The 58,406-nt window shown below is 37.9% G+C and overlaps 3 protein-coding genes across 3 annotated transcripts; all 3 read right to left on the bottom strand.

Moving 5' to 3' along the window:
* Positions 1 to 11,705: 11,705 nt before the first annotated feature.
* Positions 11,706 to 12,635, bottom strand: LOC106821977 (olfactory receptor 1A1). Its single transcript, XM_014826885.2, has one exon. It carries the CDS (start codon positions 12,633 to 12,635, stop codon positions 11,706 to 11,708), a length of 930 nt encoding a protein of 309 aa, XP_014682371.2.
* A 12,898-nt stretch (positions 12,636 to 25,533) lies between these two features.
* Positions 25,534 to 26,463, bottom strand: LOC106821968 (olfactory receptor 1A1-like). Its single transcript, XM_070482148.1, has one exon. It carries the CDS (start codon positions 26,461 to 26,463, stop codon positions 25,534 to 25,536), a length of 930 nt encoding a protein of 309 aa, XP_070338249.1.
* A 21,497-nt stretch (positions 26,464 to 47,960) lies between these two features.
* LOC139039970 (olfactory receptor-like protein DTMT) lies at positions 47,961 to 48,839 on the bottom strand. The gene has a single exon (XM_070482147.1). It carries the CDS (start codon positions 48,837 to 48,839, stop codon positions 47,961 to 47,963), a length of 879 nt encoding a protein of 292 aa, XP_070338248.1.
* Between the last annotated feature and the right edge of the window lie 9,567 nt (positions 48,840 to 58,406).

Genomic DNA, 58,406 nt, shown 5'->3' with positions numbered 1-58,406 from the left:
ACCAAAAATGACAAACCCTTAGCCAGACACACTGAGAAAAACAGAAGTCTCAAATAAATAAAATAAGAAACAAAAAAGGAGGAATTAGAATGAATACCCCAGAAACACCAAAGATTATAGGAGAATACTATGAAAAAATATATGCCACCAAATTGGATAACATAGAAGAAATGGATAAATTCTTGGAATCATACAACCTCCTAAAACTGAATCAAGAAGAAATAGAGAATATGAATAGGCTATTTACAAATAAAGAGATTGAAACAGTAATCAAAAACCTCCCCCAGAACAACAGTGCAAGACCAGATAAATGGTTTCTCTGGTGAATTCTCCCAAACACTCAAAGAAGGTTTAATACCTATCCTTATCAAACTATTCCGAAATATTGAAGAAGACAGGATGCTGTTTAACTCATTCTATAAGACCACACTTCCCTGACACCAAAACCAGACAAGGATGACATAAAGAAGGAAATGACAGGCCAATATCCTTGATGAGCATAGATGTAAAAATGCTCAACAAAATGTTAGCAAATTGAATACACCAATACACTAAAACGATATACACCACGATCAAGTAGAATTTATTCCAGGGATGCAGGAATGGTTCAAAATCCACAAATCAACCAGTGTGATACACCACATTAACAAAATGAAGAACAAAATTCACATGATCATCTCAAGAGACATAGAGAAAGCATTTGACAAGATCTAACATCGATTTTTGATAAAAACTCTAAACAAAATGGGCATAGAAGGAAAGTACCTCAACATAATAAAGGCTATATTTGACAAACCCAGAGCCAACATCATACTCAACAGAGAAAAACTGAAAGCCCTTCTCCTGAGAAGAGGAATAAGACAAGGATGCCCACACTCACCAGTCTTATTCAACAGAGTACTGGAAGTTTTACCAGAGCAATTAGGCAAGAAAAAGAAAAAAAAAGGTATCCCAATTGGTAAGGAAGTAGTGAAACTCTTGCTGTTTGCAGATGACATGATTCTATATATAGAAGGCCCTAAAGAATCCACCAAAAACTACTGCAAATAATTAGCAAATACAGTAAAGTTGCAGAGTACAAAATCAATACAAAAATCAGTTGCCTTTCTATACACCAACAATGAACTAGTAGAAAGAGAAATCAAGAATGCAGTCCTGTCTACTATCACAACAAAAAGAATAAACTACCTAGGAATATACTTAACCAAGAAGGTGAAAGGCCTACACTCTGAAAACTCTAAGACATCATTGAAAGAAATAAAAGAAGATGTGAAGAAATGGAAAGATATTCTATGCTTATGGATTGGAAGAACAACAAACATAGTTATAATGTCATTACCTAAAGTAATCTACAGATTCAGGGAATCTCAATCAGAATCCCAATGACATTTCCATGGAAACACAACAAAGAATCCTAAAGTTTATATGGAATGACCAGACACCCTGAATAGCCAAAGCAGTCCTGAGAAAAAAGAAAAAAGTTGAAGGCATCACAGTCCAGGACTACTACAAAGCTATAGTAATGGAAACAGCATGGTACTGACAAAAATGGCACACAGATCAATGGAACAGAATTGGGAACCCAGAAATCAAACTATATATCTGTGGACAGCTAATCTTCAACAAAAGAGCCAAGCACATAGGATGAAGAAAAGAAAGTCTTTTCAATAAATGGTATTGGGAAAACTGGACAGCCCCGTGGGCTTTACCTCCCCAACAACCCCCCCCCCACCCCCACGCACACAGTTGTATATCTTAGTTGCATGTCCTTCTAGTTGTGGGATGTGAGACACAGCCTCAGCGTGGCCTGATGAGTGGTGCCATGTCCTCGCCCAGGATCCGAGCCCTGGGCCGCCGCAGCGGAGCGCGTGAACTTAACCACTCAGCCACAGAGCCGCCCCCGAGAACAATTATCTTACACAATGCACAAAGGTGAACTCAAAATGGATTAAAGAGTTGAATGTAAGACCTGAAACCATGAAATTCCTAGAAGAAAACATAGGCAGTATGCTCTTTGATATTGGTCTTAACAGTATCTTTTTGAATATCATGTGTCCTCACGCAAGAGAAACACAGGAAAAAATAAACAAATGGGATTACGTCAAACTAAAAGGCTTCTGGATAGCAAAGGAAACCATGAACAAAACAAAAAGACAACCCACCAACTGGGATAAAATATTTGGAAATCATGCATCCTATAAGTGGTTAATTTCCAAAATATTTAAAGAACGCATGCAACTTAACAAAAAACCGAAAAACCCAATTCAAATATGGGCAGAGGATATGAACAGACATTTTTCCGAAGAAGATATACAGGTGGACAACAGGCACATGGAAACATGTTCAACATCACTAATTACTAGGGAAACGCAAATCAAAACTACCATGAGATGGCACCTCACACCCATCGGAACGGCAATTATTAAAAAGACAAGAAATAACAAGTGTTGGAGAGGATGTGGAGAAAAGAGAATCTTTATACACTATTGGTGGGAATGCAATTTCCTGCATCCACTATGGAAAAGAGTATGGAAACTTCTCAAAAAAACAGAAATAGAACTACCATATGATCCAGCTATTCCACTTCTGGGTACTTATCCAAAGAATGTGAAAACACTAATTTGAAAAGGTATATGCACCCATATGTTCATTGCAGCATTATTCACAAAAGCCATGACTTGGAAGCAACCTAAGTACCCATCAGCAGATGAATGGATAAAGAAGATGTGGTATATATATACAATAGAATACTACTCAGCCATAAAAATGATGACATTGTGCCATTTGTGACTATGCGGATGAACCTTGAAGGTATTATACTAAGTGAAATAAGTCAGACAGAGAAAGACAAAAACCATATGATTTCACTCATATGTGGAAGATAAACAAACAAACAAACATATGGATAAAGAGAGGCGGGAGGAGGGGGAAGGGATAAATGGGTTTGTATGTATGGTGATGGATGGAAACCAGACTATTGGTGGTGAACAAGACGCGGTCTATATAGAAGCCGAAATACAATGGTATACACCTGAATTTTACACAGTGTTATTAACCAATGCAACCTCAATAAAATGATAAAAAAAAAAGAAAAGAAAAAAAGAAATTGAGTTATTTAGATATGTTCTCTGACAACAATGGAGTAAATTAGGAATCAAGAATCAGATATTGAGTAAACTCAAAAGATTTGGAAATTAACCCTCTTCTGAATACTGCAGGGATCAAAGAAGAAATAAAAAACAGCTGGATTCTCATATCTGCTTCTGCATTCAGTCTGCTTGCATTATCTTGGATTGGTTGAAAAATGTGAAGACAATCTGGCCTTACATATAATTGGAAGAGCAAGGTGTATTTTAATAGTCTTTTCAAGTAATTGTGGATATTCTTTGTCAGCATTACACCAAAGCTCAATGAATCATAATTTCTTAAAGGTTAAGTGCAGTGTGGAATCCGACTTCATATCAATAAACTTTTCATCCAATGTTACATTAAACTCTATTGCTATATCTTGAACTTTACATGCTTTTGTCACATCATGCATTTGTCACATAGAAAATGTAGTTTCACTGTGTTAACGCAGATCTTCCAAATGTTTAAACATTTTATTATATAATATAAAAAAAATCACATTTGTTAAAATCATCACCAATCTCATCACAAAAGTCTTTAATTATTCACAAGCTATCAAGGTTACAGTGTCAGATACAAGTTTTCAAAAATCTTATTTTCTTGAAAGCTTGAATTTTATTGTTGGCCACAAATACTGTTGTTTTCTGTGAAGGTTAGGCTCACTGCATTCATTTTTAATAAATATCTGTCAAATACGCAAGTCTAAATAACCATAGTCTGTCAGTTGTTTCTTTAACTAAAATAGTATTTCAGGAAAAACGTGGCTCATCTAGCTCCTAACTCAGTCTCAAAAGTGCTTTTCCTCGAGACAAGCTTTGTATTCAGCAGGCGGCAGAAGGGCTTTACGTGAACTTCACATTAAGTATATATATTTCAAATGATGTGTACGTAGAGTTAACGAAAGTAATAATTCTTACTGCTTCATCAAGGACCTTTTAAAGTGAAACTGGCCTTTAAAAATTTTAAAAAAAAGATTTTTACTGAAAATGTGCGATGGTGAAGAATACAATGATGACCAGTATGGTTTGGTCCCACTGCCTTGCTTCATGGAAAGACACCAGCAGTTTTACCCACTCTTGCTTTTGCATCAGTGGTGCAAATATAACACAGTGAAAAAAGCAAATAATGTCTTGATATTATTTGGAAAACAGTTTTGATGTCACGGGACCCTGATGGATCCGGGAACTGTGCTTGGAAAACTGCAGCTGGAGAGCATGATTAATGGTATGAAAATAAAGCCCCCGACAATGTGTCGTCATCGGTGGCTTTCTTCAGAAGATGATGCCCAAACTGAATTATGGAGGACAAATTATTTGGATGGAGATGGGAGAAGAAAAGAGATAAAAAGGGAGTGCTAAACAGTGGTGGGCAAGATGAACAAAGGCCCAAGGTCAGTCTGAGCATTGCCTGATCAGGGAACTGCAATTGGTTCAATTTGGCTGGAGCAGAAAGGGCAGAGTTCTGAAAGCTGTGGAGGAGACCTTGATGGAATTTAAGCAGGAGAGAGACAGGATTAGGTACGCGTTTTGGAAAAGTTGCCCTGGGACCACGTGGCTGATAAACTGATGTATGTGTTGAGGGCCTGAATTATGGCTGCATTTACTAGGATGGAGAATAGAGAAAGACACAAGAATGACAAAGAGGTTTATCCACAGAAATTAGTGACTTATTGGATGGAGATGAGTGAGGGAGAGCAAAGAGCATCAAGGATGATGCCTAAAGTCCAGGAGTAATTTTACTGGTTACTTTGGAAGACCACCACTTTCTCCCCTGAATTTAAAACATTTATTTGAATTTCTTCTTATACAATATTTTACACATGTATAAAAGTAGAATGCTACATGAAATTCTTTTATTTATATTTTATACTGAATATGCATATATTATATTTTAATACACATATTTTTATTGTATAATTTATACATTAAAGTTATATATTGGTTATATAAGGTTATATTTATTCAAGCATGTACTAGAAAATACTCCTAAAAATAGCACCATAATTTCGTGGGTATCCTTATTTAGCTAAGTACAAAAGAATGAGCCAACAGTCACTGACTCTGGACCAAACTTGCCTGTTTTATCTACAACCTCTACTGCATCCCACCCAACCATCCTTTTGCATTACTTTGAAGCAAATCCCAGACATTGTATGATTTCATTGGTAAATATTTCTGTGTGTACCTGTGAAAATAGGGACTTAAAAGAAATCCCACCAGACCTTTATATCACCTAAAAAACCCCTTGATTTGTTTATATAATTAAATATCCAGTTACGGTTCACATTTCTCCATTTGCCTTATACACTTAAAAATAATTTATAGTAGGGGTCCCGTGGTATAGTGCTTAAGTCTTGTGTGCTCTGCTTTGGCAGCCCAGGTTTGGATCAAAGGCATGGACCTACACCAGTGTCAAGCCATGCTTTGGTGGCTACCCACATATGGAGTAGAGGAAGATTGGCACAGATGTTAGTTCAGGGCTAATCTTCCTCAATCAGAAAAAAAAAAGAGGAAGATTGGCAACAGATGTTAGCTCAGAGCGAATCTTCCTCTCCAAAAAAACATTTACTGTTTGAATCAGCATTAAATGAGAGTCATACATTGCAATTGGTTAAAGGAAGAACTGGGAGCTGAACACAGGGATTTGGCCTTCTTGGTGCAGAGCTATTTTCTACCCCTTTTTGTAGGGCTACAGAAGGAAAATCCTAGAATTGAGGCAGACGCATATGTCACCTGGAATAGTGCTTCTCTAACTGTAATGTGCACACAACCCCCAGGGACCTTGTGGAAGTGCAGCTTCTGGTTCAGCAGGTCTGGGGTGGGGCCTGAGATTCTGCATTTCCAGCAAGCTCCTAGGTGATGGGGTGCTGATGAACGGTGAAGCACACTTTAAATAGCAGGGCTCTAGAATACTTTCCTGCCTGGAGAAGATATTCTCTTGTGACATCCCTGCCTGGTGAACTTGTTACTCAGTGAACTAGCCTATTCTTTTACAACACATTTATAGTTAGAATCCTCTCCTCTTTCATGTACAGAACCAATGTCTCTGCTACTTTAACTTCCTTTGCTTGGTCCTATCCTGGATGAAAACTCCACAGCAGAGCATAGTACCTAATATTAGGTAAACAAATATTAGGTAAAGAGATATTGGTTGAGGTGGAATTAGTCATAAATCTGCACACTGAAGCTACAGAGAATAAATATAATCCCTTTGATAGTGGACAGATTCTAAATACTCAAAAATCACAACCATCCCATATTTCTGTGGCTGTTGCTTTTAAACAACAACCGTAGGAGGAGAGATGGATATGTACATCTCAAAGTACCTATTGCCCCACATACCACTTGGATCTTACTCATTCTTTGTGTCTATTTTAGATGCTTATCACAAAGATCTGTCTCTGATGCCTCCATTTGTACCTACAGATGATGGGAAATGAACAACCAGAAGGTGATAAGGGAGCCCACAACTGTTCCCTTTCACTTGGAGCTAGGGAAGCAGCAAACCATAGTGGTTGAGAGCATAGATTCTGGAGTCGGACCACCAGGGTTTGAATCACAGCGTCACCACTTACTACCTGAGTGACCATGGGTAGGCTATGTAACTTCTCCATGTCTGAGGTTCCCTGTGTAAAATCAGGATAACAGTAATAATTAACTCTCAAAGGAAGCTAACATTTGTAAAGTGCTTGTCACACAGCTCAATGTTATATGTATTTTTGTTAAATATGTGAGTTCCTGGTGTGGAAAAGGTTGGGATCACTGAGGAACAGGAGCCTATTCCATAGCCCCTGGGACAGGGGAGGGCTAGGGGTTGAGGCAACATGAGATCTTTCAAGGCTTTCTGGACCATCTGAGAGTACATCCCCACTGCTCCTCATTAACTCCAGACAATGAGCAACTGTCCTCAGAGGACACCTGAGTCTTGCTATCTCTTCAGGAATAGGGAAGGCATAATTTTAGAGAAGGAATGCATTCTCTACTTTGAGTTTTGCCTAAACTCATGGCCTGATGCCACATATTTTAAATTTTCCCATGACTTCTTGGAAAACCAGAAGCACAAATGGAGTAAGACAGCTGTGATTTATGTTACAATCATGTGTTACTTGTGGAATTCTTCGGCATCTCCTTCAGACTGCACTGGACAAATTTGGATTGACTGATTTAGGGTGGTCGGGATGGAAACAGTGAAGGATAATCTCTCTCTTCTACTTCAGAGTTTGATAACTTCTATATGAGTCGATGTTTCCCATTTCTGCCCTATAGCTCGTGTTCTACTAAGGGCGGAGTGTGCTTTCTGCTGTCAAAGTTCTAGCCATGTCTCTTGCTAGTGCACACATCTGACTGACTTAGTTATCCCCTGGTATTTTGTATCTCCCCTATGGGTCAGCTGTGGAGTTGAGGAAGAGCATTAGTCATGAGAAAACTGAGCTCAAACCCTAGACCTGCATCTTACTAATTGAAAGACATTGACTAAGTCACTTCACCTTTCAGAGATATGGCTTTCTTATCTGTAAAGGAGGGCTATTTCCATCTATGCTCCTGGGCTATCTTGAAAATTAAAAGAGATAATAATGTATGTAATATGGTAAATACACATGACTACACATATATGTATATTTGATATTTAATGAAACATCTACTTTTTCTAAACCTGCATGGCATGTCTTGAATTTCCCTTGTAGCATTCATTTGTTAGATATTGCTTCAATATTTTTCAATTGAGTGCCCACTCAAAATTACTGTGATGATACACTATGCTATGTGCTTTGACTGATACAAAAATGAGACAAACATGTAGCTTTACATCAGCTCTAGATTGTAAAAGTGTCTTACTTCCCACACAGGAGTCCTCATTCTGCATCATGGCCCCCTTTCTTGAAATGTAGTTAACCTTGTACACAAGAGTCTCAGGCTTGGGTCTCAGTCTCATACTCTTAAATGATTTCATCTATTTCTGTAACTTTACTTATCAATCTCACAGTGAGCCATGCTCTGTTAATTTTACTCCAAAGTTTAATGTCTTCATTCTTTATTTAGTTGAATACCTCCATGAAAATGTCCCACAGGAACCCTTGAAATTATGCCTCCAAAAGAACTAATTTTTTAAAATTACTCTCTTGTTCACTATTTTCATTAAAAACATCATTTTCCGTTTAGTAGCTCAACCTCAAAACCTTGAAGAGTGGCCAGCCTGGTGGCACAGTGGTTAAGTTAGCACATTCTGCTTCAGTGGCCCAGGGTTTGCTGGTTTGAATCCCAGGTGTGGACCTATGCACCACTTGTCAAGCCTTGCCGTGGCAGATATCTCACATATGAAATAGAGGAAAATGGGCACGGATGTCAGCAAAAAAGAGGAGGATTGGTGGAGATGTTAGCTCAGAGCTAACCTTCTTAAAAAAAAAAAAGCAAACCTTGAAGACAACTCCTTGCTTACTACTTTCATAAAAATTACCACATTCTATTGTTTCTATTTCCACATTACTTTTGCCTCAAGCTCCTTTATCTATATCTTCACTGTTTCTTTCGCTTTCTCTAAGAGCTGCCTAATTAGACTCGTGGTCTTACCACTCCTCCCTGCCCCCTTACTTCTCCTTGTCTGTCTAATCTTAATGCAAGACAAACTCTCATCATTGCTTCATGCAGAGCTTTTATCTATCTATCTATCTATCTATCTACCTATCATCTGTCTATGTGGATAATATTGTAAACACCCCTAGACCCACCATGCAACCTGAAAGTTAGGTCTTCAGTATTAACTTGCATCTGACTACATGGCACCTTCAGTTGCACTCTCTTGACTCTTCATCTCTTGAATTTCCTCTCATCCTGAATCCTGTGTTCATCTTTGCCTTGCTTTTGTTTTTAATGCATATATATCTATTCCCTAAAAGTTTATTTTTTTTGGTTGCCTTAGCTGTTTACAACCTTATAAAAGGGTATCAATAATAGTCTTTTTGGACTTACGTTTTTCAGATATTACTATTATGTTGTTAAGATTCAGCCAAATTGTAGCAGGTCTCTATGGTCCATTCAGAAAAAGAGGGATTTCTCTACTGGTTGGAGTGACTGATCAAATTACCAAGGACACTGTGTTGCTACTACACAATGAGGGGCATGGAGGACGATGTCTATAACTATGCCTAGGATGCTTTTTGTGTTTCCATGCCCAATGGCAGAGATTAATAATGACTACAGCAACCAAAAAAAAGAAAACAGACAGTACTATTGAGGACTCAGAACCCTCAAGAATGAAAGTTTGGGTCACCTCAACAGGTGAAGACTGAGTGGCAGCTGTTTGGCACCTGCCTTCAGGATATGGGTATCAGATATGGGTACTTCCTCTGAGCTCCTAGGTTCTGATCTCACCATTATTCCCTTATTTAACTATGGGAAGTAACTTCTTCCTGAGGTTAATAATCTCCAGTTACTTTGGCATCGACCTTTTTTCTCCTTTAGTCTCTTTCAGGACACACTAAGTGTCTACTTTCTTGTACTAATTCTTGGTTTAAAAATACTAGATGTGATTTCTGTCTCCTGAATGGACCCTTACTGACCCAAACTGGCATTCCAGCTATAGAGTCTTTTCCAGGGTTAGTCAATTCCTGGACATTGGTACATGAAGTAATTTAAGTTATGGTGTTAAAATGACTCCAGGACAGCATGTTTGACAGAATCAAAGGGAGATGGCTGAGACAAAGACTTGACATATAGGAGAAATGATTTTTATTTGCATTTAAAGTTACAGACACATATAGATTCTTATGATTATTTTGGAAATATAGTAGAGGAGGTCAATATCACTCATCTAAATTAAAACAGAGGAATAACGTGAGACTGACAGAGCAGTCACATTGTATGGAGTTCTCCTAACAGTCTACCTCCTCTGCTCTTCTTTTATACTATCCTCTTTGGCACTTAATATTTCACTATGGGAAATGTTTTACATATCTCATATGATTTGGCCTTCTTGAATTTACCCATAACAGCAAAATTAACCTTGTGGCATTCATTATTTAAACATAATATTGCAGGATTCATTTATTCATTTAATACAAATTTATTAAGTAGTTACTAACGTCAGCATTGTCTAAGTGCTGAAGATATAACAGTGAACAAATCGGATGCCAAATCTTCACATTCTTGTGGGGAGAGACAGACAACATATCTATGTAACATTTTCATTGACCAAACTTGAAAATTCCCTAAATGAAATACCTTCATTCCCTCCATGATTTGGACATTCGTTCACACAGGTTCACATGCATTTGTAATAAAATACTTTCTGGTTAAAAAGAAGATATTTTTGATAGTTCTCATCCTTGGTGTTCTAGAGACCCAGAAAGCACTAAAAGGTGAATAATGTCATCTTCCAACATCCATGGATAAATTCTTGGTAATGTGAATTTTCTATAGAAGACAGAAATTTCATGTTTTTACTGGCAGTTAAAAGTAGTAGATGATAGAAAAACTTGCACACTGTTCTAAGATACATTCAACCCATCTTTTCAAAAAATGATCCTGTTTGGAAATATGATATTTAAGTACAATCACATACATTACTAATGTTTTGAAAATGTTTTATGATTTTCTCATGAACAGAATCCAATATTAGGTAGTGGAGTTCCTTAATGGGTATTTAGTGACCTGCTGGATTAACTATCTTTGTTTGGGGAAACCACATACATAATCAGGGTTGGTCATCCTGAATCAAAGCTTCGTGTTCCCTGGGCTATGTTGGAGAAAAATGACCACATCATTTTCAATACTGCTCCTTTTTCTTCATTTATTTGGCATCCCAATTTTTTGTCACTTCATTTCATGTTACAATTAATTAAATCAGCACTTATTGTTTTAATTGAACCAGAATGTTTATTACTTTAAAATGCAATAACTCTACTGATGACTATCCTCTTATATTTCAGGGAGAATCTTGTGCTCTTTAGGAACAGTCTAGCTTAATCATGAACACAGGAAGAATAAAAATATCTCCCCAGGCCAGTTCCTTTAAAGATTTTAATGGATGGGCAAATAATGTCTGGTCTGCTAATGTCTGATCATTATCAGATTACAATTCAAAGACTGATCTTTGCATTTGTTCATGCCACTTTCCACCAAGAATTGTTGTGTACATGTGCCCTAGGAGGCTTGTAATCATAGTAGGGGTGATTCAGCATAATAGTCTAATAAATATTGACATTTGAATAGTCATTTATAGCTTTCAAATCATGGACTAGTGTGAGCCTCACACCCTGTGACAGTGGTGGAGCAGATGTTAGTATTCCTAAAGTAGACGTAGAAATTGAGCTTCAGACCTTCTCAACTTTACTCTGCTACTCAGTAGCTTAGCTGAGAAGTGAACTCAATGTTCCTGTGCTGCCACTCTGCCAAAAGGACAATAAAGTTTACAAAGTGAGAATTTCAGTAAGATATATCATGTATTGTTAGAAACTTCTGAGAAGAATTTCTAACTGGAAAGATCAAAGTTGCCTTCTTGGAGCGGGAGGACACTGGGACTGGATTTTCAAGTGCATCCTAAAGGGTAACTGCAGTCTTCAATGTATGACCTCACATTGGTTATGAGGAGATTCTCTTGTTGAACAGTTTCCCCAGGGCAGCCTTCATGTCTCGATTTCTCAGACTATAGATGAAAGGATTTAGCATTGGGGTCAGTGCCATGTACATTACAGTTATCACCGCATCCTTTAGGCTATAACTAGTCAGAGGGCGGAAATACATTCCCATGACTGTCCCATAATACAAAGAAACAATTGTGAGGTGGGACCCACAGGTGGAGAAGGCTTTATGTACACCTTTGGTGGATGGAACCCGTAAGACTGTGGAAAAGACCCGAACATAGGAAATGATGATGCATAGTAATGGCACAGAGAAAACCCCAACTCCTAGGTACATCATCTTCACATTGAAGTGGATGTCAGAACAAGACAGCTTGAGCAAAGGAGTAATGTCGCAGTAGAAGTTAGCCACTTTCTGGTTGCCACAGAAGGACAGACTAGCTGTGAGCAGAGTGTGTGGGAAGGCATTGGCATTTCCAACCACCCAAGACCCAACAATTAGCAGGACACAAGACCGTGGGCTCATAATTGTTGTGTAATGAAGTGGGCGGCAGATGGCCACAGCACGATCATATGCCATTGTTGCCAAGATATAGCTATCTGTGTTACCCAAGGCAATCATGAAATACATTTGCGTTAGGCATCCCCCAAAGGAGATGGCTTTGGTGCCCAAGAGATGATTGGCCAGCATCTTAGGGATTGTTACAGAGGAGAAGAAGATGTCAACAAAGGAGAGGTTGGCGAGGAAAAAGTACATGGGTTTGTGAAGGAAAATGTCAGAGCAAATGGCCAAGATTATGACTAGGTTACCAATCAATGTGATGGGGTAAACGAACAGGAAGAGGATGAAGAAGAAGTATTCCTGTTCCTGCTGACCGGTAACTCCAAGGAGGATGAAATCCAGGGTAGAGGATTGGTTTTCTTCTCTCATGGCTGCTTTGTTAAGAAAGGGGAGAGGAATCCAGAATTATTAGTGAAGCTACTGTGTGTAAAAAACTTCCTTATCTGCCAGTTTCCACTCAAATGATCAGCCATCTCTACAACTGAATTTATTAAATCAAGAGATAGCCAATATTTTGGGAAAATTTCCTTGTTGGTCAGTGTGACTAATCAACAATTAGCCCTGGACACTCATGTCTAAGAAGTGAGAAATCTATGAATCAGAGGTGTCCATCCTCCTCCATCCCTTCACCACCACCCAAACACCCAGGATTTAATCAATTTACAAATACTTAATACTCATCCTACATGTGCCACATACTTTGTTAGGCTTCTGGAAAAATCACAAATATGTGGAAAATACAATTTATTAATCCACTTATTCAACGTGTAAGACATAGTCTCTCCTCTCATGGACTTTGCAACTTAGTGGAAAAGCCAGAATCACACGCTGATGTTATTATACATGATAAGGAAACAACAGCATTTTGGAGTGTTTGACAAAATACTCCAATGCAAAGAGTGTGTGAAAACAAGAATCAACCTGAAAACTAGGAATTATTCCAATGATCCAACACATAGTAATTCCAGAGCCAGGTAACTAACAGCTGTCCACCCTGACATTAGAAGGTTGTAAATCACAAAGACCACTGACTTTAGGTCTTAGCAAAAACAAACCTATTGAACTTCCTCCTCAAGTGTCCCATTGTCAAAGACGACTTTCACCACCTCATTTGATAGGCTTTGTCTCTTCACTTGATACTAGCCAAAAGGCTGAGATATGATAGTGTTTGTCTCTGGAAAACTCTGTAATACAGATAATCAGAAAGCTTTTCTCTTCAGTCTTCTCTTTCCTTTCTTTCTTATTTCTTTTGGTGGCTCATCCAACTCCATAGTCACTTTAAGTACTGCTCAGTAAACTCTCAGGTCTGTATCTGTAGGCTTTATTTCTCTTTCCCATATTTCTACATTCAGCCATCTTGCCAACATGTCTGTCCAAACCCCAGACTCTGTATATCCAACCTAGGTAGTTTGCAAGCTTTTTTGAGGATGAACCATACTTCACTTATTGTATCCCCCCAGGGAAATCATTGTGGAATATTGACCATTGTAAGAACCAGTAAGTTTGCACTTAATATTTCTTGGGTTAAATAAAGGTTTATTTCTTGGATTCCCCACATGTGGGATCCTTACAGCACACTGATCCAATTTATCCCTTACTTCTACATCTCATTTTGTTGATTCTTCATTTAAAATAATTCTTACACAACTCCACTTTTCTACTTGCTGTTTCAGAATTTTAGCTTTGTCATCTTCATCTTCTCCCTGAAGTATTGTAATGCTCTGTTGAGTGCTCGACTACAGATTCCCTCCACTTTGATCCACTTGCACTCTGAGGCACACTACTTATGGCTAGGACTGCTAGCTGCTCATCCAAATCCATGTCATTCTCTCCTTTCTGGACATACAATTAGACTACATTTCCCAAACTCCCCCTGCACTGAGGTGTGGTCATGTGACTGAGTTCTAAGCAATCCACTTATGTGTTCTAGTTCTGGGCTTTCTCCACACTCTTTTCCCTCTTGTGCCAGCTGGATGGAAATGGCCAGGAGGCTGAATTGGATGGTGGAGTCACATGGTGGAATGACTTTGTCTCCATAGTTCTCCACACCCAAGAGAGACACCATCCACCAAGAAGACACTCACTGGGACTGTTGAAATAAACTTTTATTCTTTTTAAACCATTACACATTTTGTTATGTCTTTGTTGCTAGTATAGGATATCCTGAGTAATTCACTAAATTTCTAAAGAGAATTGTACTCAATAATTAATTAAATCACCAATTCTTAGTGTCTCCTCTAGTACATGTGTGAAACATATGCTAGGCACATCAATTCAGTTTTAATTATATTTTCCCCAAATATGATGTGCTTCTTCATCTCTGCACCTAAAGAAATTTGGTTTTCTTTCTTGAAATGTCTTACCCTATCTTCACACAGAATCACAATATCTCATGGTTGGGAGGGTTCAATAAAGCTAAAGGACTCAGAGACTATGGTTAGTTCATATGTTGTGGAAGTGTAGCATTTTAGAGTTGGGGTTCTCAGCAACATGGTAGACTAAGCTAATGTCACTAGGTCTCATTCCAATAAAAATACATAGAAATTTTAGATAAATTTAAAAATTAATACAAAATACACATAGCTAGACCTAAAAGAAATGGGAATACATTGAAATTAGAAACAAAAGGAAAACTCAGAGCAAGAGCTGTAAGCCATAGTTGGTGCTGTTGTGCCCCCTTGGGATTTCCACCCAAAAATATGGCCCTAAAGGCTACAATCTGGTTTGTTAATTCCCCTTTGGTACAGGAGATGTGGCACAGATCTGCATGAAGTAGAGAGCTAATTGAATTCTCTGCAAAAAACACTTGAAGTGTTGCCCTATTTGTGAAATAACACTAGAAACTTTTCTTTTGCCATATTAGAATTTGAAAGGGAAGAACAAAAGGATAAAATTCACAGAAAATATGATTCTCTACAGAGAAAATCCAAGGGAATCTCTAGATCAATCAAGGATTCCCAAGGAAACCTCTAGAGAGAACAGTAAGGTTGTTTGACACAACCCAATATTAAAAGCAACCAATACTGTTCTTATACTTAAAAAATAATAAAGTAGAAAATATAATTTAAAAAATACTCTTAGTTCAAAATAGCAATGGAAAATATTAAGGAATCTAGAAATAATTCTAACAGAAGAGGTCCAACTGGTTTCAAAAATTTCCAAATTTTACTGAAGGACAAAAAAGGAATGTCTGAAAAAATGCAGAGATAAGCAATGTTAATGGCAAGAATGTGGTAAAAATGTCAATTCTCCTCCAATTAATGTACGGATCCAATGCAATCCCAATCAAAATACAGATTTCTTTAAACATGGAAGTTTGCATGCAGAATAATAAGGAGCCAAGAAGAGCTAAACTGAAGGATAGAGAATAAGGAAGAAGGAATTCCTCCATCAGCTATCAAAATAATTTACTATGGTAATTCAAACCATGGAGTAGTACTGGTGTAGGGAGTGAAAAATAGATCCACGTAACAGACTAGACAGTCAGACACAGATCAAATATTTATTAGAAGTTGGTATATAACATGAGTTGGTTTAGAAATGCACAAGGAAAGGGTGACCATTTTGACTGACCAATTTTGTAAAGACTGTTCATCAACGAGATATCCATATAGTAAAAGTAATATAGAAAAATATGGGTGAGCGGTTAAGTTCACGCTCCGCTGTGGCGGCCCAGGGTTCGGATCCTGGGCGTGGACATGGCACTGCTCGTCAGGCCACGTTGAGGCGGCGTCCCACATGCCACAACTAGAAGGACCCACAACTAAGACATACAACTATGTACGGGGGGCGCAGTTTGGGGAGATAAAGCAGAAAAAAAAAAGATTGGCAACAGTTGTTAGCTCAGGTGCCAATCTTTAAAAAAAAAAAGAAAAATAATTCTTAAAGAATTAATGGTGGAAAACAAAACTTCAAAAAACTGAGAGGAAGATATAAGCATATCAAATCAACACATTGTATTCCTTAAATTTATACAATGTTATATGATGCTTACATCTCGATAAAGCTGGAAAAAATTTAGAGAAAAATGTTTCTGATATCAGAGAAAGAATTAATTTCTTAAACCAGGGAAAAAACACACAAACGTAAGAAAAGTCTGTTAAACTTAGATCGCTTTAAATTTAAAACATTTGTATGAAAAAGACACTAAAAAGAAAGGGGAAAGACAAGTCATGAACTGGAAAGAAGTATTTGCTAAACACACAATCAATAAAGGATTAGTATTCAGAATATAAGAGTCCTACATACTAGTAAGAAAGAGACCAAAAACCCTATAGAAAACAATAGGCAGCAGGTTTGAATAAGTAAGACATAGAAGGGGAAGCTGGTATGGCCAATAAACAAAAGAAAAGACATTCAACTAAATTAACACAAAATTTAATTTAACATTCCTCATCTCGGAACATGTAAAAGTATAAAAGTCTGACAATTGCAAATGTTGGGAAGAAATGTAAAAATTAGTATCGCCATTAGAAGCACAATTAGCTCATCTCTAGGAAAGCTGAAATTCATCCACCTGTGACCCAGCAATTCCACTTCTAGGTTAGACCCTGGAGAAACTCTGGCTTATGTGTACATGAAGATATTCACAGGGATGTGTACTGTCATAGAAGAAACTTGGAAATGGCCTACCCATGGAAGAATGGATAGGTAAATTGTGCCAATTTCTTATTAAGGAATGCTGTACAACAGTAAAAGTGAATGAATTCATGTGGACAAATTAAAAAAAATAGGATGGAAAACGGCAAGTTACAGGAAGCTGTATTCTGTATCACACAATATATATAAAATAATACATATTTATGTAGTAAAAGTATAAATCTTGCCTGGGAGTATATTACCAACTCCAGAAAATTGGTTGCTTCTGGAGTGAGGAGGGGAAAATAAGATTTTGAATGGGAATAGAGAGTTTCAAGTATATTTGTAAAATTTATTTGGAGCAAATATGATCAAATGTTATGTTTGTTAAATCTAGATGATGAATTTTTGCTATGTCTTTGCCATTTTGATGCTTTAACAAATTCATAATAAACAAATTTTATTTAAAATAAAAATTTCAAAGGTTTGGTGATCGCTGGGTCCAGAGTGAGGCCATGGAACTGTGTGGCTCAAGTCCATTTTCACTGAATGTAGGAGAGAGAGAGAGTGTTGCTTGTGAACAGGATGAGAATAAATGGGAGTTTACACTGGAAAGAGGGATCCAGGGGCCACGTGTCATGCTAAGAGTGACGGTTACAGTGAAAAAATGTTCAGGTTATAGGAAGAAAAGTAGTAAGTGGATGCAAGTAGGGATGGATTTTGACACCATTTTGCTATGTTATTTGACTGTCTGACGCTACCCCTCCCTGCTCATTCATTTTGTGTACACCTGCTCTTTGAACCAATGGTGATCTCCAGCCTCTTACCCTCTGTATAGTAGCCAGCCCAGTTCTGGCACTTTCATCTCTCACCAGCATACACCCCATGGCCGTGCACCCTTTCAGAAGACTTCAACCCAAGACAACATGTCTATACTTTTACTTCCCTCTTCCTGGGTAGCCAAGGGATAGTGGAGAAATCACACAAATGTGGGGAATCAGCCTGAAAAAGAAGTTTGGGGTTATATTGTGGAGAATTTTGAAGCAACGTAAGATCTTTATACTTTATTCATTACATAGCAAAAAGTAATATAGTGCATGTGGATCGCACTGCCCTTTCTGGTAATAAGGATATGAAACCTTTTATTTAATACAAACATAGGTATTTGGGCATGTAAAATGACTGATGAAAAAGACAACATATTGAATGACTATTGCAAGGACAACCACAAAATTGGCACACACACACAAAAAGAGTTAAGTATGTATAAGAAGAAGCTGCACCTGAAAAGCAGGAATGATTGGTATAATCATTGTGAGAAATAAAGGCACAGGGAACCAGAGGAGAGAAGCGTCTGAGCACACAGGCTTTAGGATCCGCAGTGTTAGATGTTAAGGTGTCATCATGGAGAGAGTTGATTTCCACTGAAACCTTGAAGAGAAAGCTGAAAGAACCAGATGTCCTCAGGGAGAGGAGCCAGGAGATGCATCAGCATAGATGCTAGAGGCTGATTAAGCCAGAGTTCCAGGCAATGCTGGACTGCTGAAATCCATTCTCCTGTAAAGAGCTTGTGCTCTGAGATATCTGTCACATAAGTGTGACAGTCTTGAGGACAGTTTTTCAGGGGCACAAAAGGCTAAATACTTCCTCTTGGCACCAGGGGTAGCAGACAAGGCCAAAGAAATATCCTTCAAGTGCTTTGAACCATCAGTGCTTTGACAATGAAATAACCTAATTTTTTGAAGGGGCCTGTTTGTAGGCACCATTGAACATGGGAGTACAACATGGGTTTGTAGCATCTAAGTCTATAGGCTTATGTGAGTGCACGTGCACACACACATACACACATGTGCACAATATTACTTAGGGAGGTATAGAACTCAGGACTGAGATAACCAAGACTATCTTTTCCTCATCCTGTTTCCACAGTTAAGGGCCTAAAGATAACCATTGTCAGAAGGGGAGGTTACTCTCTTTTGTCTATCCAATCTTGAGACCTTGTGTGCTGGATTCAGGCCAAGGTATGAGTCCAAGTTTTGCCACTGCCTCTCTGTGTGACTTTAGGGAATTCAATTCACCAATTTTTTCATCTGATCAAATGACAAACTAATTCTACTTACCTCTTGGGGGTGTTGTGAGGGTCAAAGAAGATAATGCAGTTAGTGCAGTTGCTGGCTATCTGTCCTTTGGTGTCACCGTAGCCTCTGCCTGAGGAGTCAGCTCAGATGCTGTCAAAAGGGTCCTGGTCCTGTGGCCTTCACTCCTCTTCCACAAATGGGACGTTTACAGCCTGCTGGTCTAGCACTTGTTGGCTTCCGTTTTTGGAGGCAGGCATGCTACAGAAAGTGGCAGGAGTAGTCCTGGAGAGTGGGTCTCTGGTCCTCTGTTCCTGAGGCAGAGGAGATAGGACTGGATGGTTTGGAAAGAGTCCTAATTTTTCTAGCTGAGGAGCAGAAGAAGCTATCCTTGATGGAACCTGAAGATGAAGATTCTAGTTTTCTCCTTAAGGAAGCGTGATGGGTCATAGGATAGAGAAAACTGTGCATTATTCACCAGGTTATAAAGTCACTTGAAACAGGCCCCTCAACCTTCTCTTCATTCTGACCATAGAGTAATTGTTGAGACTCATTACACACTCCTACAGCTGTGCCCTGAGGGGGCACAGTGGTTCTCAAGAGTAATCTTTCTCAGAGTTCTAGAAGGAAGGATGGGCGAAAGGCTTACCAAGAGAATATGTCTCCAGGGTTCAAGTCCTGGGCTGACTTATTCTAGCCTCTTTGTTGGAATGTGGGCCCCTGTCCTCTGCTGTTCAGCACAAACTAGAATCACTCCATGAGATACAAGGCCTGTGCTACAATTGAGCTCCTCGTCTTTATTCTAGGCTATGATGAAGCCTTTTTGGTGTTAAATGTGCAAGGAAGAGTTATATTTCACTTTTTGCCTATGATTTGTCTTGAGGTGGATTATGATGGAAGTTAAACTTTCTTTTTTCTAGCATTTTGGCAGTAAGTCTCTGAACTTTTTAGATTCTTAGAGGAGGAAAGAGCCTAGATGTGATCTAGTCAACTTCATGTACGTGTCACCTTTGTAACAGCCCTGATTAATGTTCATTATGCCATGGCTTAGCCCCACCGGTAGCAGAGAGGTCATTACCTTTCTGCAGAAGACCATGGTGGAGACTGTGAGCTCTGGCTGGGTTTCGTTCCAGGCTTTGCCTCTTACTGGCTGTCACTGACCTTGGACAGTTATTTAATGTACCTACTCATCTCTATAATTGGAATAACAACAGCAACAATCACAACGTCCTCATAAAGTTACTATGAGGATCAAGTGAACTAATATCTGGAAAGTTCTTAAACCAAGCCTGGCACATAATTTGCACTTGGCCATTTTTAACTGTCATTTTGCCACCTCTATACTACTGCCTTTATCACCTTTAACACTTCCTCCTAACTACTTATTTTACTGCTAGTCGTGTGTTTGTTGGACAACTCTCTAAAATCTTCTTCAGATTCTGCACATGGTAGATGCTGAAACATTTGTTGAATTGCATTTTCCTTTAGACATGTTTCATGTTGCACCATGCTGTTTGCTCTGTTGTTACCTGCCCTGTCATCAGATCACACTCCAGTGTTCAGGACGTGGACTCTCCAGACACTGATAAGATGACATCTCATGATAAATATTTTCTTCCTAGTAATAACATTTTCCTCTTCATGTCCTTTTCAGAATCTCTTCCTACTTCCACGTTTTATTTTCTGGTTATCGATTAAGGGAAAGGAATTGTGCAATGTCACCGAAGAGAACTACAAATAAAATAAGGTTTTAACCTCAAACACTGCAAATATTTCTCTTTATAGTGGCAACAGCTTGCATTGGTTTATGAAAGGAATTTCTGACCTTCCACGTCCTAGAGAGAAAATCCTGTGGATGGTGAGAGAGGCTAAATTTAACTGTCTTTAGAAAATTCCAGTCTTTGTTAAATCCCTTTTAGTTTAAAGATACTTAAAAAAGAGTGATCTATGAAATATATTTGCAGAGTAAGAGAAGAGGAAGGACACCTGGAAGAAAAACTTATATTTGAAAGCAATTTAAGGAAGGGAACAGAAAATTTTTTAAAAATTATTTTTTCATATTCTTTAATTTTCCTATTATTATTTCATATTATAAAGACATTAAAATAAGTCTTAAGACATTAAAATAAGAGAATATAAAACAGAAACAAGTTTAGATGACAATGAAATTGACATAGAAACAGCAGACAGAATGGAATAATGAGCAGGAAAATGATTTTAATTGGCATTTTAGGCAAAATTGACATTTCTGAAAATAAATTAGCAAATTAGTTCAGAAGTTGTCTTAGTCTGTTCCAGCTGCTATAACAAAATGCCACAGACTGGGTAGTTTATAAACAACAGAAAATTATTTTTCACAGTTCTGGATGCTTGAGAAGTCTAGGATTGTGGTGCTGGCAAATTTGGTGTTTGGTGAGGTCTTCCTGCTTCACAGAAGGTGCCTTTTCCTTGTGTCCTCATGGCATAAGGGGCAAGGGAGCTCTGTGAGGTCTCTTTTATAAGAACACTAATCCCATTCCTGAGAGCTCCACCCTCATGAACTAAACACCTCCCAAAGACGCCACCTCCTAATACCATCACTTTGGGCATTAGGATTTCAGTATAGGAATTTTGGGGGGACACAAACATTCAGACCATAGCAGAAGTCCTTCCTTAAGGAAGATTAATAGGATAAAAAATTTAAAACAATAAAGTAGAAGAGAAATGTTGAGTATTGAGGAGAACATGGTGCTCTAACTTTAAGAATATTAGTAGTTCCATGAAAAACATGAATAGAACAAAGCAACAATTAAAGTTGCAAAACAAGATCAAGAACCAGAGCACAGTCAAAAGCCTCCCCATATTCTGGATGATATTAATGAAAATAACCTCAGCTGTATCTTAGCAATTTTTGGTATTTTATTATAGGAATAACATTTTTATGAATAAAAATTTCAGTAACAGAATAACAGATTCCATAAAAAGAGACAGATGTTCAAATTAGCTTCAAGCTTTTCTCAATAAACACCAATGCCAGAAGACGTTGAAGAAGTATCAAAATTTTAAGGGGACAATTTCACAAGTCAATCTGTACTCAGCTAGGTTATCTCTGTTGTAAATGCTATTGCAAAATTGTCAAAATATTTCTTTAAAAATAACATTTTGTTGTGACAAATTTAAGTATTGTGAATAATCCATATTTTAAATTTCTGAGAAATGTAATGGAGACCATGAATTGAAGAATGGAAAGGAATGCAGGGAGCAAAACACATCCTAACTCTTATGACACATAAAGGGGACTTAAGATTATTGGTTTTTTCTTGACTTTATAAATATAGAAATAAAGGTTTAAGTATATCAATTCTACTATTTAACTAGATATTCGCTACTAGAATTTTTTAAAAAAGAAGTCACTGTATTGTATCAAATCAAATCAAGTGTGGTCTGCATCATGTTATAAAAAGAGATACAGACCCTCATGTTTTTATTTTAAAAGAAGTCTACTGGAGTCAGATATCTATTTTACCTTTAAATAGAAAGGCAAAAGATCTAAATTCCAAGGCTCTTACACTGATCAAAGAAAGTGGACACTACTGATAACTCTACAAATCAGAGGTGCAAATTTGAAATCATTATTCAAGCAAATCATTAATTAATAAATGAGACCATTTAGTTTAACGTGAAAGAAAGACCCACACAAGATTAAATATTACATTTCTTAGGCTCTAAAAATAATCTCTGAAATTCAAGTATCTTGATGAAACTTCTTTTCAGGGACTTTTTTTTGTTTAACTGACAACACAGTAGGATGGTTATATTTGAATCTTTTAACAGGATTTTCTATATTTTTTAAATGGCTTAATAACAATTTGCTGTATGTATACACCAGTTTCTTTTTCCACTCATCTGTTGATGGGCAATTATGTTGTTGTCATCTCTTGGCTTTTGTGAATAATGCTGCAATGAACATGGGACTGTAAATGTCTCCTTGAGATTCTGATTTCAATTCTTTTGGATAAATACCTAGAAGTGGGTTTGCTGGATCATATGGTAGTTATATTTTTAATTTTTTGAGAATCCTCCATACTATTTTTCATAGAGGCTGCCCCATTTTACATTCCCAACAACAGTGCGCAGGGGTTCAATATCTCTGCATCCTTACTGACGTGAGGTGATATCTCATCGTGGTTTTGATTTGCATTTCTCTGATTAGTGATGTTGAGCATCTTTGAGCATCTTTTCATATACATGTTGACAATTTGTATATCTTCTTTGGAGAAATGTCTATTCAATTCCTCAGCCCATTTTTTCTTTTTAAAGATTGTCACTTGAGCTAACAACTGTTGCGAATCTTTTTCTTTTTCTCTGCTTCTTCTCCCCAAATTCCCCCAGTATGTAGTTGTATATTTCAGTTATGGGTCCTTCTGGTTGTGGCACGTGGGATGCCGCCCCAGAGTAGCCTGACAAGCGGTGCCCAGGATCCGAACCAGTGAAACCCTGGGCCACTGAAGCAGAGTGTGTGAACTTAACCACTTGGCCACGGGGCCTGCCCCTCCTCAGCCCATTTTTAAATTGAGTTATTAGGTTCTTTTTTTTTTGCTACTGAGTTGTGGGATTTCCTAACATATTTTGAAATTAACCCTTTATCAGATATATGCTTTGAAAATATTTTCTCCCATTCTATAAGTTGACTTTTCAGTCTGTTGATTGTTTCCTTTGCTGTGCAGAAGCTTTGTAGTTTGATGTAGTCCCATTTGTCTATTTTTGCTTTTGTGGTCTATGCTTTTGGTATCATATCCAAGAAATCACTGCGAAGTTAATGTCATAAAGCTTTCCCCTGTTTTTCCTTCTAGGCGTCTTACTTTCATATCTTTCGTTTAAGTCTTTAATGCATATTGAGTTGATTTTTCTGTATAGTGTAAGATACATGTGTAATTTCATTCTCTTGCATGTGGATTTCCAGTTTTCCCAATATTATTTGTTGAAGAGAGTATCCTTTCCACTTTGTATATTCTTGGCAAATTTATCAAAGATCAGTTGACTGTATATGCATGGATTTATTTTTAGGCCCTCTATTCTCTTCCACCGGTCTATAGATCTGTCTTCATGCCAGTACCATACTGTTTTTTTAATATTATAGCTTTGTAATATAGTTTGAAATGAGTACATGTGATGCTTCCAGCTTTGTTCTTTCTCAAGATTGTTTTGGGTATTTGTGGTCTTTTTTGGTTCCATATACATTGCAGAACTGTTTTTTTCTATTCATATAGAAAATGTCATTGGGATTTTGATAGGGATTGTATTGAATCTGTGGTAGTATGGATATTTTCACAAATTAAGTTTTTCAAGCCATGAATACAGAATGTCTTTCCCTTTATTTGTGTCTTCTTTAATTTCTTTCATTAATGTTTTATAGTTTTCAGTGTATATGTCTTTCACCGTCATAGCTAAGTTTATTCCTAAATATTTTATTCTTTTTGGTGCTGTTGTAAATGCATTTTTTAAAAAATTCTCTTTCTGATAGTTTATTGTAAGTTACAGAAACATGATTTATTTGTGTGTGTTAATTTTGTATCCTGCAACTTTACTGAATTTGTTTATTAGTTCTAACAGTTTTTTAAAAAAATATAGTCCTTAGGGTGTTTTATATATAAGACCATATCATCTGCAAACAGAGATTCTTTTGTTTCTTCTTTTCCAATTTTGATGCCTTTTATTTATTTTTCTTGACCAATGTCTCTGGCTAGGACTTCTAGTACTATTTTGAACAGAAGTGGAAAGAGTGGGTATCCTTTATTTCTAGGAATATAGCCATTTCTTCCAGGTCTGGAGGATGTAGCTTCTTTCTGCAGTTTATAGTCTCTGGGTTACCTCAGCATTTGTCTGTTTTTTTGATTTTACCTTTATTCTTTTTCAAGATACACCTATGTATGTAATTTCTTGTATTAAATCTTCTTGCTTTAAACATACGTGCTGTGGTTTATATTTCCAGAATGGATCCTAATTGACATACCAGGTATATAATGGATGGGTAGTGTCCGGTATGATTATGTATAATCATTATCAGATTACATTTCAGAGGCTGATATTTTCATTCATTCATTCTACTTTCCACAAATATTCTTTGGGTGCACTTTATATGACCAAGACTGTTTGGTACAGTCTTGAAAATCACTGAAAGGTACAGTGATGTGTTAAGACAGCTCCTGTGTTAAGAGGCTTGTAAGCATAGTAAGGGTGATTAAATATAGTAATCCAATAAAAATGACATGTGAATAGTGATTTATAGCCTTTGAAGTATGAATTATTGCAATCCTCACACCTTATGACAGTGGCTGGGCAGATATTATTATTCCTACATGTAGATATAGAAGCTGAGCCTCATTCTTTCCCTACTTTACTCTGATAGTCAACGTAAAGCCCGGACATAAACCCAATATTTTGTGCTGCCACTCTGCCAAAAGGAGTAGAAATGTATATCAATAACGTGTCTCATAAATTGTTACAACGTTTTGAGAAGAAGAATTTCTAGTGTAAAGATCAAAGGTGGCTTCTTGGAGGGGGAGGACATTGGGGATGGATTTACAAGTACATCGTCATTGGAGACTGCAGGCTCCATTATGATCTCACACAGGTTATGAGGAGATTCTCTTGCTGAAGAGTTTCCCCAGGGCAGCTTTCATGTCCCGATTTCTCAGACTATAGATGAAGGGATTTAACATTGGGGTCACTGTCATGTACATCACAGTTATCACTGCATCCTTTAGAGTGTAACTAATTAGAGGGCGGAAATACATACCCATGACTGTCCCATAATACAAAGAAACAACTGTGAGGTGGGAACCGCAGGTGGAGAACGCTTTACGCACACCTTTGGTGGATGGAACCTGTAAGACTGTGGAAAAGACCCAAAGATAGGAGATGATAATGCATAGTAATGGCACAGAAAAAACACCAACCCCTAAGTACATCATTTTCACATTAAATTGGATGTCAGAACAGGATAGCTTGAGCAAAGGGACAAAGTCACAGTAGAAATTGGCCACTTTCTGGTTTCCACAGAAGGACAACTTAGCTGTGAGCAGAGTGTGGGGGAGGGCATTGGCATTTCCAACCACCCAAGATCCAACAACTAGCAGGACACAAGATCGTGGGCTCATAATTGTTGTGTAATGAAGCGGGCGGCTGATGGCCACAGCACGATCATATGCCATCGCAGCCAACATATAGCTATCTGTGTTAGCCAAGGCAATCATGAAATACATCTGTGTTAGGCATCCCCCAAAGGAGATGGCTTTGGTGTTCAGGAGGTAGTTCATCAGCGTCTTAGGGAGTGTTACATAGGAGAAGAAGATGTCGACAAAGGAGAGGTTGGCAAGGAGAAAATACATGGGGTTGTGAAGGTGAATGTCAGAGTGAATGGCCAAGATGATGAGCAGGTTACCAATCAACGTGGTTGGGTAAATGAATAAGAAGAGGATGAAGAAGAAATCTTCCTGTTTCTGCTGACTCGTAACTCCCAGGAGGATGAATTCCAGGGTGGAGGATTGGTTTCTTTCCCTCATGGCTGTTAGGTTCTAAAAGGGGAGAAGGAAGAAGAAAGAAAGAAGAAAGAAGAGAAGAATTATTAGTGAAGTTACTGTGTAACTTTATCTAGCACATTTGATTACTTGTGTTTATACCTAGGTGTAATAAACCCAAAGATAGCCAATATTTGGGGGGAAATAATCCCTGTTCATCAGTTGGACTAATTGTCAGATAGCCATTGACACTTTTGTCTGAGAAGTGAGCGATGTGAGTCAGAGGTGCCCATCCTTCTGATCCCAGCACCATTACCCAACCACCAAGGATTTAATAACTTATCAAATAATTGCCTTTCAATTGACATGTGCTAGATACTCTGCCAGATCTCGTGGAACAATCATGAACCTGTGAAAAATATAGTTTATTTATCCATTTATTCAACATATATGACAGCCTCTGCTCTCAGGGACCTTACAACTTAATGGAGAAACCAGGTTGGCACACTATTTTTATTACATATGATAAGGAAAGGACAGCATTTTGGAGTATTTGAAGAAAGCACTCCAGCACAAAGAATGTGTTGTACAAGGAGCATCCTGGACAATTAGAAATTGTTCCACTGAATAATCTCAGAGTGATTCCAGAGCCCAGGTGGTATCAGGTGACTATACTTGTCTTAGAAGATTGTAAATCAGAAAGACAACTGGGAATAGGTCCTGCAAAGCAAGTCCAATGAAATTCCTCCCCAGGTGTTCCATTTTCAAACCATATTTTTACTATCTCTTTGATAGATTTTATCTCTTTTCCAATCCTTTAAATATATATAAGCATAATACTTATTTCCTTGTTTTTCCCTTCCTCTGTTTCATTATTTATTTTGGTGACTCATGCAGCTCCATAGGGGCTTCAACTACCTCTTAGTAGACTCTCAGGTGTGCATCTGTAGGCTTTGTCTCTCTTCCCTATATTTCCACATTTGTCATACTGTAACACGTCTGAGCAAATCCCATATGCTGCATATCCAATCTAAGTAGTCTGCAAGCTTTTTTTTGAACAGGAAAACCATATCTTTCTAATTTTTATCTCCTCCAGAGAGATTATTGTGGATATTGTTCATTTTATGCACCAATAAGTTTTCACTCAAAACTTCTTGAATTGTATCCAGGTTTATGTTATGGGTTCCCCATATATGGAGAGCTCATAGGCACACTCATCCAGTTTATCGCTCACTGCTATATCTGATCTTGTTCACTCGTCATTTAAAATAATTCTTACATAACTTTTCTACTTATTGTCTCAGTGCTTTAGTTTTGACCATCATTATTTTCTACCTGAAATACTGTAATATTCCCTTAACTGCTTAACCATTGTTTCCCTTCTCTTTGGTCCATCTTGCACTTTGTGACCATACTACTTGTGGCAGAGACTACTAGCTGCTCACTCAAATTTCCACATCGTTCTCTTTGTGGGCACTCACCTCGACTACATCTCCCAGGCTCCCTTGCACTCAGGTGTTATTATGTGACTGAGATCTAGGTAACCCATCCATGCGTTCCAGTTCTGGGCTTCCTCCATGCTCTCTTTCCCGTTGGGCCAACTGAATGCAAATTGTCAGGAGACTAAATGGAATGGAGGAGTCGTATAATGGAAACTGCCTCTGTCCCTAGTTCTCCACATCCAGGAGAGCCATCATCCACCAAGAGGTCACCCACTGGGACTGTTACATAGGAGAGAAATAAACTTTTATTCTGTTTACACAATTATATATTTTGTGATCTATTTGTTATTATAGTCTAGGATATCCTATGTAATTCACTAATTTTTCTAAAGAACTTCTATTCAACAATAAATTCAATTTATAATTAATTCAATCACCGATTCTCAGTGTCTCCCATGGTATACATGTGAATTATATGCTAGGACTGGGGATGCAGATCTAATTGAAGTGTTAGCCTCTTTGTGAAAAGAGCACTACAAAAAAATTCTTCTGTATAAGAATTGGAAAAGAAGAAGCAAAATGGAGAAAGTTCACAGAAATTATGGTCGTCTACAATGAAAATCCAAGGGAATCTATAGATAAAGTAATAAATTTTAGGAAGTTTATTGGATATAAATCAATATTAAAGACAATCAGTATTGTTCCTGTACTTAATAAATAAATAAAAGTAATAAATTAGAAATTATTTACTTTTTAAAAACTCTCCATTCACCATAGCAAGAGAAATTTTAAATAATCTAAAATAATTCCAACAAATAGCTTCTAAGACTGGCATAAAATATTACAGAAGTTTTCTTAAGAAAAAAATACATAAAATAATGTGGAGATAAGCACTGTTATTGGAAGTACTCAATGTAGTAAAAATGTCAATTCTCCTCCAATTAATCTAAGAATTTGATGCAAGCCAATCAAAATACCACAGCTTTCTTTTAAACACGAGGGTTACCAAACTAATCCTAAAATTCATGTAGAAGAATGAGGAGCCAAGAAGAACTAAGTCAATTTCAGAAAAAAAGAATAAGGAGAAAGGAATTACCCTGTCACGTCTCAAAATGATTTATTATGGTAATTTGAACAGTGGAGTTATACTGGCACAGGGACTGAAAAATAGATCCATGTAACAGACTAGAGAGCCCAGAACAGACCAAGCATTTTTCAGAAATTGGTATATAAATAATAGTTACAGGCAGGAAAGGGATGGACTGAGTCTTTAGTAAAGAGTGATGGGATAACTGGATACTCACTTATAAAAAATAATACTGAAAAATAACGTCTAAAGGATTAATTGAAAGGAACAAAATGACAAAATTTTGGAAGAAAAAGGAGAAAATACGTTTATGATATAAGGGTAGGAAATAGTTTCTTACACCAGGCACAAAATACACAAAACATAAGAGAAAATATTGTAAAATTTAATTACATTAAAATTGAAACATTTGTATGAAAACACCATAAAAGAACGGAAAAGACGAGCCATGAATTGAAAGAGGTATTTGCTACACATGTATCAATTAATGATTAGCATTCAGAATACATAAAAGTCCTTCACACTAGTAGGAAAGAGATGAAAAACCCAGTAGGAAATAGTGGGCAGCAGGCTAGAATAGGCAAGTCATAGAAGGGAAAGCCGGTCTGGCCAATAAGAAAAGAAAGATGTTTCACAAAACTAAAACAAAATTGAACAATCTCCATCTTGGAACGTGTAAAAGTATAGCGGTCTGACAATTTTAAATGTTGTGAAGAAGTGGAAAAATTGGTATTGCCATTTGAAGAGCAATTAGCCCATTTCTAGGAAAGCTGGAATTCATCCACCTGTGATCCAGCAGTCCCGCTTCCACATTAGACCCTAGAGAAACTCTAGCTTCTGTTCATGAAGACATTCACGGGGATGTATACCATCATAGAGGAAACTTGGAAGTAGCCTACCCACAGAAGAATGGTTAGGTAAATTGTGCCAATTTCTTATTAATGAATGCTGCACAACAGTGAAAGTGAATGAATTCATGTGGATAAATTTTTTAAAATAACGGAAAATGCAAGTTACTGGAAGATATATTCTGTATCACACAGTATATGAACATTTTAATACATAAAATAATACACATGTGTGTAGTAAAAGTATAAATCTTGCCTGGGAGTATACTATCAACTCTAGAATTCTAGTTATCACTGGAGTGAGAGGGAGAAAAATGAGATTTAAATGGGAACAAAGGGTGTTTCAAATGTATCTATAATATTTATTTCTTTAAAAAATTTGGGGCAAGTATGACCAAATGTTGCATTTGTTAAATCTAGATGATGAGTTTTTATTATGTTTTTCTCTTTGTCATTCTGGTGCTTTAATAATATTATAATAAATAAAGAGTTTAAAATAAAGATTTCACATGTTGAATGATAATCGAGTCTAGAGTGTGGCCGTGGAGCTGGTGGTTCAAGTCCATTCTACAGTGAATGTAGGAGACTCTCTGTGTTCCTTGTGAAGAGGTTGAAAATAAATGGAAGTTATTTCCACTGGGAAGAGAAATCTAGAGGCCACATATGATGCTTACCCAGGCTTATTTATAGGGACATCTGTTTACTGCACTCAAAGTTGTATTTATAAAATACAAATGTGATTGTGTCCATCTCTTTAAAACCACTCATTGCCTGCCCATCACCTAACAGATGAAGTTCAATTTCCTTATCATGGAGAAAAATTCCAAGGCAAATTATTCAGACAACGGAGGGCAACTCCAGGCAGAAATGTGTTATGTGTCTTTATCAGGAGCTGAGGGTACAGATGAGGGAACAGGAAGAATCCAATAACAAAAAGAAGTTTTGGTTTATACTGTGGAGGGATTTGACCAACACGAGTAATTTGGACTTTATTCATTAGGTATGAAGATAGTCTAGTGGATTTGAGTTGCACTAACCTTTTCTGGCAATAGAGATATACAACCTTTTGTTTAACATAAACATAGGTATTTGGGCATATACATTAAATGACTGACCAAGAAGGCAACATTTTGAATAATATTCTGGTGCAAGGACAGCCACGAGGAAATAAAATGATACACAATTAAAGAATGTAAGAATAGCAATGGAAAATAAGTGGTTGGTATAATCAATGCAGGAACTAAAGAAACAAGATATCAGAGCAGAGAAGTTTCTGAGTACTGGGATTGAGGACAGAGATCCTCAGTGCCAGATGTCAGCGTGTCATCCTGGGGAGAAAAGAGTTCTGCAGAAAACCTGGAGAAAGAGGTAAAGAACCACATGCACCCAGGGAGAGGAGCAGGGGATGCCTCAGCATGGATGCTAGAGGCAGAGAGAGAGCCTCCAGTTTGCTAGAAGTAAGCCAGAGTCCCAGGCAATGCTGGGTCACTGAAATCCACCTTCCTCGAAAATGTTTATGTTCTGAGATATCGTCACGTGAGTATGATGGTGCAGAGGAAGGTTTGGAAGGGACAGAAGAGGCCAAGTGCTTTCCCCTGTCTTTGGGGGCAGCAAATAGACCAAAGAGGCATCTTCTGCGAGCTGTGAGACTCTGAATAGTTCAGCTACTCAGTGCTTTGACAGTGAAATAACATAATTTCCTGAAGAAGCCTGTTAGCATGCACCATTGAATATGGGAGTGGAAGGAGGGTCGTCTTTAGCTCCTCTCTAAGATAATGCACTTGTGTGAATGCTAGTGCACACACATGCACCCCCCACACACACACACAGACAATATTACTTCAGGAGGTGGAGAGAGCTCAGTATTGAGATAACAAAATCAGAACTATCCCTTCCTCATCCTGCTTTTTTGGGACACAAACCAAGGAGAAGCACGATCAGAAGGGGAGGGTCCACTCTCTGTCTGTCTGTCTGTCTGTCTGTCTCTTTCTCTCTACCTTTATCCATCTGAGCTTGAGGACTTGGGTTCTGGAGTCAAGATGTGAGTCCTAGTTTTGCCACTCTGTCTCTGTTTGACTTTAGGCAATTCGGTTCATCATTTTTTTCATCTGATAAAATGACAAAATAATTCTGCTTACCTCTTGGGGGTTTTGTGAAGGTCAAAGGATATAATGCAGGCAGTGCACTTGCTGGCTTTCTATCCCTTGATGTCACTGTCATAAAGACCCCATTGTTCTCCAGTGTCCACAGCCCATACCTAGAGAGTTAGCTCAGATGCTGTCAAAAAGTGTCCTGGTTCTGTGGCCTTTACTCCTCTTCCACGAAAGGGAAGTTTACGGTCAGCTGGTCGAGACCTGCTAATATTCCTCTCAGGTGGCAGGCATGCTGGAGAAAGTGTCAGTAGTAGGTCTGGAGAGGGGGTCCTCTGTTCCTGCAGCAAAGGAGATAGGACTGGGATGGTTTGGAAAGAGGAGCCCTGAGTTTCCCAACTGTGGAGCAGAAGAGGCAGAAAGATCTATCCTGGATGGAACCTGAAGACAAGGATTCCAGTTTCCTCTTCAAGGAAGCGGAATGGTCATAGCACAGAGAAGATTTATTTGCTAGGTTATAAGGTCTTTTGAAACATGACTCCCTTGGGTCTTCATTCTGGCCATAGTCAGAGTAATTGTTGAGACTCATTACACACTCCTACAGCTGTGTCCTGAGGAGACTCAGTGGTCCTCAAGAGGAATTGTTCTCAGAGTTCTTTCCTAGAAGGAAAGATGGGCAAGAGGGTTTCCCAGAGAGGTGTCTCCAGGGTCAAAACTCTGGGTTGACCTATTCTAGCCTCTTTGTTGGAATGTGGGCCCCTGTCCTCTGCTGTTGAGCACAAACTAACCACTTCTTGAAAGCTACAAGGACTGTGGAACAATGCAGCTCATGGTCTTAGTTCCAGCCTACACTGAAGCCTTTTTAGTGTTAGTTTGGCAAAGAAAAAGAATTCTATTTCATTTTTTTCCAGAATTCTACCTGAGGAAGGTTAGCATGGGAGTTATACTTTATTTATCTAGCATGCCGATGGTAGTTCTCTTGATTTTTTAGATTCTTAAAGATGGAATGGACCTAGATGTTATCTAGTCCTCTTCATGTATGTGTCATCTTTATGAAAGTCCTGATTAATGGTCGTTATCCTATGACATAGCACCTCCTGCGGCAGAGAGATCACTCCCTTTCTATAGAGGATTGTGGTGAAGACTGTGAGCTTTTGCTGGCTTTCAATCCTGGCTCTGCCACTTACTGGCTGTGATTGATTGTGAACCGTTATTTAACATACTTACTCATCTTTAAAATGGGAATATTAATAAAAAGTCTTCATAAAGTTTTTATAAGGATTAAGTGAAGTAATATTTGGAAAGTTCTTAAAACAGAGCCTGCTATATAGCTAACTGTTATTTTACTAATTCCTACTTTACTTCTGTAGTTGTTATACAACTTTCCAAAATCTTTTATCATATTCTGCTCATGGTAGCTGTTGTAACAGCATTTTCTGAATTGCATTTCCCTCCAGATGTTTTTTAGATTACACCATCCTATCTGCTGTGTTGTTACCTGCTCTGTGTTCAGACTATGCTCCAGTGTCCAGGACATGGGCTCCCCAGGCATGGATAAGATGAAATCCCATGATAAATATTTTCTTCCTAGTAAAGACATTTTGATGTTGGTGTCCATATCTTAATCCCTCACCACTTCCATCTTTTATATACTAGCTACCAATTTGGGTACCATGGTATAGAAGAGAGCTATGTAGAAAATGGTGCTTTAAGCTTAAAACATTGCAAATATTTGTTGTGGATAGTAACTATGACTTTTATTACTTTATCAAAAGAATCTGACACTCTACTCCTCCAAGATAAAGACCTTTTAATGGCGAGAAAGACTAAATTTAATTGTCTCGACAAATTTCAGACTCGGTTAAATCCCTTCTCATTTAAAGACATTTTTTTAAAAGGAATGATTTTTGAGATGTATTTTCAGACTAAGAGAAAGTGAGCAACACCTTAAATACTTGGAAGAAAAAATAATACTTGAAAGAAATTTCAGAAAAGGAACAAAAATTTTTTTAGAAATTATTTTTTTTCTATGTTTAGGACATTGTAAATAAGAGAGAGTATAAAACGAAAACAAATTCAGAATGAAAAATAAATTAAAACATAAATAACAGAAATGAATAACGATGAGAAAAATATTTTAATTGGCATTTAAGGCAGAATTGCCATTTCTGGATATAAATTTGTAATGTGCAGGACACGCTTCAGAAGTCCTTCCAGAAGAAAGATTAAAAGGACAGAATTTGGAGAGTGACATCAGCAAGATGGTGGAATAAGAATTTTCTACCATAAACTCCTCTCCAGAACATTGATTTTGATAACCACTTATGGATGAGAGGTCTTTTTTGGGAGATTGGGAGTCGAGCAGAGAGAGTACAGCACACTTGGAGCAAAAAATCGGAGAATAGATGCACTGAAGAGGGTAAGAAGAACAGTGTCACTTTACCTGTGCCATCTCTCCCCTAAGGTGGCATGACTCAGTGCCAAGAGAGAGGGGACACACCCTCAGCCTATGATTTCTCCCATAGGGGAAAGTGAGACTGTAGTAAGTGAGCACCTTCCCCAACTGTGTAGGATGCTGCCAAAGAGGGTCACCTCTCTCTTGCCCCACCCAGAATACTGAGGTGATTGGCATGGCTAAGGTGTTGAGAGAGGCTTGGAGCACAGGAACCAGGGCTCAGAAAGATCAAAGGATCGCTAATGTTACTAACCACTTTGTGGACTCCATTCGGAAGCCTGCCTATGAGAGGCTTAGGATGTCTCACCTGTGGAGCCCCCAACTGATCCAGGGGCATCCCCAAAGGTCTGTGCCTCACCTACTTGCTGGGAGCCGTGGCTACATCATTTGATCAGCTGTTTGACAGGGTCCAGCTGATTAACGCCTAGGGGTGCAGGGTCGCCCCCTGGTGAAGAATAACTGGCCGGCCCCTCACATAGTTCTGAAACCTGTGCTGCTTCTAATTGCCCTTCATTCCTTTTCCTTTCTTTACCTCCAGTTTTCACTCCTTTGGGTGGCTGCTTGGGAGGCACTACCTCCCGGGAAAATTAGATATAGTAAGAGAAGGTGACCACGGGCAGGTAACTTTCAAGATATTTTTCAGTTAATTAACGGAGGAGCACACAGTCCCATTTGAGACAAGCAGAAAGGAATCCTGTCCAGATAAGATGTCGAATTAGGCTTATGGCCTCCATCTGGCTAATGTTTCCTTCTCCCTCCAGTTCTCTGTCTAAATATATATATGCATCGTCCTTCTAAGTTTGCTGGTTAATTGGATGATCAAGAAGTATCTATATATTATTCTTGACCTTCTGCTTTCTGTTAAAATGTTATAGAGGTTTTCTCCTAAAAGCAATAAATAATAAACAATTAATGAGTAGAAGGGTCGAGGGGTGCAGGGATGCCCCTCGGTGAAGAATGGCCGGCCAACACTCCTGATATTTTCTGAATTATATGCATGCTTTCTAGCAAGGTTATGTCTATACTTATTTCTGTTTTTTATTCTTGAAGATACATAGTTTAGCTTAGCTTTTCAGCCCTTTACTTTACTAACAAAACCATACTTTCTCCGGCAGTGTGTTTAAGGGACTGTTAACTCCACAATCTAAAAGACAAAGGAATGCTTTCACCCCCTAAAGGGCGCTAAAATGTAAAGATGTTTAACTGCCCGCTGAGAATGCAGATAGCCCTGGGGATAAGATACCCTGGAGTCGCCTTTTGTTCCCATTAAACATCTACACTAATGGCGTAAATGATTGAGGGAGGCAGGGATGGCTCCCCCAGGATGTAAACAGCTGTCCTGTCTGGAGGCCTGGACCTTCTCTCTTTGATTTAACTTTACCATGAATTACAACAGGTGTCTAGGTACCTATCTCTTTTAGCTTAGAGACAACAAACACTAGTTAGTTGCGGAGAAGACGATCATTAACCTTATGCTATATAGAATGGAATGCTAATAAATATTCTTGTGCTCGTTTTTTTACTTCCTTATCTCTCTGAGAATATTTGTAGAACCATTTCTGTACTAATCCTGAAAAATATATAAATGACACTTGTGCACAAAGTCGGACTTGCTAACACCAACCCAAGTCTCACGTCCTCTTTATTTTCCCCTCATTGCGCCGACGCCGTCCATCCCTCAGGAACCTGGACTCAGCCGGGGCGGGACCCCGGCACCTACTCCCTCATGGGCAACTCCCTGCATACAACCCTATGAATGGTGAGTGTAAGCCTTTATAGATGGCTTGCGAGCATGTGCAGAAAGCCGGTTGGTCTCTGCAGGATTGAGAGAAAGGACAGATTTCAGGGCACCTAGGGAAAACAAAGGAGAGACTCTCAGCACCTGGCCTGGCTTTGCAGGATATGGAGAAAGCATACAATCTTAAGAATTTGTTCCCACAAAGGAACAAGAGGTGTGGAGTGGACACATCCATAGTAAAGTTCTGAGAGAACATCAGATTTGCTAGTGGATTGAATAGTGAAGATATTTTCCTCTCAAAGCCACTCAGTGAGGTCTGGAAGAAGTGACTACTTCGTTAAATGTGAAGATAGCAGTTTAAGAACACAAAAAATAAAGAAAGCATGTCATCAACAAAACACAATAATTTTCTAGTAACTGACCTCAGAGAAATGGAGATCTATGAATTTCCACATGAAGAATTTAAAATAATTGTTTTAAGAAACTCAGGAAGCTACAAGAGAACACAGATAGAAAACAACAAAATCAGGAAGACAATACATGAGCAAACAAGAAGTTGAACAAAGAAATGAAAATTATGAAGAAAAACCAAACAGAAATTCTGGAGCTGAAGAATACAAAGAATGAAATGAAAGATTTGCTAGACTTGCCATATAATAAACGCTATAGGGAGTTCTTCAAGTTGAAATAAAATGACACTAATTAGTAACAGGAAAATATATGAAAGTATAAAACTCACTGGTAAAGGTAAGTATATAAGAAATTCAGAGTACTCTAATACTGTAATGGTGCTGTGTAAATAATTTTAATTTTAGTATAAAGTTTAAATGATAAAAGTATTAACAATAACTATAGCTACAAAAATTTGCAAATGGATACACAGCACAAAAAGTTGTAAATTGTGACATCAAAAACATAAAATATTGGGTAGGGGAAAATTGTAGGCTTTTGGAATGCAATCAAACAAGCTGTTAGCTTAAAACAGATTGTTATGACTGTAAGATGCTTTATTTAAGACTCATGGTAACCATAGAGCAAAACATAAAACACAAAAGATAAAGAGAAAGGAATGAAAGCATAGCACTGCAATAAAATCAAATCACAAGACAGTAAGAAAGGAAGAAAGGAACAAAGGAACTACAAAACAGCCAGAAAACAATTAACAAAATGACAATAGTCAGCTCTTACCTATAAATAGTTACTCTAAATCTAAATGGATTAAATTATCTTATCAAAAGACATAGAGTACATGAATGGATAAAGAAAACCCCAACAAAACAAAGACCCAACTATATGCTGCCTACAAGAGAATCACTTCAGCTGTAAGGACATATGTAGACTGAAAGTGAAAGGAAGGAAAAAGATATTTCATTCAAATGGAATCTAAAAGAACAAGGGTAGCTATAATTATATCAGACAAAACGGATTTTAAGTAAAAAATGATAACAAAAGACAAAGGAAGGTCACTACATAGTGATAAAGGGGTCTATTCATCAAGAAGATATAACACTCGTTAGTATATATGCATCCAACATTGAAGCACCTAAATATATCAAATAAATAGTAACAGATCTGATAAGAGAAACAGACAGCAATTACAACCATAGGAGAAAACTTCAATATCTCAGTGTCTACAATGAACAGATCATGCAGACAGGAAATCAATAAAGACACATTGCACTTGAACTAATTCTTGACCAAATGGACCTAACATACATATACAGAACATTCTACCCAACAGCAGCAGAATACACATTCTTCTCAAGTGCACCTAGAACATTCTTCAGGAAAGAATATATGTTAGGTCACAATACAAATTTTAACAAAGTTAAGATAATTGAAATAATATCAAGTATCTTTTCTGACCACATGATACAAAAATAGAAATCGTTAACAGGAGGAAAGCTGAAAAACTTACAGCTATGAAGAAATTAAACAACACACTTCTGAACAACCAGTGGGTCAAAGATTAAATCAAAAGAGAAATAAAATATATCTTGAACCAACAAAAATGTTTACACACATGCCAAAACTTATTGTTGATCTATGTAAGTTTTAGGATTCTTTATTCTGTTTCTGTGAAAAATGTCGCTGGAGATTTGATAGGGATTACATTGAATCTGTAGATTGCTTTAGGTAGTATGAACATTTTAATAATTTTTATTCCTCCAATCCATGAGCATGTAATAACTTTCCATTACTTTATGTCTTTTTAAATTCCTTTCAGCAATGTCTTATAGTTTCAGTATATAAGTCTTTCACCTCCTTGGTTAAACTTATTGCTGGATATTTTATTCTCTTTGTTGCAGTTGTAAATGGGATTGTATTTTTGACTTTTTTTCTGCTAGCTCATTATTAGTGTATTGAAATACAACTGATTTTGGTAGGTTGATTTTGTACCCTGCAACTGTGCTGTAGTTGTTGATGATTTCCAATAGTTTTCTGATGGATTCTTTAGGGTTTTCTATAAACAGAATCATGTCATCTGCAAACAGCGAAAGTTTTACTTCTTCCTTTCCAGTTTGGACTCCCTTTATTTGTTTTTGCTAATTTCTTTGGCTAAAACCTCTGGTACTATTTTGAAAAGGAGTGGTGAGAGGGGGCACTCTTGTCTTGTTCTTTTTCTCAGATGGATGGCTTTCAGTTTTCACTGTTGAGTCTGATGTTGTCTATGGGTTTGTCATAACTGGCCTTTATTATGTTGAAGTACTTTCCTTCTATACTAATTTTATTGAGAGTTTTTATCATAAATGGATGTTGCACCTTGTCAAATATCTTCTCTGTATCTATTGAGATAATCATGTGATTTTTATTCTTCCTTTTATTAATGTGGTGTATCACGTTGATAGATTTGAGACCCCTGCTCAGGTCCCCCACTCCTCCAGGGAAGGCTGCATACCTTAGGATTGCTCCTGGCCAGCTGTGAAGCACCTTGGCTTTCAAAGATGGCTTTTCTTTTTCTCTCCAGAAAGGAATTTTGGCCTCTTACACCTCAGGCATGACTGCCCCTTTTCACATGGGTTCTTTTTATCCAGTTTTCAGTCCTGTCTAAGAGGTAATTATTCCAAGAGTAGTTGTACATTTGGTGTGTCCATGGGAGGAGGTGAGTTCAGAGTTCACCTACACCACCGTCTTCACCTCTCTCTCTTAATGGTATCTTTTGATGACAAAATTTTAAAAGTAGATCTTTTAATCAATCATTCTCTTTATAACTAGTGTTTTAAATTACTTTTAAGTGAAATGTTTCCTTTCTCCAAGGGTTTAATATCTTTTTTATTTTCCAGCAAATTTTATGTTCTATTTTATTCTATTTAAAATCTTTCACATTTAGATGTACAATGTGCCTGGAAATAGTTTTTGTATTTGGTATGAAGAAGGCATATCCTAAATGTGTGGAAAGTAAGCATCACATTTCTAAACAACCCATGTATCAAATAGGAAATCCCAAGGATAATTAGAAACTATTTTAAATTAAAATGAAAAGACAGTGTATCAAAATTAGTAAGATGCAGCTAAAGCAGTGTTGAAAGTAAACTTTATAGCATTATATGTTTATATTACAAAAGAACTAAGGTCTAAAATCAGTAAGCTTCCAACTTAAGTACATAGGAAAAGAAGAGCAAATTAAAGCAAGAGAAAGACAGGAAATTACAAAATGAGAAAAAAATAATGAAATTGAAAATAGACAAATGAATAATAAAAATAATTGAAATTAAAACTTGGCTGTTTGAAAAATAAAATAAACTTTTAGTCAGAATGAGCAAGAGAAGGAAAAAAGAAAAAACACAAAATATAAATATCACTGCAGACCCCTACAGACATTAAAAGAATAATAATGGAATATTATCAACAATTCTTTGTTCATAATTGCTAAACTTAGATGAAATTGACACATTTGTTGAAAGACACAACTTCCAAAGCTCACTTACAAAGAATAGATGACCTGACTAGTTATTTTCATGAAGATATTGTATTTGTAGGTAAAATCTTTCTGACAAAGAAAACCTCAGGACAAGATGGCTTTGATGGTTAATTATATGAACCACTTTAGGGAGAAATAACATTAATTCTATGCAAACTCTTGCAGCATAAAGAACAGGAAGAAATACTTCCTAAAAAATACAAACAAATTAAATCTAACAATACAGTATATGAAAAAGATAATATATCACTATCAAGTGGAGTTTATTATGGAAATGAGAAGCTGTTTCAATATTCAAAAACCAATATATTTAAATGATCATGTCAAGAGCTAAAGGGAAAAACATACAATAAAAAAAGAAAAACATGGTGTGAGACTTCAAAGAAACCATTTGATTAAAGCTATATTACAGAATGTCAGCAACATGGTGGAGCGAGCTGCTCCCTTTATCTCTCCCTCTTTGAATTACAACCGAATGGACATTCATTGACCAGTAGAAGAAACCCACACAAAACAAAAGGATGCCTGAGAGATTGATGCAGCTATACATCTGAAGGTGGGTTCACTGGCCCTCCAGGAAGTTGTGGAGATAGGTGATCACTCCCTGCCCTTCCCTGGCAGCCCTGTGCACACACAGAAATACTTTCCAGCCTGGTGTGAGCAGCCACAGTACCACTGTGCCCCAAAAGTGGGTATACACCCCAGGGTGACTGTAAGAAGAGGTAGTTGCAGCCCTTAGACTGCTCATGATAGCTTTTCTGGTGGTGGAAGAGCCCACTGTGCCACTGTGGCCCCAAGAAGTAGCCCTGGTTCGGTACCCATGAGGAAGCCCAACCCACCAAGCACAGGGGCTGGCAAGATTGCAAGAAGAAGTGGCAGGAGATCAATGCACTGGGGTGATTGTATTCCTGGTCTACATGAATGCTCATAGTACTGCTACACCTCAAAAGTGGGAAGGCACCCTGGGGTGACTATAGGAAGAGGGGGCAGCAATCCTTATTCCACTTGTGATCACCTTCCTGGCAATAGGGGAGCCTCCCATACTGCTGCAGTCCCAAGGAGGGTCTCAGGCTTGGTACCCAGGAGGAAGCCCCACCCACCAAGTATAGTGGCTGGTGCAACTTCAGGAAGAGGTGGTGACAGATCTTTACACCAGGACAAGTGCATTTCTGGTCTGTGCAAGCACCCATAGAACTGCTGTTCCCGAAAGTGGGAATGTGCCTTGGGGGGAGCAAAGGAAGATGTGATAGCAGCATTTGACAGCTTGTGGTCACTTTTTCAGTGGTGGGAGAGCATACTATGCTGCTGCAGCCCCAAGGAGTGGCCCACCCTTGGACCCTGTGTGGAAGCCTTGCCCATTAAGCACAGTCTACACATGCACCCAAATGCTCTCCAGGCCAGTGGAAATGCCCATAGTACCCCCACAACTTCCAGAAGAGGGGGTGGGGTCAGAAATTCAGCTCCTTTGGGGGCTGACCCAGTGGCATAGCAGTTAATTTTCCACACTACACTTTTGTGACCCAGGGTTCGCTGGTTTGGAACCCAGGCATGGACCTGTACTCCACTTATCAAGCCATGCATGTCAGACGTCCCACAGATAAAGTAGAGGAAGATGGGCACAGATGTTAGCTCAGCGCCAATCTTCCTCAGCAAAAAGAGGAGGACTGGTGGTGAATGTTACCGCAAGGCTAATCTTCTATGAAAATAAAGAAACTCAGTTCCTGCTTCCCCCTAGTGGTAGTAAGTAGAATCAGCGACCTAATACTACCACAAATGCGATGACAAAAGATTAGTTCATCAAACAACATGAGAAACTAGAGGAACAATTCACACCAGAAGGAAAATGACAAGTCTCCAGAAACCAATCCTGAAGTCAAAGAAGATTACAATCTAAATGACAGAGAATTCAAAATAGCTGTCATAAAGAAACTCAACAAATTACAAGGAAAATCAGAAACACAGTCCATTGAGCTCAGGAATAAAATTAATGAGAAGAATACATCACCAAAGAGATTGAAACTATTTTTTAGGAAAGCAGAAATTCTGGATAAGAACGCAAATAATGAAATTAAAAAATAATCTAGAATCCTTAAAAAATAGAGCTTATGTTATGGAGGAAAGAATTAGTGAGTTAGAGGATAGAGAGATAGAAATGCTACAGGTAGGGGAGGAAAGAGAAGATTTTTAAAAAGGAACAAATTCTTCAAGAAATATCCAACTCAATTAGGAAGAGCAACAAAGGATTATAGATAGTCCAGAAGTGAGAGAGAAAGGAGCAGAGAGCTTGTTCAAAGAAATAATAGCTGAGAACTTCTCAAACCTGAGGAAGGAACTAGATTTAAAAATACATTAAACTAATAGGCACCAAATTACATTAATGCTAAAAGATCTTTTCCAGGGCATATAATAGTAAAACTGGCAAAAGCCAATGACAAAGAAAAATTATTAAGATCAGCAAGGCAGAAGAAATTAACCTACAAAGGAACCCCTATCATGCTTTCAGTTGATTTCTTGGCAGAAATCTTAAAGGTTAGGAGAGAATTGAATGATATATTCAAAATACTGAAAGACAAAAAATTTCAGCCATGAATACTCTATCCAGCAAAACTTTCCTTCAGAAACAATGGAGAAAAAAAAGCTTTCCAAGATAAGACAAAAGCTGAGGGAGTTCATTGCCACTAGACCTCCTCTACAACAAATGATTAAAGATGCCCTCATACTGGAAACAAAAAGGCAAAGATCTACAAAGCTTTGAGCAAGGAGATAAGTTGGCAGACAAAATCAGAAAACTACAGCTCTCTATCAGTTCAGGGAAGCAACTACTCAATTATAATTTAAAAGATAAAGGGAAGGAAATCAACAAAAGTAACTATAAACACTTCAACTTAGTCAAAAACTCACAACACAAAAATAATAATTTGTGACACAATAACTCATAAGGGGAAAAGGAAAGGAATGTTTAGGCTAATGGAGAGAAGAGGCTATGAGAAAATAGACTATTTCATCTATAAGATCATTCATACAAACCTCATGGTAACCACTACACAAAAAATCAGAGCAGAGCCACAATTCATAAAAAAAGAAAACCTCTACAGAAAACCACCAAAATGAAATGGCAGTCGGAAATACAAAGGAAGAGAAACAATGGAAACATAGAACAACCAGAAAACAAGAGATTAAATAGTGGCATTAAGCCCTCATATATCAATAATCACTCTAAATGTAAATGGAATGAATTCTCAAATCAAAAGACAGAGTAACTGGATGGATTCAAAGCAAGACCCAACAATATGCTGCCTCCAAGAAACACATCTCAGCTCAAAAGACAAACATAGGCTCAGAAAGAAGGGATGGAAGACAATACTCCAAGATAATGGCAAACAAAAGAAAGCATATGCTGCCATACTTATATCGGACAAGGCAGACTTCAAGTTAAAAAAAGACAATGAGAGACAAAGAGGGGCAGTACCTGATGATAAAAGGGACGTTCTACCAAGAGGACATAACACATTAATATATATGCAACTAACACAGGGGCACCAAAGTATATAAAGCAACTATTAACAGACCGAAAAGGAGAAATTAACAGCAACACAATAATAGTAGGGGGTCTTAGCACCCCACTTACATCAATGTACAGATCATCCAGACAGAAAGTCAACAGGAAAATAGTTTTAAATGAAACACTTGATCAGATGGACTTAATAGATATATAGAGAGCATTCCATCCCAAAACAGCAGAATACACATTCTTCTCAAATAAATAGGGATCATTCTCAAAGAGAGACCATAAGTTGGGAAACAAGGCAAGCTTCAATAAGTTTAGGAATATTAATATCTCAAGTATCATTTCTGAACACAATGCTGTGAAACTAGAAATCAACTACAAGAAGAAAGCTGGAAAAGTCAGAAATATGTGGAGACTAAACAACATGCTACTGAACAACCAATCATTGGATCAATGAATAAATCAAAGAAGAAATAAAAAAAAATCTGGAGACAAATGAAAATGAAAATACAACATACCAACTCTTATTGGGTGCAGCAAAAGTTGTTATAAGAGGGAAATTTGTAGCAATACAGGCCCACCTCAACAAACAAGAAAAACCTCAAATAACTAATTTTAAATTGCACCTAACAGAACTAGAAAAAGAACAAACAACCTCAAACTCAGCAGAAGGAGGGAAATAATAAAAATTAGAGCAGAAATAAATGAAATAGAGACTAAAAAATACTAGAAAGGATTAACGAAACTAAGAGCTGGTTTTGAGAAGACAAAATTGACAAACCCTCAGCCAGACTCATCAACAAAAAAGAGAAAAGGTTCAAATAAATAAAATTAGACATGAAATAGGAGAAATTATAATAGATACTGCAGAAATACGAAGGATTATAAGACAATACTATGAAAAACAACATGCCAACAAATTGGGTAACCTGGAAGAAATGGATAAATTCTTAGACCTATGCAACCTGCCAAACTGAATAAGAAGAAATAGAAAGTCTGGACAGACCAATCTCAAGTAAGGAGATTGAAAAGGCAATCAAAAATTGTCCCAAAAACAAAAGTCCAGGACCAGATGGCTTCTCTGGAGAATTCCACCAAACAATTAAAGAAGATTCAATGCCTACCCTTCTCAAACTATTCCAAAAAACTGAGGAAGACAGGACCCTTCCTAATTCATTCAAGGCCAACATTACCCTGATACCAAAATCAGACAAGGACACACAAGGAAGGAAAATTACAGGCCAATATCACTGATGAACATAGATGCAAAAATCCTCAACAAAATATTAGCAAATCAAATACAGCAATATGCTAATAGGATCATACAACATGATCAAGTGGGATTTATTCCAGGGATGCAGAGATGGTTCAACATCCTCAAATCAATCAACGTAACACACCACATTAACAAAATGAAGAATAAAAATCACATGATCATCTCAATAGATGCAGAGTAAGCATTTGACAAGATACAGGATACATTTATGATAAAAACTCTAAATAAAATGGGTATAGAAAGAAAATACCTCAATATAATAAAGTCCATATATGACAAACCCACAGCAAATACCATTCTCAATGGAGAAAAATTGAAAGCTATCCCTCTAAGAACAGGCAACTGACAAGGATGCCCACTTTCACCATTCTTATTTAACTTACTATTGGAAGTCTTAGCTGGAGCAATCAAGCAAGAAAAAGAAATAAAGGAGATCCAAATTTGAAAGGAAGAAGTGAAACTATCACAGATGACATTATTTTATATATATAAAACCCTAAAGAATCCACTAAGAATCTTCTAGAAATAATAAAGGAATATGGTCAATTGGCAGGATACAAAATCAACATACAAAAATCATGTGCATTTCTATACACTAACAAGGAAGTGGCAGAAAGAGAAATTAAGAATACAATCCTATTTACAATTGCAAGAAAAAGAATAAAATATCTAGGAATAAATTTAACCAAAGACATGAAAGATCTGTACACTGAAAACTATAAAACATTGCTGAAAGAAATTGAAGAAGGCACAAAGAAATGGAAAGATATTCCATGCTCTTCCATGGGAAGAATTAACATTAAAATGTCCATACTCCCTATGGCAATCTGCAGATTCAATGTAATCCTTATCAAAGTCCCAACATTTTTCACAGAAATAGAACAAAGAATCCTAAAACTTATATGGAACAACGAAAGACCGTAAATAGCCAAAGGATTCCTGAGAAAACAGAACAAGCAAGAAGTACCACACTCCTGGATTTCAAAATATACTACAAAGATATAGTAACCAAAACAGCATGGTACTGGCACAAAAACAGACACACAGATCAGTGGAACAGAATCGAGAACCCAGAAATAAACCCACACGTACAGGGAGAGCTAATTTTCGACAAGGGAGCCAAGAATATACCATGGAGAAAGAAAAGTCTTTTCAATAAATGGTGTTGAGAGAACTGGACAGCCACATGCAAAAGAATGACAGTAGACCACTATCTCACAGCATGCACAAAAATTAACTCAGTGGATTAAAGAATTAAATGTAAGACCTGGAACCATGAAACTTCTAGAAGAAAACGTAGGCAGTGCACTCTTTGACATTGGGCTTAGCAGCTTATTTTCAAGTACCATGTCTGACTGGGCAAGGTAAACCATAGAAAAAATAAACAAATGGGACTACATCGAACTAAAAATCTTCTGCACAGCAAAGGAAACCATCAACAAGATGAAAAGACAACCTAACAATTGGGAGAAGATATTTGCAAACCGTATATATGATATGTGGTTAATATCCAAAATATATAAAGAACTCATACATCTCAAACAAAATAACTAACAATCCAATTAAAAATGGGCAAAAGATATGAATAGCCATTTCTCTAATGAAGATATACAGATAGACAACAGGCATATGAAAAGATGTTCAGCATCATTAACTATGAGGGAAGTGCAGATCAAAACTACAATGAGATATCACCTCACTCCCATCAAAATGGCTACAATTAACAAGACAGCAAATAACAAGTGTTGGAGAGGATATGGAGAAAAGGGAACTCTCATACACTGCTGGTGCTAGTGCAAACCAGTGCAGCCACTGTGGAAAACAGTCTGGAGATTCCACAAAAATTTAAGGCTAGATCTACCATATGATCCAGCTATTCCACTGCCAGGTATTTATCCAAAGAACATGAAAACATGAATGTGTAAAAATACATGCACCCCTATGTTCATTGCAGCATTATTCACAATAGCCAAGACGTGGAAGCAACCTAATTGCCCAGGAAGGGACCAAAGGATAAAGAAGATCTGATGTATATATACACAATGGAATACTACTCAGCCATAAGAAATGATGAAATAGAGCCCTTTGTAACAACTTGGATGGACTTTGAGGTTATTATGCTAAGTGAAATAAGTCATAGGGAGAAAGTCAAATACCATATTATCTCACTCATCATTAGAAGCTAAAAATAATGAGAAACAAACACATAGAAACACATTGGATTGGTGGTTACCAGAGGGTAATGGGGAGGGAGGAGCATGAAAGGAGTGATTATGCACACGTGTATGGTGATGGATTGTAATTAGTATTTGGGTTGTGAACATGATGTAATCCACACAGGAACTGAAATATAATGATGTACACCTGAAATTCATATAATGCTATAAACCAATGTTACCACAATAAAAAACAAATAAATCAGTTAAAAAAAAAACAACAATAAAACAGATACCATTAATAGTGAAAAGGCAAGTCACAAATTGTAAGAAGATATTTGTGGAGTGACTTCATCAAGATGATAACATAGATCATTCCTTCCCCATACCTGAAGGAGTAACTTTTAGGGTCCCATGTATGAGTCAGCTCCCAGGTAAAGACAAACTAAATATTGTAGTCAAGGAGAAACAAAGTTCACTTGAGGTCCAGGTCAAGTCAAAAAGATGATATAGACATGAAAATAAATCAGAGGAGAAAAGGCTAAGAGACAGTGCTGTGACACCTTGCTCAAGAAGAGGTAAGCAAAGTTCCACATTTAACAGTGAAAAGTCCAGTTTAGCAGAGGTAACCAGGGGAGTGAGATGTTTGAGTTTTAGTCAGTATTGACCAGGAAGGATAGAGTATTATTTAAAGTAAAGTGGAGTTAAAACAAAGAACACATGATAAATTGGTTTTTACGTAACTGGAGACAAAGATCAGTTAAAAGTTTTTAAATGATGCTTCCTTGGGGTTACCTAGGACTAACAAAGAGGAAGAACTTACTAGGAGATCACTGAGATCTCCTCTTTCCGAATTCAAAAACTTGCCTTCACATAATCTCTTTTACTCATTGGACAATTATTTAGTATGCAATTTTAACAGAAAGTTGCATGATAAAAAAAAAGAAGTCTGGGTCAATATCCTAATATTAATGTCAATATATCTACTGGATGATATTATGTAAAAGTTCCACTTTACCATCATAGACAGAAGAGAATTTTCTTTCTGCAAAATACTCTTCTCAGTGCTCTCTTCATTTCTCTGTTTCTCAGGCTGTAGATGAAGGGGTTCAACATGGGGGTTACCACAGTGTACATCATAGCCATGGCAATCTCCTTAACAGTAGAATTGCTAATTGATGGGCATAAATAGAGACCAATAACTGTCCCATAGCACGGTGACACCACAGAGAGATGGGAGCCACAGGTAGAGAAAGCCTTGTGGATACTCCTAGCAGAAGGGACCTTAAAAATGGAGGAGACAATTTGTGCATATGACAGGATGATGAGTAGGAACGGGAGGACAAGAATGAGCCCTCCCATAATAAATATCACTAACTCATTAGCTCGAGTATCAGAGCAAGACAGCTTCAGCAGAGCAGACGTATCACAGAAAAAGTGGGGGATCATGTTGTCCCCACAAAAACACAATTTGGCCATGAGCTTGGAGCTCATGATGGTGCTGTAGCGCAGGGGGAAGCAGATGGCCACATAGCGGTCATAGGCCATGGCCACAAGGAGGAAAATCTCCATGTCTCCAAAAAACAGGAAGAAGTACATTTGGGTCAGGCAGCCAGCATAGGGGATAGATGGGACTTGACTCTGCATGTTCTGCAGCAACTTGGGCATTGTGACAGAGGAAAAACAGAGGTCAGAGAAAGACAGGCTGCTGAGAAATAAATACATGGGTGTGTGGAGGTGGGAGTCCAGGCGAATGAGGACGATGATGAGGAGATTTCCCAGGACGGTGGTAAGATACATGGCCAGGAACAAGGCATAGAACAGGTTTTGCTGCTCTGACTCGATGGGTAGTCCCAGCAGGAGAAACTCTGAGATGACAGTTTGATTCCTTCCTGTCATGCTCTGTCTCCAGTATCTTTAGGAAGAAATAATAGTGTCCATTAAAGCATGAATTTACAAATGAACATATTTCTATGAGACATAGTCTGTTAGATGTCCTGCAAAAATACTTTGGATCACCCTCATCACAATAATTACGATCTCTATACTCCAAATCTCTACAATCGGAATTTCTATGATTGGAAATGACTTATTTTCTTCACTTTTCTTCAACAGGAAACAATATTCCATCCTTTCTAAGACACTCATCCATTAGCTTCTGAGACAAAAAATGGATCAGTTTTCCTCATACTTGCCTGGTCAGACATCCTCAGTAACTGTGATTGACTCTTGCTTTGTCAATATCTTACATGTTGATGCTCCTCAGGGTTTTTTACTAAACACTGTTCTCTCATAGTTCTACGTATACCACAAGAAAAACCCATCTATTTAAATGGCTTTGATTACCTTTTAAACTTTAGATGCAAATGACTCTTTAACCTGTAAAACTCTATACCCAGTTGCTCATTATTATCTTCCCTTGGATGTATCACACGCATTTTCAGCTCAACAGATCCCAAAAGAAATTCATGATCTCCCCCTGCCCCTGTCTCATTCACACCTCCTATAGTTTCCCATATCTAAGTAAAGGGGATCCAGGTGCTACAATAAAAACCTGAATGTTTTCTCCATCCTTTCTCTCATCATCAACAACCAATCTGTCAACAAGTCCTGCGAATTCTGTCACTTCATTCTCTTTCTCATTCCTCCATTCTTTATCTCCACTGTCACTACCCTAGATTAGGCTGATATTATATATTGTCTATACTATTGGAACAATCTCATAATTCATCTCCCTGTTAATGTCCATGCAAGTCACCCGGAAGTTCCGGTAAAACACTGATTCTGATTCAGTAGTCCAGCTTCTACATTTTATTCAGCATTCAGGTAATGGCCATGCTGTGGTCCATAGATGACACAGTGACTAGCAAGGACAAATGATGCTTTTAAAAATAAAGATTATTGGGCCCCCTCAGATAAACATAATCACAGTCTCCGAGAGGAGGCCTGTGCAAAACTTTTGAAAATTCTCGGGTGATTCTGAAATAAAGCAAGACTCAGAACTATTGCATTAATGCTTACCTCAAGAGCTGTCATGTTGAAGTTACGTAATCTTGAGGGCATACATTACACAGTAAGTAATGTTTATGAATACTATCAGTAATAAAAGGATAGTAACTGGTGAACAGTAATCAAAATATTTATAGAATGTGGGGAAGCCTTGGCAGGCTGAGAGGTGGAGAAGAGGGTTATCATACCTGAAAAACTATCCTATAGAACATCATACAACCTGGGAAAACAAGACCCTCAGGTTAGAAGGACCCTAAGGAACCAACTCATTCACCCTCTGCCCAACTTACACAGTGTATCTGACTCCAAGATCCTGGCCTGAGATTCTGCTCTCCTTTATTCACTAAGTCATGTGAAATAACAGCCTCTGTAGTTTTCACCTGTGTCTGCAACATCCCTTCTCAAAATCCCATTCTACACATCCCTGGGCCTAAGGGACCCTGAATCCCAGATGAGTCTAGATCCTAGAGGAACTCATTAAAGACAAAGTAATTACCCAGGAACTCTCTAGAGAAAATGCTCTCTGAGTTCTGGAGCAGTGACTGATTGCAATCACTGATAACACCTGACTATATTTTGGGCAAAGATGGGGATGGAGAGAAGCTCATGTATGGATGTCTGTTTAGGGAATGGAGAGTAGTCCTGTGGGGTTGGATCCTACATTTTGCAAGGTGAAGGAAGATGGTTGGAGAATCCATAAAGAGGGACCAGACTGTGAATATCTTAAAATATCTTAAGAGTGTAGAAAGCTTTATCCTGTGGGCAATAAGATTCCATTAGCGGTCCTTGACAGAGTGTTATGAAAGACATATATTTTGGAAAGATTCTGAGGGTGGTAGAATCCATTATGAAAATCCAATTCCCTATAAACCTACCCCAGAGGAGAGAGAAACCTGCAGCTGACAAGGATTAAATCTCTATGACCCAACCATATGCAGATATATGGAAAAGACAAGAGTAAGAGAAAATGTAAACACTCTCAGATCATGTTCAATTATTCCTCAAGCCAAGATAGAAAAGAAATGCAGTTTGAGTCCCATCGAGGTACTTCTAGCTCCTTACCTCTGTAGCTCCCTCACATCACCACCATCACCATCTTGACTACTCTGCAAATGTGTCAGATTAACTCCTAATCTCCACCTCTTCCTTGTGCTGCAATTGGTCACAAGGCCATAGCTAACATTTATAATTCCTACTTTCATTACACATTCCATGTTGTCCTTGGCCATCATCTCACCTGGATCAAGGTTTTTATACAGTGGTAATGCAAGCCTTCATTCCTAGAAATATGAATCCTCCTTGGTGTTGCCTTTATTGGGTTGTTATAGTTTTCACTAACATTTATTATCGGACATGAAAATACTAAGTGGCACTCAAAGAATTCCCCAAAATTTCAGACATGGTCTTCTCTGCTCTACTTGGGTAAAGCAACCTAGTTTTCCTTGAGTGATCAATATCACCACCTGAGTCAGAATGGCAACCCTGCTCTTTGTATATCAGTTCATATAAGAACCACAAAATGTCCAGGTGGTAGGCTCAACTTTCAATTCAATGAAACCATTGTTACGTCTCCTGGTAGAACTATGCCTCCCCTGAGAAATATATAAGACACTTCTTGTGCATCATTTTCAATTCTCTCGGCCTCATGTCTTATTCCAGCCACAGTTGCAGTAACCAGCTCTGCCCTGATTTCAACTATCTGTAGTAGATGCAACCTGACAGTACCTCACCTCAGTTCTGCTCCACATGCTCCTTGCTTCCTGCTATGGGACTTCTCTGATTCCAGGAAACAGGATGCATGAGGAATTTTCTTAATATGCAGACAAATATTTAGGTTTATGATCCACTTTGACTGAATTGTTGTAGAGAGTACGAGGTATGAATTGACGTTAATTTTTTTTGCATACGGAAATCCAATTTTCAAGCACTGATTGTTGAAAAGACTATTTTCCACTGAATTGTTACACCTTTGTCAGTGATCAATGGACAATATGTGAGTGGATCTATTTCTAGACTCTCTATACTGATCCGTATTTCTCTCTCTTCTCTAATACCACAATTTCCTGATTATTTTAACTTCATAGTGAGTCTGGAAACCAGGCAATGTGAGTCCTTCTATTTTGTTCCTTGTTTCCAGTCAAATTTGCTTTTTTAGTTTCTTTGCCTTTACGTAAATATTTTGCAATCAGATTCTCAATTTGTACCAAAAGGAATCCTGTTGGAATTGTATTTAAACTATACATCAGTTTCAAAAGAGTCAACGTCCTAAAAATATTTAGTCTTCCAATCCATGAACATGTCATATCTATCCACTTCTTTAGCTCTCTCTGATTTATTTATTTTTATTATTTTTTTTTTGGTCTCATAGCCAAATGAGGTTTTTATTTATTATTTATTATTGAGAAAACATTGGTTTATAATATTATATAAATTTCAGGCGTGCATATAGTTTTCTGTGTAGATTCTATCATGTTCACCATCCAAAGACTAATTACCATCCATCACCATACACATGTGCCTAATCACCCCTTTCACCATCTCCCTCCTCCCTTCCCCTCCCGTAACCACCAATCCAATCTCTGTCTCACTTTGCTCATCGTTATTTTTATCTTACATTTTTAAGTGAGATCATATGGTATTTGACTTTCTCACTCTGACTTATTTCACTTAGCACAACATCCTCAAGTTCCATGTGTGTTGTCGCAAATGGCAAGATTTCAGTTATTATCGCTGAGTAGTATTCCATTGTATATGTATACCACATCTTCTCTATTTGTCCCTTGATGGGCACCTAGGTTGCTTCCAAGTCTTGGCTATTGTGAATAATGCTGCAAGGAACACAGGGGTGCATATATCTTTATGCATTCATGTTTTCATGTTCTTTGGATAAATTCCAAGCAGTGGAATAGCTGAACTGTATAGAATTAATTTCCATTCTTATCTTTTTGAGGAATCTCCATACTGTTTTCCATACTGGCTGCACCAGTTTGCACTTCCACAAGCAGTGTATGAGAGTTCCCTTTTCTCCATATCCTCTCAAACACTTGTTACTTCTTGTCTTGTTAATTATAGCCATTCGGACTTGCATGAGGTTATATCTCATTGTAGCTTTGATTTTCGATTCCCTAATAATTAGTGATGTTGAACATGTCTTCATGTGCCTGTTGGCCATCAGTCTATCTTCTTTGAGAAGTGTCTGTTCAGATCTTTCCCTATGTTTTAATTGGGTTGTTAGTTTTCTTTGTTATTGAGATGCATGAGTTCTTTATATATTTTGGATATTAACCCCTTATCAGACATATGGTTTGCAAATATCTTCTCCCAGTTGTTAGGTTGTCTTTTCATCTTGTTGATGCTTTCCTTTGCTGTGCAGAAGCTTTTTAATTTGATGTAATCCCATTTGGTTATTTTTTCTACTGTTTCTATTACCCAGTCAGACATGGTACTTGAAAATATGCTGCTCATTTCAATGTCAAAGAATGTACTGCCTATGTTTTCCTCTAGAAATTTCCTGGTTTCAGGTCTTACATTCAAGCCTTTAATCCCTTTGGAGTTAATTTTTGTGTATGGTGTAAGATAATGGTCTACTTTCATTCTTTTCCATTTGGCTGTCCAGTTTTTCCAACACCATTTATTGAAGAGACTTTCCATTCTCTATTGTATGTTCTTGGCTCCTTGGTTGAAGATCAGCTGTCCATAGATGTGTAATTTTATTTCTGGGCTCTCAGTTCTGTTCCATTGATCCGTGCATCTGTTTTTCTGCCAGTACCATGCTGTTTTCATTACTATAGCTTTTAGGTATAATTTGAATTCAGGGAGTGTGATACTTTCATCTTTGCTCTTTTTCTCAGGATTGTTTTCGCTATTGGAGTCTTTGCTTATTCCATATAAATTTTTGGATTTTTTTTTTTTTTAGCTGAGGAAGATTCACCCTAAGCTAACATCTGCTGCCAATCTCCCTCTTTTTGTATGTGAGCTGCTGCCACAGCACAGCCACTGACAGATGAATGGTGTAGGTCTCGCCCGGAAGCCAAACTTGGGCTGCTGAAGTGGAATATGCCAAACTGAACCACTAGGCCACTGGGTCTGGCCTAGGATTCTTTATTCTATTTACATGAAGAAAGTCATTGGGATCCTGATTGGGATTGCATGGAATCTGTAGATTGCTCTAGGTAATATGGACATTTTAACTATGTTTATTCTCTCAATCCATAAGCATGGAATATCTTTCCATTTCTTTATATCTTCTTTGATTTCTTTCAATAATGCCTAATAGTTTTCAGTATATGGGTCTTTCACCTCCTTGATTAAATTTATTCCTAGGTATTTTATTCTTTTTGTTGCAATTGTAAATGGGATTGTATTCTTGACTTTTCTTTCCATTACTTTGCTATTAGTGTATAGAAATGCAACTGATTTTTGTATGTTGATTTCATATTCTGCAACTTTACTTTATCTGTTGATTATTTATAATGGTTTTTTGGTGGATTCTTCAGGGTTTTCTACATATAAGATCATGTCATTGGCAAATAGTGAGAGTTTCACTTTTTTCTTCCCAATTTGGATCCATTTTATTTCTTTTTCTTGCCTAATTGCTCAATCAAAAAATTGACAGAGGATACAAACAGACATTTTCCCAAAGAAGATATACAGATGGTCAACAGGCACAGGAAAAGATATGCAACACCACTAATTAGTAGGGAAATGCAAATCAAAACTACAATAAGATATCACCTCACACCTGTCAGAATGGATATAATTAGCAAGACAAGAAACTACGAGCGTTGGAGAAGATGTGGAGAAAAGGGAATCTTCATACACTGCTGAAGGGAATGCAAACTGATGCAGACACTATGGAAAAACAGTATGGAAACGTCTCAAAAAACTAAAAATGGAAATACCATATGATCCAGCTACTTCATTTCTGGGTATTTATCCAAAGAATGTGAAATCAACAATTCAAAAAAGTTTATGCACCCCTATGTTCATCACAGCATTATTCACAACAGCCAAGATGTGGAAGCAACTCAAGTGCACATCAATGAATGAATGGATAAAGAAGATGTGGTATATATACACAATGGAATACTACTCAGCTATAAAAAAGATGAAATCATGCCATTCATGACAACATGGATGGACCTTGAGGGTATTATGCTAAGCAAAATAAGTCAAACAGAGAAAGACAAATACCATATGATTTCACTCATATGTGGAAGATAAACAAACACATAGACAAGGTGAACAGATTAGTGGTTACCAGAGGAAAGTGGGGTGGGAAGAGGGTGAAAGGAGTAAAAGGGCACATGTGTATGGTGATGGATAAAAACTAGACTATTGGTGGTGAACACAATGGACTCTACACAGAAACTGAAATATAATAATGTATGCAATGTTAAAAGCCAATAAGGCCTCAATAAAGCAGTTGCAAAAAATAAAAAATTACCTTGAAATGTTGCTGTAAGATTAGAGATATATGTAAAATGTCAGTCACATGGCAGTTTCAATATTTAGCAGCTGTTTTAACAGTTTTATTGAGATGTAATTTTCACACAATAAAAGTCACCGTTTTAAATGTAAATAAGAAAACAAATTAAAAAATAAAGAAAAAAACCCGAATGACCAGAAGATCAGGTCTGTCTACAGTGCTTTTCCTCCTACACCAGACTTCCCTGGTGAGAGAAGAGAGAACAGTCTCTGCTGGGATAAGGGTGTTGGGTGTGTAATCATTGGTGGTTATAGGAGTCAGAGAAATACACTCCTCAACCTTCCCGCATGTTCTGTTAATGAACCTGTGACCTTCACCAGGGCTTTCATCTTCTGATGTCCTGGCCTTGAGAATCATATTGGTAGGCAGCTTCCCAGGAGTCCTTCTAGAACAATAAAGTCCTCTACCACCACTTCCAGAATCATTATAGGAATCCCAAGACACAGTCCCAGTGGCCCCACTAACAAGGCCCTGAGGGAGAAAGCACTGCATTCCTGAGGACTCATTAAGAAACTGGGTTTGGAGAAAGCTTCTCCCTCTTGCCTCTCTTCTGGTGCCTCCTCCTCATCCCCAAGTCCAAGGTAAGTCTGGACACTAGCTTGTCTCAGCTCAAAAGCTCTGCTTGGGGCTGACATCTTGGGAAAGAATATCCCTCCGTGTGGAAACTTTTGGGATTGGGTGACTTTGAGGATGTGGACAAGTACTGTAGGCTTCAGTGACCCCACTATTCAGTGGAATTTATATCACCTGTTCTAACCACCTGGCATAAAGTCAGGGCTAGAGATAAAGCCTTTTAATAGAAAGGGAAAATACCAGATGATGTAAGACATTGCTGCCATATTTTTGAAGGGCTTGAGCTTTTTACAAAACAACTTGTCTCTCTCCCCATCTGTCACTTCTTTCTTGGGAGGACTAGTTTCTGAACCCCACTGGGGACAGCATGCTAGTAAATATAGCTCTACGACAGAGACGATAGTTTGTTTTTCCTCGTTTTCTTATATAATAGCCACTTACATGATTTCCAGGTGGATAACTGGGTCTGCATAGATCCTCATCTCCTTTCCTGAAGAAATTTCACTGACTTCTATGCCCATGCCAAGGTAAGTATGCTCAGCGGTCCTTCCTCTGCTCTTATAAAACAGAGACAGGGCTCAGTTGCCATCAGCTCGAACTGACTTTACACATGGTGCAGCTGATGCTCCTGAAAAGGGAAGACCTTTTAGGGGAAGATCTTGGGCAATAATCCAGATGTCCTGGCTCCTTTTCTGGACCCCTTTGCCAAAGCCCCCTTTTCTTGGAGGAAGTGTGTTCTCTCTTACTCTTAGGAGAGAGTATGAAGAGATTCACCAAGTCCAGTTCACTGCCAAGGACCCACTTCATCAGGCAGCCTAGAACCTTCTCTCCAGTCAGAGGCCTTGTTGAGGCTTTTCATCCCTGGGAGCAGGTAGGTATTGGTCAAGTTCCAGAGCAGAGAGCTGTCATAGCTCAGTAAGGAGAACCTGGGGCTCATTACAAAGCCCTGAGAGTAGTAATGCAGGAGGGCATCTCATGATGGGCATGACGTGCATCAGACACTCTGGATGTCTCTGGATGATTGGGGGTCATCCTAGAATCCTTCTGACTTTCAGCAAGCTGCATGTCTGGCCGTCTGAGGGTTGGCAGCAGCAGTCTTGTTGTTATTCTGTCCCTGGCTCTAACTGTAAGGTGTATCCCTCCTAAGGGTCTTATGTTTTGAGTGGTTTACATGAAAATAAACATGTCAGTATGTGGATTGCTATGTTACCTAGTTGTCCAATCAAAACTAAGGAAAGAAATTGACCTTGCAGCAACCTTCCACCCTGCACTTGCCCCTCTACCTCCCCTAAGTCATACTACTCCATAAATGCCTAGCTCAAATTACACATTGTCCAGAGTCTTCCATGACAACTCTTGCTCACCCTGAAGCTCTTTATCTGAAATCCTATGGACCTTTGCCCCGTCCATTTATTTATTTAAGAAATATTGAGTACCTACTATGTGTGAAGTATTATGTTAAATACTTCTATGGAAAACTGAATCAAACATTTATCCTGTCCTCAAGTCACTTACAGAGAAGTAGGGGAGATATGCTGTATAGAGAAATGACTCAGCTAGAAGGTAAACAGCAATATGTTCCATGGAATAATGTGTACTGGGAGTTTAGCAGAGACAGAGACAGAGATATTTTTGAGAGCGGGAAGATTCCAGGAAGGTTCCCTTCAGCAGCCAGCATTGGATTCAACTCTTGAAATATTTGGATGTTTTGCATTAGAGGGAAGACGTTGCAGGTAGAGAAAACAGCATGAGCAAAGAGGTAGAAAATCCCAGGGTCACAGTCCAATACCCGTGTTAAAATGGACCCCAAAGTGTAAACAGAGAATAGTTAATTGCTCTTTAATATAATAAATGCAAAGAGCATTATCCACCCATTGATTTGTCAATTTGTAAAGAATTTATCAATTATCAATTTCATCAGTGATGATCAGGCCTGAGGATGATCCCCTTCCCTTAACGAATCATGTGATATTAGCCTTTTAAGACTATCTTAGCAATGACTGCGTCCAACTTTTCATCCATGTGAGCTCAGGCCCTCGTCATTCTTTCCCTTCCCTTAAAGATACCAGACTCTGACTGTTTCTCATCCAACCTCCGATTCCAGTGCATTCTGTGCAAGGGAATAACGGTATTCTTAGTGAAGCTCTACCTCAGCTTATTCCATGGGCAATAGAGAAACACTGATATTTTTTCATCAGAAACTTATTATAAGATCCGAAAGACTTAGCTCAATCAGGTTCTCTATCTAACTGTCTGCTTCATTGGAGAATGTCTCCTTAGAACTATTGGTCACTCTACCACTCCTGAGTTAAGATGAAGGGGAAGGACAGTGGCTGTGCAATGCAGAAGACTACCAGCACCCAGCAGAAACCAACCCACAGGTGTGCTTACAATGT

Source organism: Equus asinus, chromosome 13 (genome assembly GCF_041296235.1).
Source record: "Equus asinus isolate D_3611 breed Donkey chromosome 13, EquAss-T2T_v2, whole genome shotgun sequence".
NCBI classification, from domain to species: Eukaryota; Metazoa; Chordata; class Mammalia; order Perissodactyla; family Equidae; genus Equus; species Equus asinus.
The sequence above is the reverse complement of the archived record's forward strand: the minus strand, read 5'-3'. Positions and strand labels throughout refer to the sequence as shown.

Excerpts from the sequence above, each read along its gene's own strand:
- LOC139039970 (XM_070482147.1), bottom strand. The coding sequence starts at position 48,839 with ATGACAGGAAGGAATCAAACTGTCATCTCAGAGTTTCTCCTGCTGGGA.
- LOC106821977 (XM_014826885.2), bottom strand. The coding sequence starts at position 12,635 with ATGAGAGAAGAAAACCAATCCTCTACCCTGGATTTCATCCTCCTTGGA.
- LOC106821968 (XM_070482148.1), bottom strand. The coding sequence starts at position 26,463 with ATGAGGGAAAGAAACCAATCCTCCACCCTGGAATTCATCCTCCTGGGA.